Here is a 72,089-nt window from a genome sequence, read left to right as displayed (position 1 = left end):
TCTTTTCAATCAAAAGGTAAATGTCAGATAAATTGTTAGAGCTTATAAAATTACCCACTAACCCAATTATTATTTATAGGTTTTCACAGTGGATACATTCACGTTACACACATTTATGGAGTGCTTACCCTGAGTCAGACATTGCACTAGCAGTATGATTAAAGTTCTAAACAAGACTGACAAGCTCCTGCCATGTTGGAGCTTGCATCTTAGACACAGTGACAGATAATACAATAAACAAGTGATTCAATCATGTTTAATGGGAGTGGAGGCTTCTTTAGATTCAGCAATACATGCTGGACCTCGAGGAAACTGCCAAACTAAGAGGCTGAAGAGGAATATTCTACTTATGGTAAAGGACAAATCCCCTAAGGCATCAATATTATGTATTAGCAATGGTGCTCAGATTTCAGCATAATCAAAATCACATGGAGGTCTCATTAAAATCCAGTTGCTTGGTCCCACACCAAGAGTTTCTGAATCAATAGATCTGGAGTGGTACTTGAGAATTTGCATTTCTATTATTTCTCAAGTGGTATTTATGCTACTGGTTCAGGAACCACACTTTGAGAACCACTGGGTTAAAGATATTAATAGGTACCAATGAGGCTAATGTATGAAGGACAATTCTATTATACAAAAAGGATGAGAGCAATTCTATAAACAGAAAGAGTACACAGGCTCACACTGACCACAGTAAGTTTGAATTTATTCTAAGTGCAATGAGAAGACATTGAAGGATTTTTAGCAGGGGAGTATTATGATCTGATTTACATTTTAAAGTATAACTCTGGTTGCTATTAATAAAATGTACTGTAGTGGTGAAAGAGGAAATAGAGAGACTTGTATAAGGTTATTGTAGTAGTCTGATAAGAGAGAATAATGTTTTATACAAGGAACATGTCAGCAGAAATGGATTTGCTGAAAGAACAAATGTGGGGATTGAGCAAAGGGAGAAATCAAGAATGACTTTTAAGATTTTAGATTGAGTACCTGAATGTCTCTATTAATAGGGGGTGAGTAACAACAGAGAAGATAAAGAAAAGTTGCTCTTACATTGTTAATGTTGCTGGGCCTTGAACCACATTTTGAATAGCACTGATGTAGAGGTTGTGTGAAAGAATATAAAGATGATTGATATCCTTGACACGAAAAACTTTAGTTCAAAGATGTGGATAGAAGCCTGGTTATAATGGTCTAAAAAAAAAGAAGAGAGAGAGAAATGTAAGTAGTTGGAGATGACATGTGATGGCAAACTTTTCAGATAATCTTTACAACAAAAAAAATGTGGTCTATTAACTAGAGCAGACTTCAGGTTCACTGCAGATTTTCAAGTTATGAAATACCAGAATTAATTTACGTATTTGTAGAAATCATCAGCAGAGCAAGAAAAACAAAAAACTGGTAAGATAAAATAAAGAAATGACACTCCTGGAGAATATTGGAAAAAAAAAGGGATCCAAACATAATAAGAGGACTGTTCTTAGAAGAGACAATGGTAATTATTTTCCTTGTAACTAGATGCCAGATGGAGAATATGGTAGAGTATGATACTAGGTTTGCTGTTAGAATTGAGATAAAGTTATTCTATATTTTCTCAGAGGACCTGATGCAAGGCAATCAGCTGAGAGGAGGTGAAAAGAGAGGGAGTCTTAAATCACTATCTTGGATATTAGGCATGAGAAATTACTTTAGAATCTTCTCCACATTGCATGGCAGTATTGACCATTTGATGTCCGGGATAATGAATTTAAATTCAGCACATGTAGCCAGCATTCAGTGTACCCAACAATTTCAAATATCCCAAGATACAGATCCAAAGAGGAGTGTAACTGGCTTCAACCAGAGTAAGGGTTTTGCTTGTAGTAGAAGGGGAGAAATAAAAGGAATAGTTGAAATGTTTGGAAGGGAATAATTACATTATTATACCAGGGAATATAAGCAGGCAAGGTGAAAAGTGATGGCTAAAATAAATAACTAATTGTAAAAGAGAACTCAATGAATGAGTCATCTACAGGCAATTGAACAATTATGGGTATAGGCATAGAGTCAGTAATCTGTAAGGATAGGCCTTTGATACAAATAATTTGCTGCCCAAATAATTATGCTGTTTAACATACATTGCTTCTTTTCTCAAAGTTACACTAAAATGTGCCAACCTGCAATTCTCATGTAGCATGGAAACTATGGTGGGAGAAGAGTGGATATCAGAAACAAATTAGTCCTAAAGAGAGAAGAAAAAAGAAAAGAAAGAAACAACAGAGAAAATCAAGGAAACTCATTTCTTCCCTTGATTCTCCATATAATTTACCATACCATATAATTTAAAAGCAATAAATATATGTGAGTATTTCTTTTGTAAGGAGAGAAATTGTTTCTTATGGGAGACCCTCTTTTATATAAAATTCTTTGGTTCCGTATTTCTTGTTCAGCTACTGGAATTATCTTTTCTGTTACTTTGCTTGAAAGATAAGAATAAATCACAATCACTGAAGAAAAAGAATGGGTAATCTGAAAAGATTATCTTATCTATAAAATTAACACCAAATGAAACACTCCATTACCCCTAAAAAATAAACACACAGCACCTTGGTAAACGCTATTATATAAATAAAGTTTCCTTTTACTCTTTGATGTTTTTCTTTTTCTTTACTATTTTCTATTCTTTTTCTTTCTCTTTTCTAATTGTATCCCATTGTCATTCCATTTTTCTCACCTAACTGGTACCTTATATAGAGTTATTACCTAAAGATGTATGATGATTCCATATCTTAATTGTTTAGTATCAAACTAAATGTATAGGACTTGTTTTATGCACATTATTTCCATGTCCACTTTCAGTCACTGACTTTCCTACCTTGGCTCACAAGACGATTCAAAAAAGTTTTGATTTCCAAAAAGAATTCAAATAGTGTTTGTAATTCTCATGATAGAAATCTTTCACCTCCTTCAGAAGCTGAGTTCCTAGGTATATTTCTGCAGCTACTGTGAATAGAACTGTGTTCTTGATTTGGCTCTCAGCATGGACACTATCAGTGTACAGAAATACTATTGATTTATGTACACTGATTTTATATCATGAAACTTTACTGAAGTCATATATCAGATATAGGCACCTTCTGGCAGAGTCTATGGAGTTTTCTAGGTATAAAATAATATTTTCTGTGAAGAGAGATAGTTTGACTCCCTTTCTTCCTACTTGTATGTCTTTTATTTCTTTCTCTTCCCAATTGCTCAGACTGGGACGTCTGGTACTATGTTGAATAGAATTTGTAAGAGTAGGCATCCTTATATTGTTCCAGTTCTCAGAGGAAATGCTTCTGCCTTTTGCCCATTCAGTATGATGTTGGCTAAAAAGACACTTGTACTAGTATATTCACTGCAGCACTATTTACAATAGCAAAGACATGGAATCAACAAAGATGCCCATCAGTGGTGGATTAGACAAAGAAAATGTGGTACATATACACCATGGAATTGTATATAACCATAAAAAGAACAAATTATGTTCTTTGCAGCAAAATGTACAGCTTAAGGCCATTATTCTAAACGAATGGAAGAACACCAAACCAAATACCACAGGTTCTCACTTATAAGTGGGAGCTAAACACTGAATACACGTGAACACTCCCTCTTGAGAAGTGAGGGTGGAATGGGGGCATGGGTTGAGAGGATATCTATTGGTACTATGCTTACTACCTGGGTGATGGGATAATTGGTAGACCAAGCCTCAGTGACATGCAGTTTACCCATGTAACAAACCTGCACATGTACCTCTGGAACCTACAATACAAGTAGAAGAAGAAAATAAAAGAGGAAAGAAAAAAGACCTCAAAGTAGTCCTTGAAGTTCCTACATCAATAAATTAGAAAAAGAAGAATAAAATAAAACTAAGCAAATAGAAAAAAGGATATCATAAAGATAAAACCAAAAATCAATGAAATTGAAAACAGAAAATAAATAGAGAAAACTAACGAAACCAAATGCTGGTTATTTGAAAATACGTGTTTTTAAAAAATTATAAAACTCTAACAAAACTGACAAAAATAAAGAGGACTTAAGTAATCAATACCAAAATATCACAATGGAGCCTACAGCCTTTGAAAGCTTAATAAAGTGTTATAATGAAGAATTTGACAAGCATACATTCAACAACTTAGATAAAATACATCAATTGCTGAAACACTGGGTTACAAAAACCAAGAAAAGATGAGATAAATAAACTGAATGATCTGTAATCATTAAAGAAATATGATTTGTATTTTAAAAGACACTAAAATGAGTATAAAAAGGTCTAGATGGCTTCTCTGTAGAATTTTAGCTAACATTTTAAAAGAATTAATAGAAGATAGTAGAGAATAGAAAATTTTCCAACTTATTTTATGAGGAAAGTATTATCTTGGTAACAAAAGAGTCAGGAACTAACTCACAAAAGAAAGTTATAGGTCAATACATCTAATAAACTTGATGCAAAATTCCTCAAAATATTAGCAAAATCTAATCTACCAATACATAAAAATAATAATAGATTTACAAATGAAATGTATTGCTGTATACAAACTAAGCTTAATATTTTTAAAGTGTTCAATGTAGCCTACTGTATCAACAGGCTAAAGAAAAAATTATATGATCATAGCAATTGAGTCAAAAAACTATTTGACAAACAGCAATGTGAATTTATGACAAAAATTTATACACTGGAAATAGAGAAAATCTGAGGTTGATAAAGATCATTTATATAATACTTAAAGAAAAATCATATATCTATTATCATACTTAATGATAAAATTCTGTGAGTTTTCCCTCTAAAAAAAAAAAACAGAACAAGACAAAGATGTCCACTCACTATTCTTTTTTCGACATGTTACTGAAAATTCTAGCCACTGCAGGAAGGCAATAAAAAGGAAAAACAATCATACATATTTGAGAAAAAGAAATAAAATTACTTCTATATGCAGATGGCATGACTGTCTATGAATAAATTTCCAAAGAATATGCAAAAACTTCTAAAGAAGTGATTTCAGTGAGGTTATGTGATACAGTATCAACATATAAAAATCAATTACAATATTTTATTCTATCGACAAATAAGTGAAAACTGAAAATAAAAATACAACTCTATTAACCATCACTCTAAGTAAATAAAATCTTTATTTTAAAACAAAGAAAGTATGTATAGAATATGATGATAAAGATTACAAATGCTGATGAAAGACACTGAAGAAGAAGATTATTGGAAAGATATATAATGCTCATAGAATAGAAGACTCAACATAGTAAAAGATGTATTCTCCTCAAATTCCTTTCAAAATCTCAGCAGAGTTTTGGTAGACATACACAAACTTCCTCCAGATTTTATATGGAAAGGGAAAGGTCCTTGAATAACCAAAACAATTTGAAAAACAGTAAGTGGAAGTAATTACTCATCTCAATGTTAAGGTATACTACATAGTGATAGTATTTAGGACAGTGTGGTATCAATAGATGAACAGACACAGAAATTTATATAACAGAACAGAGAACCCAGAAATAACCAACATAATTGTGCCCAAATAATTTTTCACAGAAGAGCAAAAGTGACTCAACTGAAAAGGACCATCCTCTTCAACAAACTGAAGTTTCTAGGCAAAATATCCAATTAGATATTTTACATAAGTAATTGGATATTTATATAAAAATAAGATTAACCTCAACAAAAATGTCACAACTTATACAGAAACTAATTCAAAGAGGATTGTGGACTTACATTTAAACAAAAAGTTACAAAACCTCTAGAAAAAAAAGAATGAGAAAATATTTTGGTAACTGGGACTAGGAAAAGAGTTCTGAGAATTGACACCAACATATATACTATAAAACAAAAAAAATTTGATGAATTGGATTTCATCAAAATTAAAAAGACTGTTTCCATGAAACAACCTGTTGATATAATTGCAAATAACAGATTGAAAGGAAATATTTGCAAATCTATATCTAGCAGAGTACTTGTTATTTAGAATTTTTTAAAACTCTCAAAACTCAACAATATAGAAAATTCAGTTATAAATATGCAAATAATGAGTAAACATTTTACCAGAGGATACACAGATACCAAATAAGTACATTAAAAGATAATTAAAAGTATCCGTTAGTAAAATATAAATTAAAACCTCAATGAGATATAATTATATATTAATAAGAACGGCTAAAATAAACAATAGTGACAACATGAAATCCTGGCAAAGATGCAGTGCACTGTAAAGCAGTACAGCTTCTCTCAAAAATAGTCTGGCAGTTTCTTTAAAAAGTACACATGAAACCACCATATGACTTAGTCCCTTTGAGTACTGATCTTTAGGAAATGAAATTTATGTTTACATAAAAACCTTTTATGAATGTTTATAGTGGTTTTATTCCTTTATAAAATAACTTTATATGCATTATGATACTTGAATTCTATCACTAATTATGAGAAGCAAGGGATAGATTTCTATTATCATTTTGATATGTAAGCCAAGGATCAGACTGAGTCACTTAAAGTCTCACAGACATAAGTTGAATTATGGAGAACAGCAGAACTTTCAATGCTCTTTCCATGATATCTTACCCTTCCTCATAGAGTCTACTATAATAAAAATGAGAAGAGAAATAGCAGCAAATTACATCACTTCTTTATAGCTTCAGTCACAACAGTTAATGCACTGCAAAAACATAGCAAATTTTGCAAGTTCAAAGGCATTAATTATTATCATTATATGTGGATAGAAAAGACTGAATCATCATATGCATGTTCAATAAAATATAGTAGCTCTGCTGCTGTGAGGAAATCTGGCATGCCAAAAAAAGAAAAAAAAAAGAAAAAAAAGAAAAAGAAAAGAAAGCAGGAGAGCCTAATTAAAAATCACAACAAAATGTCATCCAGGTGACCTCAACTCAGCCTATTTAATGTATTACTAAAAAATGTAATTTCCTAGTCTTGGTGATGATTGCTTGTGTTTATGTAACTCTCTTTCAAAGGAGGTCATAGCTCTTTAAACTTAAGTTACTCCTAAGAGTTAGCACATATTTACATATGCTCTAGTATAACAGGTGTCTTATTTAAAATAATATTGATTATTATAATCCTCACTCTTCTCACATCTTTGACAAATCTGACAAACACAATATGAGTCCCAGAAAAGGTATCAATACAGTTTTCTTGTCTGATATTTCTCTTTTTATAAATTGTGGTAAAACCACTCTAGAAGGAGAAAAGATGAGTCCCACAAAATTGGCTGACTTATGAAAATGTTTGAAAAACTTATCAGAAATGCACTTATCAATGTTTACAATGCACCTATAATTCGGCCTGGGAAACTTAACAGCTAATTAATATAACTGAACAAAAGAAGCCAGTAAATAAATTCACATTTCCTATTTTCTTCAGAAATCGTACAATCATAATAGATCTTGATAAATATACACTGTTCCACAGGGATGTTTTTAAAGAACAGATTCACTGTGGCCACACAGTATCCTATGAGCTCTTAAGAAGAACTGTGGTGAAAATTTAATGGCAACATATATTATTGTGATTACTATACTTATTCTGAAGTTCTTAAGTAGAAGACTGAAGAAAGCATGTCTGATGGAACATTTACCACTCCAGCAATTTCACTGGAACACCAAGGTCTCTTTTTAAAGGGTCTCAAAAACGGAACTTATGAAAAGACGAGTTCAAGGAAATGCCATTCATTTGAAATACATTTTCTCTCAAGTTGCCATTTCATAAGTAAATTAGTTTTACTCACTTGCTCCTTCCCCCTCCATTTTACACTGAAGTACTGTAAACCTGTATGCTAATGGTCGCCAGTTACATAAATGATAAAATGAGAGACCATTATGTGACAAACGAGTAGCAGCAGTCATAGCAGGTAAATAATGTCAGCCATTATTCTCTATTTGCTGTTCCCAAAGTGTAACCTCCTAAGAGGACTTTTGGAAATACGTTATCACTTGGGAGGTTAATCACATACTAAAGGTAATCCTTGGCAGAAAACATGATTTTGGTACTACAGCTTTTTACGTTTCAGAAAATCTCGAAAGTATTATAAACTCAAGTTGAAATTACACAGAGCTATGAATTACCATTATCTTCGGATCTGTTCAGTTCCAAAAGCTGGTCCATTTTCAATGTGTCAGAAGCAGCAATCCTTGCATTTTTGAAACATTTTCTTATCTATCAATTTGTCATTAATGGCTAATTCTTAGCTACTGTGGTTTACCCAGGAAACACTGCTTCATGTTTTTCTGACCAAGCCTTCACTGACGTTTTAAAAATTTTTATTTTAAGTTCTGGGATACATGTGCAGGATGCGCAGGTTTGTTACATAGGTAAACATGTACCATAGTGGTCTGCTACACCTAACAACCCATCAACTAGATATTAAGCCCCTTGCATTAGCTATTTATTTTAATGCTTTCCCTACCCTCAGTCCCTCTGACAGACCCCAGTGTATGTTGTTCCCCAACCTCCATCGATGTGTTCTCATTGTTCACCTCCCACTGTAAGTGAGAACATGCAGTGTATGGTTTTATGTTCCTGCGTTAGTTTGCTGAGGATAATGCTTTCCAGCTCCATCGATGTTCCTGCAAAGGACATGATCTTGTTCTTTTTTTTGGTTGCATAGTATTCCATGTTGTATATTTACCACATATTCTTTATCCAGTCCATCAGTCATGGGCATTGGGGTTGATTCCATGTCTGCTATTGTGAATGAATATATGTGGGTATGCATCTTTATAACAAAATGGTGTATACTCCTTTGAGTATATACCCAGTAATGGGATCACTGGCTCAAATATTATTTCTGCCTTCAGGGCGTTGAAGAATCCCCATACTGTCTTCCACAATGGTTGAACTAATTACATTCCCTCCAACAGAGTAAAAACATTCCTATTTCTACATAGCCTCATCAGGATCTGTTGTTTCTTGAAGATTTAATAATTGCCATTCTGACTGGTGTGTGATGGTGTCTCATTGTAGTTTTGATTTTAATTTCTCCAATGATCAATAATGTTAAACTTTTTTTTATTGTTTGTTGGCCACATAAATGTCTTCTTTTGAGAAGAGTCTCTTCAGATATTTTGCCCAGTTTTTAATGAGGTTGCATTTTTTTTTTTTTTTGGAAATTTTTTTAAGCTCCTTGTAGATTCTGGATATTAGACCTTTGTTAGACAGATAGATTGCAAATTTTTTCTCCCATTCTGTAGGTTGTCTGTTTACTCTAATGACAGTTTCTTTTGCTGTTCAGAAGCTCTTTAGTCTAATTAGATGCCATTTGTCAATTTTTGCTTTTGTTGCAACTGCTTTTGACATTTTCATTATGAAATATTTGCTGTGTCTATGTCCTGAATGGTATTGCCTAAATTTTCTTCCAGGGCTTTTATAGCATTGGGTTTTACTTTAAATGTTTAATCTTTCTTCATTTTTGTATAAGAAAGGTAACAAATTTCAATTTTTTGCATATGGCTAGCCAGTTTTCCCAGCACCATTTATTAACTAGGGAATCCTTTCCCCATTGCTTGTTTTCATCAGGTTTGTCAAAGACCAGATGTACAGTCTTATTTCCGAGATATTTATCCTATTCCATTGGTCTATAAGTCTGTTTTTGTACCAGTACCATGCTGTTTTGGTTACTGTTGCCTTGTAGTATTGTTTGAAGTCAGGTAGCATGATGCTTCCAGCTTTGTTCTTTTTGCTTAGGATCATCTTCGCAATAGGGGCTCTTTTATGGTTCCATATAAAATTTAAAGTAGTTTTTTCTAATTCTTTGAAGAATGTCAATGGTGGTTTGATGTGAATAGCATTGAATCTACAAATTACTTTGGGCAGTATGGCCATTTTCACAGCATTGATTCTTCCTATCCATGAACATGGAATGCTTTTTCATTTGTCCGTATTCCCTCTGATTTCCTTGAGCAGTGGTTAGTAGTTTTTGAAGAGGTCCTTCACTTCCCGTTAGCTGTATTCCTAGGTATTTTATTCTGTTTGTAGCAATTGTGAATGGAGTTCATTCATGATTTGGCTCTCTGCTTGTCTACTGTTCGTGTATAGAAATGCTTGTGTTTGGCTGGCTGCAGTGGCTCATGCCTGTAATCCCAGCATTTTGGGAGTCTGAGGCAAGCAGATCACGAGGTCAAGAGTTTGAGACTATCCTGGCCATGGTGAAACTCTGTCTCTACTAAAAATACAAAAATTAGCCAGGAGTGGTGGCACACACCTGTGGTCCCAGCTACTCAGGAGGCTGAGGTGGAAGAATTGCTTGAACCCAGGAGGTGGAGGTTGCAGGTTGCAGTGAGCTGAGATTGTGCCACTGCACTCCAGCCTGGCAGACTCTGTCTCAAAAGAAAGAAAGAAATGCTTTTGATTTTTACACAGTGATTTTGTATCTTCAGACTTTGCTGAAGTTTCTTATTAGTTTAAAGAGCTTTTAGGCTGAGAAGATGGGGTTTTCTAGATATAGTATCATGTTATCTACAAAAAGAGACAGTTTGACTTCTCTTTTCTTATTTGAACATCCTGTGTTTCTTTCTCCTGTCTCTGATTGCCCTGACCAGAAATTCTAATGCTAGGTTGAATAGGAGTGGTAAGAAAAGGCATCCTTGTCTTGCACCAGTTTTCAAGGGGAATGCTTCCAGCTTTTGCCCATTCTGTACGATATTGGCTGTGGGTTTGTCATAAACGGCTCTTATTATTTTGAGATATGTTCCATCAATATCTTGTTTATTGGGAGCTTTTAACATGAAGGGATGTTGAATTTTATTTAAGGTCTTTTCTGCATCTATTGAGATAATCATATGGCTTTTGCTTGTTGTTCTGTTTATGTGAATTATGTTTATCGATTTGCATATGCTGAAACAGCCTTGCATCCCAGGGATGAAGTCAACTTTACCTTGATAGATAAGCTTCTTGATCTGTTGCAGGATTCAGTTTGCCAGCATTTTATTCAGGATATTGAGGAACACTGCATCAATGTTTATCATGGATACTGGCCTGAAGATTTCTTTTCTTGCTATATCTCTGCTAGAGTTTGGTATGATGATGATGATGCTGGCTTCATAAAACAAGTCAGGGAGAAGTTTTTCCTATTCAATTCTTTGGAATAGTTTAGAAAAAGTGGTACCAGCTCCTCTTTGTACCTCAGATAGAATTCAGCTCTAAATCTGTCTGAAAAAGGGCTTTTTTGGGGGTTGGTAGGCTATTTATTTTGGCCTAAATTTCAGAACTTTTTATTGGTCTATTCAGGGGTTTAGCTTCTTCCTGGTGAATCTTGGGAGGGTGAATGTGTTCAGGAATTTATCCATTTTTTCTATATTTTCTAGCTTATTTGCATAGGTGTGTTCATAGTATTTTCTGATGGTTGTTTGTATCTATGTGGGGTTAGTGGTGATAGCTCCTCCAACATTTTTATTGTGTCTATTTCATTCTTCTCTCTTTCCTTTATTATTCTAACTAGTGGTCTATCTATTTTATTAATTTTTTCAAAAAAAAAACAGCTCCTGGATTTATTATTTTATATGTTTTTCAGGTTTCTATTTCCTTCAGTTCTGCTCTGATCTTGATTATTGTTCTCTGCTAACTCTTGGGTTTGTTCACTCTTGGTTCTCTAGTTCTTTTCATTGCTATGTTAGGGTTTTGATTTCAGATCTTTCTTTTTGATGTGAGCATTTAGTGCTATAAATTTCCCTCTTCACACTGCTTTAGCTATGTCCCAGAGCTTCTGGTACATTGTCTCTTTGTTCTCATTGGTTTCTGAGAACTTCTTGATTCCTGCCTTAATTTCATTATTTACCCAGGAGTCATTTAGGAACAGGTTGTTCAGTTTTCATGTGGTTGTGTGGTTTGAGTGAGTTTCTTAATGTTGAGTTCTAATTTGATTGGACTGTGGTCTGAGCAACTGTTTGTTATAATTTCAGTTCTTTTGCATTTGCTGAGAATTGTTTTACTTCCAAATATGTTATCAATTTTAGAGTAAGTGTCATGTGGTATTGAGAAGAATGTACACTCTGTTGTGTTTGGGTGGAGAGTTCTGTAGCTATTTTTCATGTTCACTTGATCCAGAGCTGATTTCAAGTTCTGAATATGCTTGTTAATTTTCTATCTCTATGATCTTTCTAAAATTGACAGTGGGCTGTTAAAATCTCTCCCTAATATTGTGTAGAAGTCTAAGTCTCTTTGTAGGTCAATAAATCTGGGTGCTCCTGTATTGGGTGAAAATACATTTAGAATAGTTAGCTCTTCTTGTTGAATTGATCCCTCTACCATTATGTAATGCCGCCGTTGTCTTTTTTTACCTTTTTGGGTTTAAAGTCTGTTTTGTCAGAAACTACGATTGTAACCCCTCCTTTTTTCTGCCTTTTATTTGCTTGGTAAATTTTCCCCCATCCCCTTATTTTGAGTCTATGTGCTTTTGCACATGAGATGGATCTCTTGAATACAGTACACTGATGGGTCTTGACTGTTTATCCAGCTTGACATTCTGTGTCTTTTAATTGGGGCATTTAACCCATTTAACCCATTCACATTTAAGGTTAATACTGTTTTGTGTGAATTTGATCCTGTTAACATGATGCCAGTTTGTTATTTTGCAGACTTGATGTAGCTGCTTCATAGTGTAATTTGGTCTGTGTAATTCACTGTGTTTTTGCAGTGGTTGATAACAGTCATCCCTTCCCATATTTAGTATTTTATTCAAGAGCTCTTGCAAGGCAGGCCTGGTAGTGACAAATTTTCTCAGCATTTGTCTGAAAAGGATTTTACTTCTCCTTCACTTATGAAGCTTAGTTTGGCTGGATATGAAATTCTTGGTTGAATATTATCTTTTTAAATAATGTTTAATATTGGTTCCCAATCTCTTCTGGCATGCAGGGTATCTGCTGAGAGGCTGACTATTATTCTAAGGGGCTTCCTTTTGTGGGTGATCTGGTCTTTCTCTCTGGCTACCATTAAGAATTTTTTTTTTTAATTTTGACCTTGGAGAATCTGACAATTATGTGTCTTGGAGTTGATCTTCTCATGGAGTAACTTACTGGAGTTCTCTGTATTTCCTGAATTTGAATGTTGACCTGTATTCTTATGTTGGGGAACTTCTGGATGATATCCTGAAGTCTGTTTTCCAACTTGGTTCCATTCCCCCATCTCTTTTAGGTAACCCAGTCAGTCATAGGGGTGGTCTTTTGACATAATCCCATAGTTCTCGAAGGCTTTGTTCCTTTTTATTCTTTTTTCTATCATCTTGTCTGCTTTTCTTGTTTCAGCAAAATAGTCTTCAAGCTCTTAAATTCCTTCCTCTGCTTGGTTAATTCAGTTATTGATACATGTGCTTGCCCTGTGAAGTTCTCACCCTGTGTTTTTCAGCTGCATCAGGTCATGTATGTTTCTCTCTAAATGGGTTATTCTGGTTAACAGCACCTATAATGTTTTATTATAATTCTTAGTTTCTTTGCTTTGGGTTATAATATGCTTCTTTAGCTCAGTAAAATTTGTTATTACTCACCTTCTGAAGCCTACGTTTGTCAATTCATCCATCTTGGCCTCCATCCAGTTCTGTGCCCCTGCTGGAGAGGTGTTGCAATCATTTGCTGGAAAAGAGGTTCTCTCGCTTTTTGAATTTTCAGTGTTCTTATGTTGATTCTTTCTCGTGTTTGTGAGTTTATCTAGCTTTGATCTTTGAGACTGCTTGCCTTTGGATGGGGTTTTTGTGGGGACATTTTTGCTGATGATTTTATTAGTTCATTTTCATGCTGCTGATAAAAACATATTCAAGACTGGGAAGAAAAGAAGTGTAATTGGACTTACAGTTCCACATGGCTGGGGAGGCCTCAGAATCATGGCAGGAAGCAAAAGGCACTTCTTATCTTAGTGACAAGATAAAAATGAGGAAGAAAAAAAAGCAGAAACCCCTAATAAACCCATCAGATCTCATAAGACTTACTCACTATCATGAGGATAGCACAGAAAACACTAGCCCCCATGATTCAATTATCTCCTCCTGGGTCCCTCCCACAACAATGGGAATTCTGAGAGATACAATTCAAGTTGAGGTTTGGGTGGGGACACAGCCAAACTGTATCAGTGCTGTTGCTGTTGTTGCTTTCTGTTTGTTTGTTTTGCTTTTAACAGCCAGGTCCCTCTTCCTCAGAGCTGTAGCAGGTTTTTGGGGTCTACTCAAGACCCTAGTTGCCTCAGTTTTTCCTGTACCTGGAGGTGTCCCCTGAGGAGGTTGCAGAACATCAAAGATGGCTGTCTGCTCCGTCTTCTGGGATATCTGTCCCTGAGAGGCACTGATCTGATGCCAGCAGGAAAGATCCTGTATAAAGTATGTGGCAACCCCTGTTGTGGGGTTTTACCCTGTCAGAATACATGGAATTAGGTACTTGCTTAATGAAGCACTCTGGCTGCCCCTTAGCAGAGGAGGTGTGCCTGGACTGGAGGAAATCCCACTCATGTGGGTTGCCCAGATTCCTCAGAGCCAGCAGAAGTAAAGACTAAGTTTGCTGCTCTGCAGAGACCATGGCTGCCCCTTCTGTCAGAGGCTCAGTCCCAGTCTGCTCAGAGTTCTCTTCCTAATCCCCTTACTAGAGTTGCTGAAATTCCTGCAGGGAGGCCCTTCATAGTGAGGAGGATGGTTCGGGGTATGGCCTAAAGAGGCCGTCTGATCATGATCTGCTACAGCCACTGTGATGTGCTGTTGGGAATTATTCTTGAGTCCAAACCATCCAGTCACCCCCGGCACAGCAGGGAAAAAACAGCAGACTGGAGCTGCAGTGATGGCAGCTGTCCCTCCACCCTGGAGCTCGGTTGTCTTAGGCAGCAGGCAGCTGCAGCGATTGCAGCCGCTCCCCTCTCTGGAAACTTGGTAGTCTTAGGCAGTCTCTATCTGAGAATCAGCACTGCTCTGTGCTTGGAACCCAAGGCCCTGTTGGAGTGGTCTCACAAAAAAGGATCTCCTGATCTACAGGTTGCACAGATATGTGGATAGAGCATGGTTTCACAAGCAGGGTAGTATGATCACTCACTGCCTCCCTTGGCTGGGGTGGAAGCTCCCCTTACCAGATAACGTAGCAAATATAATGACCTGATTATGTGTCTGTGTGCCCCATTACATTGTAAGCTCCAGTAGGGCAGAGCTGGTCTCATTCACCTTTGCATTTTCAATATCAAGCACAGTTCCTTGTACTAATAGGTTTTCAATGTACAAGTATTGAAATAAACTTAAATGGATATTCTTTATGTTTTAAATTCACCTATCCTGTTAATAATTATCAGACCAATATTTCTACTTAGAAATCCCAAGTAATACAGTAAAGACTCAGATTCTAGCAATGAATTATTATATAAAATCATAATGGAATCTTAGAAGGAATTAAACTCAGAAGTCATCTAGCCCAACCAACACTCAGAACTCAAATTGCTTTTCTAGTGATAGAGACAATGATAGGTAACTTCACACATTGCTGGGAAGGCCCACTACTTAATTTTGTTTTCTATTGTTTAGTCAAAAATCTCCACCCATATAAATTTGACTCAGAAGTATGATCTAGTTTTCTACTTTCTTTCATACAGAGCTCTTTTTCTCCCTCAAAATCTTCACATTTTACTGGCATATTGACATTTAATCAACTAAAACTCTTTATTTGCTACAGTCAATGTAAGTAAAGTATATTCTAAACATAAACAAGTATGTATCTGTGTGTGCGTGTTTCAGTGAAATCACATATAGGTCTGTTAACATATCTGTTTTCTGTCATGCAACATTAGCTGTGCCTCCCTAATAGAATTTTAAAAATTGCTGAGCACTTCTAATTTTTTAGATTTTACAATGTCTACATCCTAATTACTGACAAAGGGGACATACAAAACAGAACAAAATCAGAGCTCCTTCAGGTAAATAATATTCTATCATGTTTGGGTACAAGTTATAAACTCAACTACATTGTCCTAGTTTTTGTCCTTTATCTTTGGGAATAGAGCAATAGATGTGTTCACTATGCCAAATTGAGATACATTTACATCTGTGATTTTTCTTTACTTTCTCATTTCAAAAAGCAAATAATTGAGATATGTCAATTAAGAAGTGAATGTAAGATTACTGAAAATCTCTTTCTTTGCAGGGTGTCATAAGTGGATAGTTGTAAAATTTGTAAATCTGTTTTGTTTCGTTTATAAGGATCTTCAGATTAATTTGCTTTGGAATATTTTTCTGTATTTGAATATTTTCATGTTCATTTAGGTGGGAAATTACTCCCAGCTGGGTGTCTCTCAGTATGCATTGGACTGTCTGCCATTCTCCACACAGTAAATGTGATGTGTATCTTTATCTTACACCCCTCATCCATATGCTTTGCAAGGTTTTTACAATCCCTGGATAGTATTTCCAAGATAGCAAACTAAATCTCTATAAGTAATTGTAAAAATTTTCCAAAACTGTTGCATAAATTCTGGAACCGACTTTTTCTCTCTGTCTCATGGTAGGAAGGGAAAATTGATGCATTTCAATTACCAAGGGTAGCCAACACAAAATGCCATTAAATTTATCTATCTCCAATTATAAATGGGAATTTCCCTTTTTTTCATTTTGCATTCTATAGACCCACATAGCAATGCTCCCTCTGTACAAGTCAATACACACACTTTAAAAAACACCTACACACATACCACACATACACATTTATTTACCCATACCCATATATACCTGTTATCATTTATACTATTCACAGTTACTCAGTGGGCATACACATGTGTCAGTTGAACAAGAGAGTGTTTCTTCTCAGAAAATAGTTAGAAAAAGTCTTTTAGGTACTACGTCAATCAGCTATTTTGCTTTACAGTTGTATGTACTGTTTCCTTAATGATCTGCTACTTCTTAATCCCTCACAATATAAAGATTTAGGACAAACTTCCTGGGAAAACACAGATGGGTAGCCAATGTTCTGAAGATATATAATACCTTTGGCATCATTGGATACATTAAATCAGCTACCCATCATCTGATTTTAGGTTAATATAAAATGTCTTTGATGGAAATACCAGAGATTGCTAGAAATATATTATCTCTTCTGCATATGGGTAAGACTTAGAAGAAGAGAGAATGAAAAGATTAAAGAAAATCATAAAGATACATGACGTATAGTCCTCAAAGAACATGAAAGGCAAGCACAAACAACCTATAGTACCATAAAGATAAGTCTTGGTGGGGCTAAGAGACCAAAATTCCAATATCCTCACATTTACAAAAGAGAAACTGATGATCATAGGGATTCAATACCACAGAAACTATCAGTGGCAATTTCTTGAGTTTAAACAAGCTTTATTATATGATGATTGCTCATTTTATTTTTGAGAGTATAAATAAGAACATGCTGAAAAGCACATGAACAAATAAGCACTGATGTCTAAAAAGTGGTTGATATAACCTTAACACCTCCAAACTTACAGATACTTTTCCTTTTATATAAACTCTAAGTGGTAGTATTACCTGGAAAAGGATTTATTCTAGTCCATCAGCATTAAAGCAGGCTTGATGTAGCATAAATAAATGTGGATAAATAGCAAACATATTATTGCTACTACCAGCTATGCTTCACAGTATAAGCAAAAGCTTTCTTTTACTTTTAAATGCTATATTGAATGTATTTACTGTTTAATTTTATATTTAGACATTTTCCAACTCAAGTTTATGGCTTAAAATGTTTTGTAGTTTAAAATTCCACTTCATTATGAAGAACAGCAAATGACCAACTAAAATAATGTATGAATAGAAGAAAATAAGAAAAATGCAAAAGTCTCACCTGCTGAAAAAATGTTATATTAATGTGAGTTTTGATGCTAGACAGGTGCACAAATGTAACAAAGTTGCATATATAGAAATATGTGCCAAAGTCTCATCTCATGTGGTTTGGCTGTGTCCTGACCCATATCTCATCTTGAATTGTAGCTCCCATAATCCCCACATGTCTTGGGAAGGACCTGGTAAGAGGTAATTAAATTATGAGGTGGGTTTTTCCTGTGTTGTTCTCATGACAGTGAATAAGTCTCATGAGAGCCGAAGGTTTTATAAGTGACAGCTCCTCTGTACATGCTTTCTTGTCAGCCACCATGTAAGACATGCCTTTATGCCTCCTTCCTTTCCACAATGATTGTGATTCCTCCCCAGCCTTTTGGAACTATGAGTCCATTAAACCTCTTTTTCTTTATAAATTACCCAGTAGCAGGTGTTTTTTTATAGCAGTATGAAAATGGACTAATACAGTAAATTGGTACCAGTAGAGTGGGGTATTACTATTAAGATAACCAAAAATGTGGAAGTGGCTCTGGAACTGGGTAATATGCAGAAATTGGAACAGTTTCAAGGGTTCAGAAGAAGACAGGAATATATGGGACAGCTTATGGTTTCCTAGAGACTTACTGAATTGTTTTGGCTAAAAAGTCCAGGCTGAGGTCATCTCAGATGGAAATGAGGAACTTATTGGGAACCGAAGCAAAGGTGATTCTTGCTATGCTTTAGAAAAGAGAATGGCAGCACTGTGCTCCTGCCCTAGAGATCTGCGGAACTTTGAATTTGAGAGCGATGATTTAGGACATTTGGTGGAAGAAATTTCTAAGCAGCAAAGCATTCAAGATTTGACCTGAGTGCTCTTAAAGCATTCAGTTTTATTCATGCACAAAGATATGGTTTGAAATTGCAACTTATGTTTAAAGGGAAGCAGAGCATAAACGTTAGAAAAATTTGCAGTCTGACAATGTGATATAAAAGAGGAACCAATTTTCTGAGGAGAAAGTCAAGCCTGCTGCAGAATTTTGCATAACTAACAAGGAGCCAAATGTTAATCACCAAGAAAATAGGAAAAAATGTGTCCAGGCCATGTCAAGGTTTTCACAGCAGCCCCTCCCATCACAGCCCAAAGGCATAGGAGGAAAAAATGATTTCAAGGGTTGGGCCAGGCCCCAGGGCTTGCTACTTTGTGCAGTCTTGGGACTTGGTGCCCTGCATACCAGTCATGGCTAAAAGGGGCCAACATATAGCTCAGGTCTTTGCTTTGGGCAGTGCAAGCCCCAGGCCTTGGTGGCTTACATGTGGTGTTGGGCCTGTAGGTGCACAGATGCCAAGAACTGAGGTTTGGGAACCTCCCCCTAGATTTCGGAGGATGTATGGAAACTCCTGAATGTCCAGGAAAGGTGTGCTGCAGGGGCAGAGCCCTCATGGGGAACCTCTGCTAGGGCACAGCAGAAGGGAAATGTGTGGTGGGAGCCTCTACACAGAGTCACCACAAGGGGCACTGCCTAGTGAAGCTTTGAGAAGAGGGCCACTGTCCTCCAGTCCCCAGTTCCAGAATGGTAGATTAATCAACAGCTTGCACCATGCACCTGGAAAATCTGCAAACACTTTACGTCAGCCCAAAAAAGCAGCCAGGAGGGGGCTGTGCCTTCAAAGCCACAGGGGCAGAGCTGCCCAAGACCATGGGAACGCATCATTTGCATCAGCATGACCTGAATGTGAGACATGGAGTCAAAGGAGATCATTTTGGAGCTTTAAGATTTGACTGCCCAGCTGGAATTTGGACTTCCATTGGGCCTGCAGCTCCTTTCTTTTGGCCAGTTTCTTCCATTTGGAATGGGTTTATTTACCCAATGCCTGTAACTCTATTGAATCTAGCAAGTAACTAACTTGCTTTCGATTTTACATACTCATAAGCTGAAGGGACTTGCCTTGTCTCAGATGAGAATTTGGACTATAGATTTTTGAGTTAATGCTAAAATGAGTTGACTTTGAAGGATTGCTAGAAAGGCATGATTGGTTTTGAAATCTGAAGACATGAGATTTTGGAAGGGGCCAAGGCAGAATTACATGTTTTGGCTGTGTCCCCACCCAAATCTTATCTCAAATTATAGTTCCAATTATCTTCACGTCATGGAGGAACATGGTGAGACATAATTGACTCATGTGGTGGGTTTTTCTCATGCTGTTCTCGTTATAGTAAATAAGTCTCATGAGATCTGATGATTTTATAAAGGGCAGTTACCCTGCACATGCTCTCTTGCCTGCCGCCATGTAAGGTGTGCCTTTGCTCCTCTTTTTCCTTCCACCATGATTGTGACACCTCCCCAGCCACATGGATCTGTGAGTCCATTAAATCTCTTTCTCTGTATAAATTACCCAGTCTCAGATATTTTTTGTAGCAGTATAAAAATGCATTAATACATCACTACATGAGTTTTTCTGGCTATTGTATATGAGAAGAATATAGCCTAAACAGAAAATCTGTTATTTAGGAAATAAGAGGCAAAGACAGATCATGAATGCTTACTATATTCCTTCATTAGCAATTACAAATTCTGCATATAAGCTGAAGATAGTTCGAACATGATGATTATAAAACATCCTGAGAATATCAAGGTGATACATAAAAAGCTGAATAACAATATTTACAAAGGTTATAATAATAACATAATGATTGCTGGTGACTTCAGCATTTTTAGCTTCCTATTGTAATCTATTTAAAAGCTTCTGTTTGATAATTTGATGTGCTTCTGTGATGAAAAATCAAGGTATGTATGAGAGACCATAAATACATAATGAGAGACCATTAAAAGAAAATTCTCCAAGAGAAAGAAACACTGACAATCATCGAAGAACCAGAAATTACCATCTTAAAAAAAGAATACTTGATGACATTAGAATTACTTAGCCTTGAATGGAAACAATAAGATGACTTAATAACTTCCTTTGGGCACAGAAAATATTTTTATAAAGATAACTTTCATGTTTTCTACAAATAAATATTAATCTTCTGCTTGAATAAATTTTTGATTGTCCGAGATGTGTGAAAATGGACAGTAGCAAAGACATTATAAGAACAGAATGAATGTAAAAACTGCTTACTCAAAAGCAACTGAGAACAGAGCTATTTGTGATCTTGGTTATTGCAGATACATGAATATGGGAATCATTTAACATCTTAGAGATTCCTTACCAGCAAATTCAGGGTATTGATGAGATGCTGCTTAAGATAACTTGATTTTAAAAATATACTCCTCTGATCCAGTTGATACGGCTTGGCTGTGTCCCCATCCAAATCTCATCTTGAATTCCCTAATGTTATGAGACGTACCTCGTGGGAAGTAGCTGAATCATGGAAACAGGTCTTTAATGTGCTGCTCTCATGATAGCAAATAAGTCTTATGAGAGCTGATGGTTTTAAAAAGGGGAATTTCCCTGCACAAGCTCTCTTCTCTTGTCTGCCACTATGTAAGACATGTCTTTGACCTGCCATGAATATGAGGCCTCCCCAGGCACGTGGAACTGTAAGTCCATTCAACCTTTTTCTTTTGTAAATTGCCCAGTCTTGGGTATGTCTTTATCAGCAGTGTGGAAACAGAGTATACAGTAAATTAGCATCAGCAGAGTAGGGCACTGATGAAAAGATACCTGAAAATGTGGAAGTGACTTTGGAACTGGGTAACAGGTAGAGGTTGAAACAGTTTGGCAGGCTCAGAAGATGGGAAAACGTGGGAAAGTTTGGAGATTCTAGAGACTTGTTGAATGGCTTTGACCAAAATGCTGATAATGATATGGACAATGAAATCAAGACTGAAGGGGTCTCAGATGGAGATGAGAAACTTGTTGGGACCTGGAAGAAAAGCTGACTCTTGTCACCTTTTTTTTAAGTTCTAGGGTATATGTGGAGAATGTGCAGGTTTGTTACATAGGTATACACATGCCATGGTGGTTTGCTGCACCCATCAACTTGTCACCTACATTAGGTATCCTCTTAATGCTACCCTCCCCTAGCTCCCCACTCCCTGACAAGCCCCAATATGTGATGTTCCCCTCCCTGTGTCCATGTGTTCTCATTGTTCAACTCCCATTTATGAGTGAAAACCTTCAGTGTTTGGTTTTCTGTTCTTGTGTTAGTTTCCTGAGAATGGTTTCCAGTTGAAGCTCTCAGACTCTTGTTATGTTTTAGCAAAGAGTTGCAAGATTTTTCCCCTACCCTAGTAAATTGTGGAACTTGAGAGAGATAATTTAGGGTTTCTTGTGGAAGGAACTTCTAAGCATCAAAGCATTCAAGAGGTGACTTGGGTGATGTCAACGGCATAAAAAGAAAATTCCATTTTCTGAGGAGAAACTCACGCTGGCTGTAGAAATTTGTACAAGTAATGAGGAGCTGAATGTTAATCATGAAGACAATGGGAAAAATGACCAGAGCATGACAGCGACCTTTGTGGCAGCCCCTCCAATCACAAACCTTGAGGTTTAGGAGGAAAATGTGGTTTTTTTGAGCCAGGCCCAGGGTCTCTATGCTGTGTGCAGTCTAAAGACTTGGTACCCTGCATCCCAGCTGCACTAGCCCTGGATGAAAGGGGCTAACGTAGAGCTCAGGCTGTGGCTTCTGAGTGTGCAAGCACCAAGCCTCTTGGCAGTTTTTAAGTGGTGTTGAGCCTGCAAGTACACAGAAGTCAAGAACTGAGATTTGGGAACATCCCCCTAGATTTCAGAGGATATATGGAAACACCTGGATGACCAGGCAGAAGTTTGTTGCAGGTGAGACTCTCATGGAACACCTCTCCTAGGGCAGTGCAGAAGGGAAATGTGGGGTTGGAACCCACACACAGAGTCCCTACTGTGAAACCACCAAGCAGAGCTATAAGAAGAGGACCACTGTCATCGAGAACCCAAAATGGTAGATCCACCAACAGCTGGCACCATGTGCCTGGAAAAGCCACAGATATTTAACACCAACCCATGAAAGCAGCCAGGAAGGGAGGTACCCTGCAAAGCTATACAGGGGTATAGCTGCACAAGACTATGAGAATATATCTCTTGCATCAGCATGAGCTGGATGTGAGACATGGAGTCAAAGAAAATCATTTTGGGGCTTTAAGACTTGATTGCTATTCTGGATTTCAGACTTGCATGGGGCCTGTAGCTCCTTAGTTTTGGCCAATTTCTCTCATTTGAAATGGCTGTATTTACCCAAAGCCTATATCCCCATTGTATCCAGGAGGTAAGAAACTTACTTTTGATTTTACAGGTTCATAGGTGGAAAGGACTTGCCTTGCCTCAGATGAGAATTTCGATTGCAGACTTTTAAGTTAGTGCTGAAATGAGTTAAGAGTCTGGAGGACTGTTGGGAAGGCTTGATTGGTTTTGAAATGTGAGGAAGGGGCCAGGGACTGAACGATATGGTTCAGCTATTTTCACACAAATTTTGTCTTGAATTCCCACATGTTGTGGGAGGGACCCAGTGAGAGGTAACTGAATCATGGGGCAGGTATTTCCTGTGCTGTTCTCATTATAGTGAATAAGTCTCTCCAGATCTGATGGCTTAAAAGGGGGAATTTATTTCCCTACCTAAACTCTCTTCTCTTGTCTGTCACCATGTGAGACATGCTTTTGACCTACTGCCATGATTGTGAAGCCTCCCCAGCCATGTGGAACTGTAAGTCCATTAAACCTCTTTCCTTTGTAAATTCCCCAGTTTCGGGAATGTCTTTATCAGCAGTGTGAAAACAGACCAATACACCATTGGACCCTAGTACTGCATGCAATTAAGATCCTGTAAGCTCTACAGTCATTGTGAAAAGAGGTAAATACGAGATGACCTAAACTTTGTATATTCATTGTTCTGCAAATATTTACTAAATATTGAGTATGTAAGAGTGTGAATGCAAAGGAAAACTTGAATAAATTGATCAAATAGAACTCGTACACTCCATAATCTAGGAATAACTAATGATCTCAGATTCCTTATACATCTCTCTCTATATATTCTAGATCAGCAATGTACAGTTTGCTATGTAGAATTATACATGGGCAAGTTACATCAGTCTTAATGAAACACTTTAAAAATATTTGGTAAGTTAATTTTTATGTGTAGACAAATAAAATGTATTGCTATGCACACACGCCCAGGAACATTTTAAAAATTGTGATTTCTTTGAAATCATCACTGAGAATGATAGGATAAACTGAGGAAAGTACTATATTCTGGAAGCTGCTACATAAGAAGTAAAGTCTGCATTTGAATCCATTTTATTCTGTCCCTGTTAACAGGGTTAGGAACATTTATATATTTCTGCCACTCTATATTTCTTTACCTATTTAAAAATAAATGACCTGTAATAACTTTGTCTTCAAATTTATCTTTACCTTCCCTTAATTTATATGAAGGATTTATGTTGTGATAAACATCTACTGCCAAGATGTCATATAAAATTTGAATCCATCTGGATTATTTCACTACTCTGGGTACAAATCACAACTCCATAAAATTATGATCAGTCAGGCCTAATGGGGCTACCCACCACTCTTTACAACCCTCAGGAAAAGTATCTGTCCTGCCATAGAATTGAGTTATGATATAAGAAGGAATTTGCTATTATATTTTCAATTAACTAAAAAACACCTTATTCAATGTGTATAGTTTTTAGAAAAGATTCAGAAGACACTATAATATCAAAGTAATCTCTCTACATTCTGTCCACCAGATCAGTCTCTGTTACATTACACCAGGAACAAAATTGTAGGTCTCATCTTTTAAGGAATATTCTGGCACTAACTTAAATGGCTGCAACATCAAGCCTAATATGAACAGCAGCAACAATCACAATGAAGGGGAGAAAATGTGATCTCCAAGCAACTGGTGGCACAGAAATAACCATTATGAATGCAGCAGAAGGTTTTAAGAATTCAACATCAATTCAATGTACTATAATAGGTTGGGTCATTCAGTGTAAGAAAATAATTTATCTATTTGGTGGATGATACTTATAATAACATCACATTTTCAATCTATTTGTTATTGTTTGAGTAAAGTGGTAAGAGGCAAAAGACACAAGAAAGTAGAAATCAGAAAACAAAACAAAAAAGTGGAAATTTAAAAAGTTGAAAACCTCAAAAACAAAACTAAAGAGAAGAGCAAATGGTAGAAGTCTTGAGAGGATAGTGCTGGAAGCACCTGTGAGAAAATGTTTGAGTGGTATCTTTATGACTGTACTGATATCTGTGATAAATGGAGATTATAAATAAAAGCAAACGTTGTGAGCTAGAGCAGATAAGAAAATAATCAATAATGACACAGAAGAGAGGAAAAATTTACATTCTGTAGGAGAATAAAAGTTAACATTAACTCCTCGATAATGTGATATGACTTGGGTGTTACTCAAAACACATGACTATAGAAAGAGATCAACTCCATCAGAAGTTGTATCCTGATGTTCACATGAGGATTATTTATGAACTACAGTCATTTCTAATCTGGTCCAAATTTAGAATCACCTGAAAAATGTTTAAAAAATGTTAATGCTTGCTTCTCAATGCCAAAGGTTCAAATACAACTGGACAATTGTGTTCTCGATGTAATTCCAACATACAGCCAGATTGGAAACCAGTAGGGTAAACCATCTCATCCTATGTACTAAAGATTTGGATACATCTCTATAGTCACAAACACAGCATGCCATGATAAATTAAGAAGACACAAAACGTAGGAGTATGTGATACATTTTTTAAAAGGCATCCATTTAAAACATTTAAATGTATGCAGGGTGTTTCCCTATTCCAATTTTCTTTCAACAACAGATTTTGGATAACTAGCTTAATTGTAATTTAAATACTATTTGCATGCATTATTTATATTCATCTAGCTATTCTGTCTTTGGAATTATCATTTCACTTGAGGACTGAAAGAGTTTGAAAAATTGAGTCTATATTTAAAAGTAAATATTAAGTGCAAAGCAAAGTTTAAACACGATGGTAAAGTTTATCTTCCATTTCTTAAACTTTGTTAGATATTTATACCTTATATGAATCAATGGTAATTAATTATCTTATATGAATTAATGATAATTATCTTCATACTATCTTTTAAATAACCTTTTTAATTTTAGAATAATATTTACAAAAGTTCTGGAAATGAGTTATTATATATCCCAAGCCCAATTTCCCTTATTATTATTTGTCACAATTAAATTCACTCTGTTTCAATTTTTACTTGTCATGACTTTTCTGTTTCAGGATACCATCCAGGATGCCAAATTACATTTAGTTTTATTATCTCTGTTGGCCTCTCTGCAGTGATTGTTCATAGACTTTCTGCTTTTGATTATCTCAACAGGTTTGAGGATTATTGATCAATTATTTTGTAGAATGCCCTCAGTGGGGTTTGACTCCTATCATTCTCATGATTAGATTTGTGTTATGGATTTGTGGGAGGAAGAGCAGATAGATAAAGCACCATTCTCATCACATCATATCAAGGGTACCTAGTACAAACATGACATCACTGTTGAAGTTAACCTATCTTGAGGTACTGTTTGTCACTTATCACCACTGTAAAGTTACTCTTCTCTCCTTTTCTATTTCTGTACTATACTATTTCAAAGAAATTTGCTATGGACAAGCAAACCCAAATAAAGAAAAACTGGAAAAACATAACGGTAGGAGAATGCCAAAGGGACATAAAACCCCATTGCAAAAACTCTTAATGACCAATGCTGGAAGCAACTGAATCAGAAAATTAATGAAGCAGTATCGGATTATAACCTAGAATACAAAGCAAATATCAGTGTGTCCATAATGACATAAATAAGTAATTGAATAAATAAGTAAATGGGGATGACAGAAAGATCTGTTGAACAGAAAAATTACAAAGAATTTATGTAGCTGCACTGCTCTCAGGAGTTGGGGCATAAGTTCTTTTTCATTTAATTGTGAACTGCACATCATTCTGCTATTTTTTAAACCTTTATATTAAGGCACAATTTTCTAGTTTAGCAATCTTTGAATACAGTTCTATCACTAAAATCTAACTTTAAATGCATTAGTAGTTCAAATGCCTATAGATATTTGCTTTTTAAAAGCATATGAGTATATTTGGAGGCACTGGTTAAATGCTCATAAAACACATCTTAGTTTCTGTAACATTTTCACCCATACAAAAACAGACTTAGAAATCTTAGTGAGTAAGATATGTAACAAATATGTAACAAATATTATAAAAAATGACAATTTATCAATATATTTCTACTTTATATGTAAAATATTGAACAGACATCAGAAGTAATAAAACTTTGAGGAGGTTTTTTTATTACAGAAGTCTATTTATAATAGAAACATTTAAATAAATTTAATAAATTGAATTTCTCATCAAATTATTTAACTAGCTAACAATAATTCATATAACTAAACTCTTTCAATGATAAATGAGCAGCCATATTCCATGGAAAATTGCATTATTTTAGAACTAGGATTTAGAGTCAATTCTGTCTTCTCTTGATCTAATACCAATAAAATTTTCCTTTTTATTATATTTTATTTTACTATTTGACTTACCTAATAAAATGTTTACCTCATTTTTTATCTAGAAAATGCAAGAAACAATATTTTTATTCTATTTTTTAAAAGTTTTTAATTACACATAACATTGTATTGAATGAATTTCACTGAAGGAGGGAAGCAAAAAACAATCTTACTATTTCTTACTAATATTTCATTAAATGTATTCCATGTGCAAAATATTGCTACTGTGAAATAAAACCTTAGAAACATTTCAGAGCTGTTTTAGTCATTTTCAGATAAACACTATTTTTTGCACATAGAAAAAATTCAAGCCATTATAATATCAAAGTTCCAAAATTTTATATAGTTTATTTTTCTCCTTCTTCAAATTAGGCTCAGAAACTTAAACTGGAGTATGTGGTCAGTTTCTACTCCCATTTTCATTCATTGACTCCTTAACTTTGTAGATCCTGTTTCAGGTGCCCATAATTTTGAGAGAAAACATCCAGAAAGGTAAATAAAAGTAACAGTTTACCTTAGTAATATGGACTTACTCTGGTCATATTATCCATCATGGGGAGTTTACTGCACACAGATTCTTTCTCTCATGGATCCTTATATGGCTTCTTAGGAGATCTTTATTCCTCGAGGTCTGTAAAGAACAAGTAAAAACCCCTGGAATTTAAAGATGTCTCTCTTAGCCTTAGTTTCTGATGTCAGTATCTCTGCTAAGATATCCTAAATTTTCAGGAGAGCCTTTTAGATATTGTCCCTCTCAAAGTAATGCAAAACTAACTTCCTTCCATGAGGCCTAGAACTGGATTAGAGAGCTTAACACATCCTTTGACCATGAAACTCTGGCCATTCAAAAAGTCGTCATTTTTCATTGTGCTGTTGGAACTGACCAGCCATAACCTCTGATATTTAGACTCTTCCAGCATGAATCAGGCTATTCTGCATATCCCTCCAGAGTAGGGACTTGAAGCTAAGCTCTTGGAGTATTTGTGTTCAGTCTCTCCTCATGTGATCAGATGAATAGTCAATAATCCCTCCCTTCTGGTTTTAGGGTGAGAGACGCAGAATGCACAGCACATCAACTCTCTCTTAAGAAGGAGATAAATGGTGGGCTAATACTGGCAGAACACATTTTGGCTTGCCTTTGTGTAAATGCTGCAGAAGTGGTCTGGGACTTTGCTTTGAGAAATGAAATTAAGTATTACCAAATGTTCTCCACCACAATAATATATCGTTCTTATACAAATAGAAAAATACATAAATATATATTTTTATATGACATTACGGAGCAGTTCTATAAGATTTGTACATATATTTTATACAATGGCATTATACATATACAATAGCATATTAAATAAAATGTTCCAGCAGTAACTAATTGTGTATTTTTTTCAACAAATTCAACTTTCACAAATTAATAAGTCTAGAGATAAAAGCAATAGAATTCACCAAAGATATGTCTCTAATGTAGGTCAGCAAAACAGTATTGGCAGTAATGTATTTATTTTGGCCATCTTTAAGGTTTAGATGAATCACTACACTGTACTTGATCAGTTTTATTTTGCTAATTTATAATATATTTAGGTATACATATGTTCCTGAGTGTGAGAGCATCTGGATGTAAACATATAAATATAGACATGGGCACAAAAGCTCTTCTTCAGTCTATTACTGAGAACCTGGTTTTTACTAAATTCCTGGGTCTTTGTAGTATATAATCAGGGTAACTGGAGTGAACAGAAGGACTAAGAGGTTCCAGACCATCTTGATCTTCAGTGGGGGATACAGTCATTGGTGAAAGAGATCTTACAAGTCAGAGAGAAAGAGGGAAATACAAGAAAGTGCCAGCACTGAGTTGGCTCCTGCAGAAAATTTCAGAACCCTTGAGTTGGCATTAAAAACTCTGAAACATCTATTGTGGATGTGAGGTGTTACAAGAAAGAAATGAGGCAAGAGCAGGAGGAATTATAAGCTCTGCTTATGTTGTCAAGGGAATTACACTGCACATTTTTAAGAGTCTTAAATAGAGACAAATTACTTTTACATTATAGAAATATACTATTTTTAAAATGTCATATTTTTGACATGATCCTTGTGCCAGACTAGCCACATAAAAGCTAATTTTAAGACTGATTATATTTTATACCAACTCCTTCCTTTTTTTTCTTTCTAAAACTTTTCTATTATGAAGAACGTTATAAACTTAGACCTATATAAAATACACAAATAAGTAGATGTGTAAATAAATCACTCTCTGTTTTTTCCTATAAAACATTAGATATTAATTTCTATTAAAGCATAATTTTTACAAATATATAACCAGTTTTTGAAAATTAAAAATAAATCTTCTTTCCTTTGTCAGTGGATAACAGTTTTAAAAGAAAACTTGGTGAAATCAACTGACACTTAAAGTTAGCTTTTCGAGGCTATAAAGAGCTTCCACATATCAGATTTTAGATTGCTTTAACTATTGCCCAATGTAATCAATTGAAGAGGGAACTGATTCAACCTCCTTTTCCAAGAAAAAGAGAGAGAAAAAAAGCTAAGAATCCTACTCCCTAGATTTTGAAAGGTAAATGGTGAAATAGAGTTATAAAAGTTTCCAATTTTCTTTCTTTGCCTAAATGTGTTGAATCAGACCCCTCTTCAATTGATTGTACAGCAGCTCTGAAAAGGTGTACCAATTGCAAGGGATTTTTTCTTTAAAGATGCTCTGCAAGGCAGTCTGCTCCTTATCTTCAAACCACAATCAAGAGTTAAGGAAACTATTATCTCAGCCCAATTCTTGTTAACATTATCTTTTCATTCCTCATTTTCAATAGTACTTTTTTGGCTTATTTTTTTGACCAATAACACTACAACTATTACCTGTTTACAATGTATAAGAAAGACAATAAATATATAATTCTTTGTATACACCTAAATATAAATAAAGCATTTCAGGATGTCAGCCAAGGTATTAAATATTTTAATAATTTTTATTTAAATATATATATTTAAATTGCACGTTGTTGCATATATCAATTATTAAGTTGCATATACCATGCTATTTTCTCATTTTTCTTAATGTACACTGCTTTTAATCACTTGCATTTCTATGCAATTTACATTTCATTAGAAAAATATTAATGATAGTTTTATAATCAAAATTTATAGGAACTTTATGTCTATTAAGAAAATAGACCGACTTTCAAGATGGCCGCCTAAGAACAGCTCAGGACTTCAGCTCCCAGTGAAAGTGCAGAGGGTGAGTGGACGCCGCATTTCCAGACGAACTCTTATTGCCCACAGACCAGGAGATACCCAGGCAGAGGGGTCGCCAGCGTCGCAGTCCCAGCCGGTGTGGCTGCTTTGGCCCCCGAGGGGCTGATTCCGCCCGCGCGGCTGCTGTGACCACTCCCTGTTGCTGCGGTTCTCCGTACAAAAGCCACTGGTCTGGGAGCCCTCTTAGCTGGCGAGCAGAGCCTTGAGACGGCAGAATAGCCCATTCATCTGAAATAGCGAGTCAGGCCAGGAGATTCCTAGGCAAAAAATCCGCCAGGAGCCGGCGCCGCGGTTCGAGCCGACTCCGTGAGTCGCAGCACGGGAGATCCCGGCGCCTTTTCAACAAGCGACCGGAATGCGGGGTCGTTCAACTTAAAAGAAAAGACTCTGAGTCAGGGAGCCAGGTGATCAGGCTCGGCTGGTCCCACCCCTCCACCCCCAACAACAACGGAAACAAAAACAGTAATTGGAAACCCTCTGGGTTGAGCCCTTCAAACCAAGCACAGCTGAACCAGGACAGTCCGGCTCCGTGGGGGAGGGGCTTTCGCCATTACTGAGACTCTCCACCAATAGGGAGGCAGGCTGCCGTTGCCGAGGCAACCCGCCGTTGCCAAGGCAACCTGCCACAACAGAGAGAGTCCGCCATAACAGAGGCGGGGCCACCGTTGCCCAGACAGTTCTAACTACGCCCATATAAAAAGGACTACAGGGAAGAGCTCAGGGCAGCTGGGCGGAGCCCACAGCAGCTCAGCAAAGCCCCTGCGGGCAGGCAGAGGCTAGGCGTGCTGCTAGCTGGGCGGGTCCGACCTGAAAAAAAAAAAAACAAAAAAGGCAGTAGTGCAACGGAAACTCATAAAGCTCCAACTCCCTGGGACAGAGACAGACAACAGGTGGATAAACCCACAAAAATGGGTAGAAACCAGCGTAAAAAGGATGAAAACTCCCGAAACCAGAACACCTCTCCTCCTAAAAGTGATCACAACTCCTCACCAGCAAGGGAACCAGACCGGATGGAGAAGGAGGGTGATGAAATGACAGAATCAGACTTCAGAAGATGGGTAGTAAGAAACTACAATGAGCTAAAAGAACATGTTCTAACCCATCGCAAAGTAAACAGGAACCTTGAAAAAAGATTGGACGAACTGCTGACGAGAATGGACAGCATAGAGAAGAGAATAAGTGAATTGATGGAGCTGAAAAACGCAACACGAGAACTTCGTGAAGCATGCACAAGCTTCAACAGCCGAATTGACCAAGCAGAAGAAAGGATATCAGAGGTCGAAGACCAACTCAATGAAATAAAAAGAGAAGGCAAGAACAGAGAAAAAAACCGCAAAAAGGAATGAACAAAATCTTCAAGAAATGTGGGACTATGTGAAAAGACCTAATCTACGTCTGATAGGTGTACCTGAATGTGATGAAGAGAATGAATCCAAGCTGGAAAATACTCTTCAGGATATTATCCAGGAAAACTTCCCCAACCTAGCAAGGCAGACCAATATTCAAATCCAGGAAATACAGAGAACACCACAGAGATATTCCTCAAGAAGAGCAACCCCAAGGCACATAATCGTCAGATTCACCAGGGTTGAAATGAAAGAGAAAATGCTAAGGGCAGCCAGAGAGAAAGGGCGGGTTACCCACAAAGGGAAGCCCATTAGACTCACAGCAGATCTCTCAGCAGAAACCCTACAAGCCAGAAGAGACTGGGGGCCAATATTCAACATCCTTAAAGAAAAGAACTTTCAACCCAGAATCTCCTATCCAGCCAAACTCAGCTTCATAAGTGAAGGAAAAATAAAATCCTTTGTGAACAAGCAAGCACTCAGAGATTTCATCACCACCAAACCTGCTCTACAAGAACTCCTGAAAGAGGCTCTACACATATAAAGGAACAACCAGTACCAGCCACTCCAAAAACACACCAAATGGTAAAAAAGCAGCAACACAATCAAGAATCTGCATCAACTAACCAACAAAACAGCCAGGTAGCATCAAAATGACAGCATCAAATTCACACATAACAATACTATCCCTAAATGTCAATGGACTAAATGCCCCAATCAAAAGACACAGACTGGCAAATTGGATAAAAAGCCAAAACCCATCAGTGTGCTGTATCCAGGAAACCCATCTTACATGCAAGGATACACAAAGGCTCAAAATAAAGGGATGGAGGAAGATCTACCAAGCAAATGGAGAGCAAAAAAAGGCAGGAGTTGCAATTCTCATCTCTGATAAAATAGACTTTAAAGCAACAAAGATCAAAAGAGACAAAGAAGGACATTACATAATGGTAAAAGGATCACTGCAACAAGAAGAGCTAACGATCCTAAATATATATGCACCCAATACAGGAGCACCCAGATACATAAGGCAAGTTCTTAATGACTTACAAAGAGACTTAGACTCCCACACAATAATAGTGGGAGACTTTAACACCCCATTGTCAATATTAGACAGATCAACCAGACAGAAAATCAACAAGGATATCCAGGACCTGAACACAGACCTGGAACGAGCAAACCTAATAGACATTTACAGAACTCTCCACCCCAAATCCACAGAATATACATTCTTCTCAGCACCACATCACACCTACTCTAAAATTGACCACATAATTGGCAATAAATCACTCCTCAGCAAATGCAAAAGAACAGAAATCATAACAAACAGTCTCTCAGACCACAGTGCAATCGAGTTAGAACTCAGAATGCAGAAACTAACTCAGAACCGCACAGCTTCATGGAAACTGAACAACTTGCTCTTGAATGTTGACTGGATAAACAATGAAATGAAGGCAGAAATAAAGATGTTCTTCGAAACCAATGAGAACGAAGACACAACATACCAGAATCTCTGGGACACATTTAAAGCAGTCTCTAGAGGAAAATATATAGCAATGAGTGCCCACATGAGAAGAAAGGAGAGATCTAAAATTGACACCCTATCAGCAAAATTGAAAGAGCTAGAGGAGCAAGATCAAAAGAACTCAAAACCTAGCAGAAGACAGGAAATAACTAAGATCAGAGCAGAACTGAAGGAAATAGAGACACAAAAAACTCTTCAAAAAATCAATAAATCCAGGAGCTGGTTTTTTGAAAAGATCAACAAAATAGACAGACCACTAGCCAGATTAATAAAAAAGAAAAGAGAGAATAACCAAATTGATGCAATAAAAAACGATAAAGGGGATATCACCACAGATTCCACAGAAATCCAAACCATCATCAGAGATTATTACAAACAACTCTATGCACATAAACTAGTAAACCTGGAAGAAATGGATAAATTCCTGGACACCTGCAACCTCCCAAGCCTAAACCTGGAAGAAGCCGAAACCCTGAATAGACCAATAACATGGTCTGAAGTCGAGGCAGCAATAAAGAGCCTACCACCCAAAAAAAGCCCAGGTCCAGATGGGTTCACAGCTGAATTCTACCAGACATACAAGGAGGAGCTGATACCATTCCTTCTGAAACTATTCCAGACAATCCAAAAAGAGGGAATCCTTCCCAAATCATTTTACGAGACAAACATCATCCTGATACCAAAACCCGGCAGAGACTCAACAAGAAAAGAAAATTTCAGGCCAATATCCATGATGAACATAGATGCAAAAATCTTCAATAAAATACTGGCAAACCGATTGCAACAGCATATCAAAAAGCTCATCCACCATGATCAAGTAGGATTCATCCCGGGGATGTAAGGCTGGTTCAACATACGCAAGTCCATAAACGTAATTCACCACATAAACAGAACCAAAGACAAAAACCACATGATTATCTCGATTGATGCAGAGAAGGCTTTTGACAAAATTCAACAGCCCTTTATGCTAAAAACCCTCAATAAACTAGGTATTGACGGAACGTATCTCAAAACAATAAAAGCTATTTACGACAAACCAACAGCCAATATCATACTGAATGGGCAAAAACTGGAAGCATTCCCTTTGAAATCTGGCACTAGACAAGGATGCCCTCTCTCACCACTCCTATTCAATATAGTACTGGAAGTTCTAGCCAGAGCAATCAGGCAAGAAAAAGAAATAAAGGGTATCCAAATTGGAAAGGAGGAAATCAAATTGTCTCTATTTGCAGATGACATGATTGTATATCTGGAAGACCCCATCATCTCAGCCCAAAATCTCCTGAAACTGATAAACAACTTCAGCAAAGTCTCAGGATACAAAATCAACGTGCAAAAATCACAAGCATTCCTATACACCAGTAATAGACTTCAAGAGAGCCAAATCAAGAACGAACTGCCATTCACAATTGCTACAAAGAGAATAAAGTACCTAGGAATACAACTAGCAAGGAACGTAAAGGACCTCTTCAAGGAGAACTACAAGCCATTGCTCAACGAAATAAGAGAGGATACAAACAGATGGAGAAACATTCCATGTTCATGGTTAGGAAGAATCAACATCGTGAAAATGGCCATACTGCCCAAAGTAATTTACAGATTCAATGCTATTCCCATCAAGCTACCAATGACCTTCTTCACAGAACTGGAAAAAAACACCTTAAACTTCATATGGAACCAAAAGAGAGCCCGCATAGCCAAGTCAATTCTAAGCAAAAAGAACAAAGCGGGAGGCATCACACTACCGGACTTCAAACTATACTACAAGGCTACAGTAATCAAAACAGCATGGTACTGGTACCAAAACAGAGATATAGACCAATGGAACAGAACAGAGGCCTCACAGGAAATACAACATACCCACAACCATCTGATCTTCGACAAACCTGACAAAAACAAGCAATGGGGAAAGGACTCCCTGTTTAATAAATGGTGTTGGGAAAACTGGCTAGCCATGTGCAGAAAGCAGAAACAGGACCCCTTCCTGACACCTTACACCAAAATTAACTCCAGATGGATTAAAGACTTAAACATCAGACCTAATACCATAAAAACCTTAGAAGAAAATCTAGGCAAAACCATTCAGGACATAGGTGTAGGCAAGGACTTCATGACCAAAACGCCAAAAGCAATGGCAACAAAAGCCAAAATAGACAAATGGGACCTAATCAAACTCCACAGCTTCTGCACGGCAAAAGAAACAGTCAGTAGAGTGAATCGGCAACCAACAGAATGGGAAAAAATTTTTGCAGTCTACCCATCTGACAAGGGGCTGATATCCAGAATTTACAAAGAACTAAAGCAGATCTACAAGAAAAAAACAAACAAGCCCATTCAAAAATGGGCAAAGGATATGAACAGATACTTTACAAAAGAAGACATACAGGAGGCCAACAAACATATGAAAAAATGCTCATCATCACTGGTCATCAGAGAAATGCAAATCAAAACCACATTGAGATACCATCTCACACCAGTTAGAATGGCGATCATTAAAAAATCGGGAAACAACAGATGCTGGAGAGGATGTGGAGAAATAGGAACACTTTTACACTGTTGGTGGGAATGTAAATTAATTCAACCATTGTGGAAGACAGTGTGGCGATTCCTCAAGGACCTAAAAATAGAAATCCCATTTGACCCAGCAATCCCATTACTGGGTATATATCCAAAGGATTATAAATCATTCTACTACAAGGACACGTGCACACGAATGTTCATTGCAGCACTGTTTACAATAGCAAAGACCTGGAACCAACCCAAATGCCCAACGATGATAGACTGGATAGGGAAAATGTGGTACATATACACCATGGAATATTATGCAGCCATCAAAAACGATGAGTTCACGTCCTTTATAGGGACATGGATGAACCAGGAAACCATCATTCTCAGCAAACTGACACAAGAGCAGAAAATCAAACACCGTATATTCTCGCTCATAGGCGGGTGTTGAACAATGAGAACACATGGACACAGGGAGGGGAGCACTACACACTGGGGTCTGTTGGGGGGAAATGGGGGAGGGGCGGGGGGTGGGGAGGTGGGAAGAGATAGCATGGGGAGAAATGACAGATACAGGTGAGGGGACAGAAGGCAGCAAAGCACACTGCCATGTGTGTACCTATGCAACAATCTTGCATGTTCATCACATGTACCCCAAAACCTAAAATGCAATTAAAAAAAAAGAGAAAAAAAAAAAAAAAAAAGAAAATAAATGAGTATATTTTCTCAACCTTCTTCATGTAAAATGTTGTAAAATAATCTCTTCCATTTTCTTGTATGTGTTCTCATTCAACACTTACATAGCATGTATTTTCTAAACAACCACTACTTTAATAACTAATGTTTCTGGAAATCTCCCAGATACACAGGGACTTATGAAATTACTAACAGAAGTTGTACAGTTTTGACTTTTCTTATTTAGATCTGTTCTGTATCATCATTTATATCTTTTCATCTTTGCTGTACTTTACCCATTAGTTTGAGCAATAAAGTTTCATGTATCCTTTTCAGTGTACCTGACTGCTGAAGTTTAGGTATTTTCAAGCAAACAGTTTTTTTCTGTCATTCCATTTAAAAGATACAACTAAGCATTCATACATATTTTTAAAAAATTACTTATTACTAAGAATGATGTAAATGAGAATAAGAAAATTAACCATTATGACCATTGTAGGACTCCTTACATAGTTTACATAAAAGTTGATGTAACTCTCATGTGGATAGTGAAATAGCAGACATATTCCTATGTAATTACTAAAAGCAACAGTTTTAGAAAGGGGTCAGAAATTGTTAATACTAAATAAAGCTCTAAAATTTTGCAAAAATTTGTATTAATCCAAAGACATAATGATGGTACCAAACAAATTCACATTCTTAGTTTTTATTTTGTTAATCTGTTTTTGAGTAATAAAGTCTGGCTTCCAAGAATCCAAACTTTCACATAACAACTTTGTATCAACTATCTCACTGTAAATATAGGCTTAATAACTTCAATAACACTAGATATTTTCATTTAAAAATATTTACCAGTTTTACAGTTGAAATGGTACCTCATTGCTATTTTAAGTTATTTGAATAATAAATTACTTCTTTTCTCATTAAAAAATGCATTTTCTATAGTAATATCTAGAATGTATATCCAAACACACAGACTTACGATGTGTATAACTTCAACAAAAAAATGCTCTATTTATACCTCTATTTTAGTAAAAAGCTGAATATTATTAGTCAATGTTATCTCTCCATATATGCTTGTGTTTCATTAATTCTAACATATATTATCTCTACCTGATCACAATGGCTAAGAAATGAACTTTCTAACAATGTATTACATTTGCAACAATTTCTAAGATGGTAGATTTTGTGTCATCACCATAAAGAAAATCATATGAGGTAATGCATTTTTAATTAGTTATATATAGCATTCCACACTGTATACATATTTCAAAACAAATGTTGTAGCTAATAAATATATAAAATTTTTATTTGCAAAGTGAAAAAACAGAAAATAAATAAAAAATGTAAACGTGTTGTGAATCATTTAGAAAGTAAGCTCAATTTAATTAAGCACATGAAGAAAATGAACAAAGTCCTGAAAAGCCTTAAATGTACAATTTCAGAATGAAAATTAGACCTTCTAAGAAGAAACAAAAGAAATTGCAATTGGAGTGAGTTAGTATGGAAAAGATAATCATAAAGAGAGAAATTAGAGCAGCAATACTGCTTTCAATTAAAAGGAGGGGTGATTAAGGTATATATTTTATTACAAAGTACTTCATTATAGAAACAAAAAGTACACACAAAAAGTAGACAATTAAAAATACAAGCAATCCAACTTTCACATAACAACTTTATATCAACTATCTCACTGTAAATATAGGCTTAATAACTTCAATAACACTAGATATTTTCATTTTAAAATATTTACCAATTTTACAGTTGAAATGGTACCTCATTGCTATTTTAAGTTATTTGAATAATAAATTACTTCTTTTCTCATTAAAAAATGCATTTTCTATAGTAATATCTAGAATGTATATCCAAATCTCCAAATATCAGAGTAGAGCTGATCTTGGCAGATCGTAACAATTTTTCAGGCCTTACGGGAATCCATCATTGTCTACTGGTATAAAGAATACTACTACTAACAAAATAATAGAATTCAAGTAGAACTAGATACATATTAAAATGTGTCTTATTTGGATTCCAGAATTTGGTGATGTAGGGTTCCTCAAAACCCACTGCTTTCTTTCTGTGTCCTGACCAAGAAACACAGAATGCTTCGATGGCTCTGTGACTTAGCTGCATGTTTTAACCATCAGGCTGAACCCAAGCTGGAGCCTTACACACATCCAGGCCCTGATAAAGGTGTCTAAGCTGTTGCTCAGAACACTGAAGGAGATTGGCCCCATTGGTTCTGAGCTAAATTCCTTAAATCTGCATATAAATTCTTGTCCTGACCACCTCGCTATGGACTCACCTAGGTAGAACATCCTTTTTTTGTCCATCGTGAAGATGCTACATCTCTATAAGTTCTCTTAATAAATGCTTTGGAATTATGACACTGGTGTTTAGCGCTTCCTTCTTTGTAATCCCAACTGGCCCCGTCTCAGGAGAGTTTGGGACACTCTTATGTGGGAATTCCTTTGCCACAGCCTTTGGAGCAACTCCAGCTGCAGGTTCAGGGAGAGGAAGCAGGGTAGCATAAGGTGGTGCTATAAATAGTTTGGATGCAAAGAAGCCATTAGCTAAGCACTTTTCTTTTTTTTTTTTTTTTTTTTAACAAAATGTATTCATCTTTCTTGGAACTAAAAAATATATCTATGTACGAAACAGGAAGAGATCAGGCTCCTGCTACCCACTCCCAACCCTCTGCAGATTTCCTCCCGTATGCTCCAAGATGGGCTGGACCTCTGAGAGGTTCCCAGAGGGTCGAAAAGGTGGTCCTGCTCTGATCTGGGGCCAATTTGGTCAGGAAGAGGGCGGGGCTCAGGATGCTCATAGGCTGGGGATGGAATTTTGTGTCCCAGACTCGGGATAGGAAAGAGAGGAAGCTAGATTTCCAAATTCTAGAACAGGACTCAAGTTCTTTGGGGGTAGGGGGCTTGGATTTGCAAGATACGGAATTCTGAAGTACAGAAACATACTCCTAGAGATTGAGTAGGGTCCTAGGCTCCCAGGCTGGAGGCGGAACCTGTGCTCGTTGGGTTAAGGATGATACCTCAGCTACTACAAGCTCGGAGCAGCCAGCCCTGAGTAACGTTGGTCTGGCTCTAGGTGACAGCTCTGTTGTGAGAAGGAGCTTGGGTTTCCAGGGGTTGTGCCTTTAAAGATAATTAGGACCCAGGGTGAGATTGCCATTGGTTGGCTGGGATTCTGGGAAGAGACCTATATTCTAACGACTGGGGCAGGGCCCTGGATTCTGAGCTGGAGAAAATCGTGGGTTTGATGTAGACTGTACTTGGGACCTGGAGCCTTGGGTTCGGGTAGGAGTGAGGCCTGTCCCCCTTGGGCTAGGGCACAGCATGGGCTCAGAGTAGGGGGACTAAGGGCGGGGCCTGGGTCCCCACAGGTGGTCCGAAGTCCCCAGTAGTTCAGAGGTCTTTGCGCTGCCGTTTGAGGAAAGAGTGTATTCACCAGGGATAGACACCTTCTGCTTCTTCACCTGCATTTGCTACTGCGCCGTGAGTTGCAGCTTGATGGCGCTCGAGTTGACCTTGGTGGCCACCAGCAGCTCCTTCATGCCCTTCATCTTTCTTGCTCTGGAAAGTGAGCACTGGACCCTCCAGCGGTGGTGATACTGTGGATGCTGGCGCCTGAGCCGTGCTGCCACCTTCAGGGCCTCGGGCTGTGCCAGGGACTGTCCCGGGGGTTTTCGGGGATGGGGGGTGGGGTGGGGGGATGGGGAGGTCTTGACACCGCACCCTGGCTGGCACCCGGGCCCTTGTCCACTGCTGGCTTCCTGGGGGGGGGGGGCTCCTCTGGCTTTGACTCCCACCGTGGGCCCTGCCACCGGCTTTCTTGGGCTTCCTCAACCCACAGCTGATCTGCCTCAGCCGCCTCGGCCTCCCGGCTCACTATGCACACCTTCTGCCGCACCTGTCCCTCGAAACGGCCTAGGGACTGCACAGGGAAGGTGGCCCAGCCCACATGCAGCACAGCGTGGGACTGCCCTCCTCCCATTTGCAGATCCTGTCATAGAATCGCAGCAGGTGGGCAAAGCACTCAGGGTCCTGGAGGGCAGAATCTTGGCTCTGGGTGCCCTGGCTCTGCTCCCCCGGCCACTCCACGCCTGCCTGTAGCAAGCTGGCTGCCTCCTTCAACAGGTTGGGGATAACACCACTTACTACTTCAAAGAACTCCTTGTGGATCTCCTCGTCTTCCTGGCAGTAGTTGCAGTCCCGCAGTACAGTGGCCCTGTCAGCCCAGGCCTGCAGGGCTTCACACACATTTTGGTTGTGACAGTGGTAGCCAGCCAAGTACATGCAGGGGTAGACGTGTTCATCCTGATAGTAGGTGTTGGCTGAGGCAATGCCCTTGTGGTAGAGGGTGAGTGGGTCTGGCCGGCCAGGAGTAGGCTTCAGATCCTCTAGATCTTCCAGGTTCCCTGAGGCCATGGGGTACCTTTCCAGGTGTCCCAGGTCATAGAGCAGCCAGAGCAGCTTCTGCTGTACCTGCAGCAGCTCCAATGAGTCAGTATGCAGGTCAATGGAAGAGCTGATGGCACACACCCTGAACGCCACCTCCATCTTGTGGTCACAGTGCATGTATGATCCATTCAGGTACAGCCAGCTCTGCTCAGCCACACCAGCGTTGACTGTCTGGCCCCTGCGGTTCTTACTGCCCTTGCCATACCAGGTGACCTCAGCTGTCTGCTCCCCATTGGGCCCAAACACTACTCAGGCATGATCGTCAGACAGGGAGAGGAGGACATCCCGGAGACCCAAGGCCTGGTAGACCCCAACCACGACAAAGGCCACACGGGAGCTCTAAAATTTGGTGCCTGTGATGAAGTTGAAGAGGGACTGGATGTGGGCCCAATCCTTGAAGTAGGAACGGCTGAGGCTGTTCCATATGACATTAGAGACCTTCACCAGCTCACGGCTGGAGACACCCCCCTCTGGAGGGTAGAGGAACAAGTCGATGGCACCTTGGATCTGGGTGGTGAAACGGGCATAGAGGGCAGTGATTATGGACAGGTCGGCCACGGGAAAGTAAGTGAGACCACCAGGAGGGTAAGGGGTGAGGCTAGGCTGGAAGGTAAGCTCGGGCACGTTGGTGGGGATCATGCGGTTGACAGCCAGAAAATGCTCCACGAAGCCCAGCACCAAGGAGAGGAGCACCAGGCCGGGCTCCTCTCCGCCCCACTCGGCAGCAAACAGGGGCACCACGTAGTCAATGGAGCTCAGCGGGAACAGCGTCTTCTGGGCAGTTTTCAGCCCCACGGCGGCGGGGGTGTGTGGCGGCCAGCTTCCTGTCTTTTGTCGGTGTGACCCCTCAGCCAAGGCTGCAGGGACTTTTTGCCCCCCACAATTCCGGGACTCTCGGTACCAATGAAATGCGCCCCAAGGACCCCGCTGATATCCCCAATGGCCACCCCACTCCCTCTCTACGACTGTGCCCCCGGAGCCCTAGGGTCCGTCCAGAAAGCGCACCCAGGCCAAGCCCCCAAACCCCAGGGAGAGTCCTGGCCTCGGTCTCCAGTGCCCACCTCGGCTCACATCCCACACAAGGCCCCTCAAGCTCCTGTGGACAACTACGTGGTGCCTGTACTGCACCCCTGACCAATACAATGGACATTTTTGGCACTTAAAATTAATTAAAAGAAAGAAAGTACCTCCTGTCCAGGCCCAGCCACGCACACCTGCTCTGGCCACGATGAGCTTCGGCTGCGCGGATGCGCTGCTGGGCACCCCTTTCGCGCTGCTGCATAGCGGCGGCAGCCTCCGCTACGCGCTGGGCCAGGGCGGCGCAGGCAGGACGCGCTCGGCCGCCGGCTCCTCCAGCGGCTTCGGCTCGTGGAACTCTGTGAGCTCCGTGTCCGCCACGCCCAGCCTCTTCCACGGCGCAGGCGCCCCCTAGAGCACCGAAACGCTGGATACGCAACTGGCCGGAGGGCTACGTGGTGGCAGCGGCCGCGGCAGTGAGAAGGAGCAGTTGTAGGCGCTGAACGACCGCTTTGCGGGCTACGTTGACAAGGTGCGGCAGCCGGAGGTGCACAACCGCAGCCTGGAGGGCGAGGCGGCGGCTGCGGCAGCAGCAGGCAGGCCGCGCCGCCATGGGCGAGCTGTACGACCGCGCACTCAGCGAGATGCGCGGCGCCGTGCTGTGCCTGGGCTCGGCGCACGGTCAGCTGCGCCTGGAGCAGGAACACCTGCTGGAGGACATCGCACACGTGCGCCAGCACCTCAACGACGAGGCCCGGCGGCGTCAGGAGGCCAAGGCGGCGGCTCGCGCGCTTGGTTCAGGAAGCCCAGGTGGGGCGCGTGGAACTGCAGAAGAAGGCGCAGGCGCTGTGGGAGGAGTGCAGCTACCTGCAGCGCCACCACCAGGAGGAGGTGGGCGAGCTGCCCCTCCAGACCCAGAGCTGCGCCTCCGCGCAGGCGCAGGTACAGGCAGAGACACTGGACGCCCTCAAGTGCGACGTGACATCGGCGCTGCGCAAAATGAATAGAGGCCAAGTCTCCAGAGAAGGCCAAGTCCCCAGCAAAGGAAGAGGCAAAGCCGCCGGCTGAGGTCAAGTCCTCGGTGAAGGAAGAAGCAAAATCTCCAGCCGAGGTCAAGTCCCTGGAAAAGACTAAGTCCCCCGAGAAGGCGAAGTCCCCAGAGAAGGAACAAGCAAACTCCCCAGCTGAAGTCAAGTCTCCCGAGAAGGCCAAGTCCCCTAAGAAGGCCAAGACTCTTGATGTGAGGTCTCCAGACGCCAAGACTCCAGCAAAGGAGGAAGCAAAGTCTCCCGCAGACAAATCCTCCGAAAAAGCCAAAAGCCCTGTCAAGAAGGAGGTCAAGTCCCCAGAGAAGGCGAAGTCTCCCCTGAAGGAGGATGCCAAAGAAGGGAGAGGTGAAGTCTCCAGTGAAGGAGGAGAAGCCCCAGGAGGTGAAAGTCAAAGAGCCCCCAAAGAAGGCGGAAGAGAACACTCCCACCATGCCAAAAACAGAGAAGGACAGCAAATCCAAAGTCGAAGCCAAAAAGGAAGAGGCTGAAGATAAGAAAAAAACAGCCGCCCCAGAGAAGGAGGCTCCTGCCAAGGTGGAGATGAAGAAAGATGCTAAACCCAAAGAGAAGACAGAGGTGGCCAAGAAGGAACCAGATGATGCCAACGCCAAGGAACCCAGCAAACCAGCAGAGAAGGAGGTGGCAGCAGCAGCACCGGAGAAAAAAGAGACCAAAGAAGAGAAGGCCACTGAGGCCAAGAAGCCTGAAGAGAAACCCAAGACAGAGGCCAAAGCCAAGGAGGATGACAAGACGCTCTCAAAGGAGCCCAGCAAACCTAAGGCGGAAAAGGCTGAAAAATCCTCCAGCACAGACCAGAAAGACAGCAGGCCTCCAGAGAAGGAGACAAACCACCAAGGGGAAGTTAGGAAGTAAGGCAGGGAGAAAGAAACGTCCGGAGCAGCCAAAGAGACTCAGAAGGGTCCCGGAGCTCAAGGATCAGGGTAACGTAATTTTCACTTTTTCTCTCTTTATGTAAAAAGAAACTGCTTAGGTGACGGGGCCTCCTTCTTCAAACAGGAATTTCTGTTAGCTATATGTTAGCAAGAGAGGGCACTCCCAGCCCCTTGCCCCCACAGCCTCCCCAGGTGATGGGCACTTATGTTATGATAGCTTATGTAGCTGAATGTGGTATATGCTGAATGCCACAAGTGAACACTTGATTATAAAAGATGCCCCACCTTTCCAAATAATTGCATTTATTACCACTATGTGCAACTGACAGATGACTGCAATAATGAATGAGCAGTTAGAACACATTATGCTTGAGATGTCTTAACCTATTCCCAAATGCCTTCTGTTTTCCAAAGGAGTGGTCAAGCCTTTGCCCAGAGCTTTTTATTCTGGAAGAGCAACGCAGGTGGGGCCTGGCACTGGCCACTGAATTATGCCAGGGCCCACTTTCCACTGGAGTCCACTTTCAGTTCATTCTGTGCAATAAAACCATGTGCTTACAAAATGAAAAAAAAATACCTTATTTTGTTTTTGTCTTCTCATATTCTTGATGTGAGAATTTCTTTTTAATGTTTGAATACAGCCATAAGTGAAAGGTCATATAGAAGAAGACAAAAACAAAATAAGGTATATTATTTGTGTATTAAATTCAAGTGATATCAGAATAGCTGATTTAGTAAAATACATTTGATTTAAAAGAAAGTGGCAGGTCAAATTTGTAATCCCCTTGAAAGATTAATTGAGTAGTAGTACTTGACTTGGATAGTTGCAATCAGTGCTGGTAATAATGTTTTGTAGGCTGCTTTCTTATGACTTTCCACCAGAAACAGGTGAGAGGGAATGAATTTTCATTACATACTATTAAGATTCACTTGCAAGAGAGAAAGTTTGCTACATTTTGCATACAGCAATAAAAATAGCAGTGATTCCTGGTGCTGACAATGTTTTACTGATTTAATATTTATGCTCTTCCTACTTAATTTAATTTTATACTCTAAGAGTCATTGTAAATTAATTCATATTCTCACCTCATGAACTCTGGCATATTAGAATGAGCCCTTAGTAGTTTTATTTGCATACAGAGAAATGATTAAGATGACTTTGGTCCTACAGATGGATACCAGGATGCCAAACTAAAGAATCTTAAACAAAATAATGACTTAAAAAGCATCTTTATATCCATTTATGGACTACTTCATATTGAGTATGCTATTAGTTTACAAATTTGTTGGAGAGAATTGTGTTGTCTGTGACACATTCAAAATTAGAGTTGGGGAAACAAAAGTTATTTTGTATGATAATTTGAAGTGCTTGTCATATTTCTCTATCTTGCCCTTGAGAGAACTTATCTCAAGTTCCTCATAAGAAAAGTCTTTAAGAAAACTGATTTGATAAAGAACATTGCTTGGATATACAATTGACATTTTAGAGTCGGGGAGAAGGGTGAGCCAATTATCTCACCTCACTTGCTAAAGGGATGAGAGGTGAGCATTAGTGAGAAATGATGCTGCTATGTTTGGTTAGAATTCAGAGAGCAGCGACAGAGCAGAAAATCAAAACTGGCTACCAAGCAGATGTCTCCCATGTAAGATTTCGGCTGATGAAGGGGCTGAGAGGTCTTAGAAAACATTCTCTTCAGGATGGAGACTCAATTATAAAACGATATTTATCAGCTTAACTGTCATTCTTGCTCTTTGGTTACCTTCCTTAAACAACTGAGAGGTAGGTAACCACGAGTTATGTATAAACACATTTATTAAGCACTGATGATGAGACACTGGAGATCTATAAAATTAAATATGTACAATAAATATATTTTTAAAAATATAATTACCAAATTTGGGAATAATCAGAGATAAACGCTACAAACACAATACAAATATACAATGTGCTTGCATGGATAGAATTATTAGAGGTATCAGATAAATATAGAAAAACTTATTCTAAATGAAGTAATCATAACAGATTATTATTAATAACAATATTAACAATTTATTATGTTAATAATATAACAGATTATGTTATGTTATTTTTCACTACTATCCCCTAATGATTCAAATATCACTACTCATAGGGCTGATGATATTTGAGTCATTAGAGAATAGTAGTGATTAATAATAATTGCACATATATGTGTATATTAGTGCCATATGCAAGTTTTTGTTCCAATGCTTAAGATGTATAACTAATAAAATCTTTGTAACTACCCTATGAAATGGATTCAATCATTAAACCCATTTATTATAAGTGAAGACATGGAGGCCCATACAAAGCTTTAAAAAGTTCAGATATGTTTAAGAAAGAGAGATCTAGATTTTTGGTGAAATTTAGCCTCTTATTAACATTATGGGTTACTTAATATGGTTGCTGTAAATATTAAATAAAATTTTAGATATAAAGGCCTTAAAGCAAGTCCTGATATATTGTAAAATGTTAAAAATACTAGATATTTTTATTATTCATAAAATTAATTGTGTGTTCCTGGTTTTTTTGTTTGTTTGGACTTGAACAATGGATAGCCATTTGTCAGACAGTGAGGACAGTAATTGGTACACAAAATTGCATGGCGTGGGAAAGGGAAAGTTGTAGAATGGTGAGAGAGGCAGGTTGGTAAAAATATTCAAAGCATCTGAAAAGCTGTGGAAACATTTGTATTTATTCCAATATGAAAGGGAGAGGAAATTAAGAGACTTAAACAGAATTGGCGTAATTATTTCTTTGTTTTAAACCATAATTACAATGACATGTTAGAGAGTGAATGAAGTGGTGATAGAGATTAAAAAAAATAAATTACTTAAGAGATTATTAAAATAATTTATGTGCAGATGGAGTGCCTGGACTACAGAAATTTCATGAATATAGAAGAGTAACAGCAAAACAAAACAAAACAAAACAAAAAAACCTCAAAGATGGAATCCAGAGTTTCTAGTTTAAATGGTGATGATACCTTTAAATTTGAGGGGAAAAAAATAGTGCAAGCCAGTTTTCACGAGAGACAATTTGGATTTTAGATACATTTAAATATCACCATGAGATTAATAAATGAAGGTTCCAAGCAAGGTTAGAATTGGTGGTAATAGATTTGGAAGACATGCGCAAGGATAACAGAGTTTAAAACACTGTAGTAAATAACAATGAAATGAAAGCAGAAAAAAATGTACGTGAACAAAAAGAGGCTTAAGAAAAGGAGAAGGGGAAGTAGAGAAAGATGAACCATTTATGGTTACAGCAAAGGTATTTACATACACATAATAAAAATGTAAGTAGTGCTCACTTCTTACACAGCGCATATACTAAAAAAAATTTTAAGTAAAACAGTTCCTTATGATTTGAAAAATCTTTCCAAAAATAAGGATTGAGTAGTTACTACAAATGACCACTAAATTTTCTCTGAGGTTCTTTACAGCTAAAACATAAACGAATAAGATGGACCATATTGATTTCATGATTTGAAATCATGGTGGTTACTTTGAAGACCGGTACTATCACATGAGTGCTTCTGCAAACATAATTTAATACTATGCCAGACAATGTATATAATAGAATTTTTTTCAAAAAAAACAAGTGACCATTAATACATTAGTATTAATCAAGATATATATTTATATATTATATAAACATGTGATAAAAACAAAATTATTATGCATACCACAGAAACAGCAATGGACATGTTCCAAGTCCAATAATATCTTCAAATAGAGAGGCTGATTATGAAAGAATAAAAAAAATAAGAAAAAATATCTCAGGACAAATATAAAATAGATAAATGTGCAAAGTTTTTAGGCATTGAAATTTTGGGGAGAATTAGAAAAATGATATTTTGAAATAATAAATTTTCTACAAGAATAAAATGAAAAATAATTTATAGGCATTTTTATACCCTGAGATCATTTTTTATAATTTAGATCATTTTGATTTTTGAATTATTATTATAAACTTTGAAAATCCTGCAAAACAAAACCAAGAGTGTATGCAGCTTTTAGAGAGCTCAATTCTGATAGCTTTAAACAAATCTTTGGCTGGGCATGGTAGCTCACACCTATAATCCCAGAACTTTAGTAGGTGGAGGCAGGCAGTTTACAGTCAGGAGATTGATAGGATCCTGGCCAACCTGGTGAAACCCCATCTCTACTAAAAATAAAAAATTTAGCTGGGCGTGGTTTCCAGTGTTTGTAATCCCAGCTACTCCAGAGGGCGAGTCATGAGAATTGCATGAACCAAAGAGGCAGAGGTTGCAGTGAGCTATAAAAAAAAAAAAAAAGAAAGAAAAATTAAAAAGTAGTGCCACACATAATCAGTAAATTGGTTTAAGTTTTAACTATCCTTCTTGCAAATTATTAACTTTATTTTTAAAATAAAATTAGACTAGTATACTGCTAAGCATTTTTTACTTCCTCAGGAGCCTAAAAATATGAGGCAAGGCTGGTTTAACATACACAAGTCTATAAACATAATCCACCACATAAACAGAACCAAAGACAAAAACCACAGGATTATCTCAATAGATCCAGAAAAGGGCTTCCACAAAATTCAACAGCCCTTTATGTTAAAAACTCTCAATAAATTAGGTATCAATTGAATGTATCTCAAAATAATAAAAGCTATCTGTGATAAACCTACAGCCAATATCATACTGAATGGGCAAAAACTGAAGCATTCCCTTTGAAATCCAGCACTAGACAAGGATTCCATCTCTCAGCACTCCTATTCAATATTGTATCCAAAGTTCTAGCCAGAGCAATCAGGCAAGAAAAAGAAATAAAAAGGTACACACTTGTCAGAGTATTTTTTTAAATAATAAAAAAAAATTTATTTGAGACTATTTTCAGAAACTGGTATAGATACTGCAATTCTCTGATTTGAGCTAGTACTATTCAAGTAGTTAATAGTTTTATAAAAGCTTCATTTGTTTCCTTTTATGTTTTATTTTACCTTTAATATCTATATAATGACAAATGATCATTATAACTAGTGAGGCTATCAATATGTTATCATCCTAATCTTGAGGAAATTCTCAAAGTCTGAAATTCTTGATATTCCATGATGTAATAATGTTTCCTTCTCATGTGTGAATAATATATCTTGATATTTTACCAAAGGATGGTGGGCCAGTTTTCTGTCAACATTCTGTGAAAGATGGGCTCTAAGTACTGTGAGAAATGAGGAAAATTATTTAACAAATTGCTTGGTGAAAATTATTTTATGAATAGATATACTTTTGTCTTGTACTAGCAATTAAGTTTTTCATAGATAGGTGTTAAGTTTATTAGACTTTTATCTCAAACAGTTGTAATTTAAATTTCCAAGGCCTACCATTTTTACACAAGGAAAATAAGAAACAGAAAATTCCATGTAAGAGGGGGCAGTAAAATCTCCAATTTCTCCCCTTCCTCCCACCTTTCCTCTCTCTCTCCCTCTCTCTCTCTTTCTTTTCCTTTCTTACATTTTCACCCCTCCCTTTCTTCCTTGCTTTCTTTTTCCTTTCTCCAGTTCTTTCTTTCTCTTTCTTTCTTTGTTTCTTTCTCTTTCTTTTTACTCTCTTATTTCATTTTTTCTTTCTCTCGGTATTATTTGCCTCTCTTCCTTCCTTCCTTCTCTCTTACTCTTTTCTCTCTCTCTCTCTTTCTCTCTCTCTCTTTCTTCCTGAAATGGAAAGCTGGTAGAGTTTGTAGAAGCCCAGCTCTAAATCCTAATCTGAATAGATAAATTTATCAAATCTGAAGCCAAAGACAATTTGGATGACTGAAAACAGCCACTTTGAGGGAGCAGTTGAATATTGTCTTGCAACTGCGTTGGACAGGAAATGGAGAGCATATTAATCCCTGTGTCTGGGTCTCTTTCCTGGTATTAGAATCATAGAAGACCTGACTCAGAGAGGAAAGATATCCAAGTGGTTCAGTAAGTGCCAAACTACATGTGTAAAATAAAAGTTAGCAATGTCATTTCAGCACGTCTCCTCTCCATTCCCAGAGGTATTCACTGAGGTAGTAAATGTTAATAGTCTAGTATTTTCCTTCTACATATTTCCTAAAATAATAAAATATGTGTGTGCATGTATATATGTGATAAATATTATGTATTGATAATACTCTCTTGTATGTTTATAATACTTTGTTTACTTTAACAAAAAGAATAACACCGTAACGATTATACTGCAATTTGCAATTTTTAAAAAACCTTTCTAAAAACTATTTTAGAGCTATTGCAAAGAAAGCACAGAGAGTTCCAAAATATCTCTCACCTAGTTTCTGCTATTAACATCTTACATTAAGATTTGTCATAACTAATGAACCATAATTGATACAATAGTATTAATTAAAGTCCATACTTTATTCAAATGTCTTCAGTTTTTCTCCAATATCTCTTTTCTGTTGCATGACCCCATCGAGCATAAATACAACACACTTAGTACTCACATCTCCTCAACCTCCTATTGCCTGTGAAAGTTTCAGATTTTCTTTCTTTTCAATGACATTGCCAGTTTTGAGCATTACTGGTCAAGCATTTTGTAGAATGTCCCTTGATTTAGATTATATTATTAATATCAATAATTAATAAGTATGAGATGATTATAGATTTCTGGTATGCTAGGGAAGTGTTACAGTACAGGGTGTGTAAGACCAAACAACCTGCATCTGAATTCTGGGTCTGCTAATATATAATTATTCAAGCATTAGTAAGTTATTTAATCCCCTCTTACCTCAATTTCTGTAATGGGGATGACAATATTTTATACTTGGTAAGTTTTCCTTGGAGATTAAATGACTTAGTGTTATATAAGAGTTAGCTAAATAAATAAATGATACTTGATAAAAGAGAAAAATGAAGAACTTGACATTACTTGAGAGTTGTTCCATATGTGAGTTTTTGCCTGTAGATACTGCAGTCAAATAAAATATTAAAAACCAAAATATATGGAAAATCAGAAAATGCAATAAAATAGTAAAAAATACTTCAAAACTGAATACATGTATTATATGTATGTGTTTTGTGCTTTGCAGAATTATTTCAAGAAAAGGAGTTTTGTAAATCATAGGCTTATAGTTGAATAAACATATTATGTAAATATAAATATATAACAGAAAATAAAAATAATCATAGGTACAATCTGTCAAAGATACAGATAAAATAGATGTAGGTCTCTCATATGGTACTGGTTGGAAGATGAAGTAGTTTACTTGCTCTGGGAAATAGTTGAGTTTCTTAAGAAACTAAACACATACTTACCATACATCCAGAAGCACACTCAGAGGCATTTATCCCAGGAACATGACAACTTATATTCACATGAAAAATCTGTACACAAATATTCATAACAGCTTTATTTGTAATACTCCAAAATGAAAATAACCAAAATGTTCTTCACCAGGTGAATGACAAAATCAACTTTAGTATATTCATAACATGAAATACAACTCAACAGGAATGAATAAACTGTGAATACATATAATGATTTTAATATATGTCAAAGACCTTATACTTATACTGGTCAGGTGCAGTGGCTCACAAATATAATTCCAGCACATTTGGAGGCCAAGATGGGAACTCACTTAAGCCCAGGAGTTCAAAACCAGCCTCAGCAACATAATGAGACCCTTTCTTTACAAAAAATAATTTTTAAAAATTAGCTGAGTGTGGAGGCAGGAGGCTGTAGTCCCAGCTATCCAGGAGGCTGAAGTGGGAGGATCCCTTGAGCCCAAGAGTTCTAAGTGGCAATGAGCTAAGATCACGCTACTACATTCCAGGCTGAGCGACAAAGAGATCTCATTTCTAAAAAAAAATATTTTAAAGAGGCATTGCTGTTGAATAGTGAAAAGTGGGAGCAATCTTAAAGGGTTATACACTATATACTTCCATTTTTATAGCCTTCTACAATTGACATTATAAAGATGGAGAAAGATTAGTGGTTGCCAAGCTTTAGGCATGAGTGGGGAGAGAGAGGGGGATGAGAGTGTAAAGGAGCAGCATGCAGATCTGTGTGATGACTGAACTGTTATACATCTTTGTTGTGGCAGTAGTTATACATATTTACACGTGACAAAATGGCATGGAACATTACACACACATACACACACACACACAAATTAGTAGATGAAAAACAAGTAAAATCTGAAGTTTTTGAATTTTACCAGTGTTCATTTCCTTATTTGATATGTTACTGTAGTTGTTTAAAATGTTACTTTTAGGTACATTAGGCATCTTTATTATTTTTGCATCTTCTTTTGAATGTAAAATTACTTTTTACTTCAAAAGAAAAACTTTAAAAAAAGTAAAAATTAGACAAGGTAATACACGCACATGTACTTATATAAGCATTTCAAGCCGATTATGAATGTTTTCCTGTTTTTTATAGCTGGCATATAACTTTTATAACCTGAAAATATATGTATCTGTGTGTATTTTTATGTGATATATATACATTTAAATATTATATATACACAAATAACATATACTGATACATACATGCATGTATGTGTGTATGTATGTATGGCATTGTCACTTTCTTTATTGTAAACTCCTTCCAGAGTTCAGGTAACCTTTTAAATTATCTTTGAGTCCCTGCCCTTTTATTAGCATGGTTCCTGATCCATAGAAAATTCTATGTTACCATTGAAAGATACTTATATTTGATGAATTCTTGAGCCTGAAAGAGTAAATTTATAACCAAATGATAAAAGCTTCTAGTAAACAGATAAATATTATAAAGAGTTTCCAACAATATGATCTTTAGTGAAAAATAGACAACCTAAAGGGTTTGTATAAAGTCCTGAATGCAGGTGTCCAGGGAATTTATGGCAGGCAAACTGAATGAGAGTTTGGACCCAAAGAGCTAAGATGTCTTCCAACCCAGTGATTCTTATGAAACAAAGAGCTTTGAACTCAGACCAAATGCACTATTTCCAAAGCTCTATTTCCCATGAATCATGAACTAGTCAGAACTATTTTAAGCCAGTTTGAATTGAATTTAGCTAATATGCATTCACTGCCTATGATGTGCTTAGCAATGCCCTAAGCACCATAGAGGAATACAATAAACAAAGATAAAAGATTGTCCTCAAGTTGACTGGAGAAATAAAGATACAAATATATAGTATTTTAAGAATAGAATCCCAATGAGCAGTATAAAAACATAAAACTGCCCATCCCCAGAGTGATACCTCAAAACCATTATTGTTCCTAAACTGAGTCATTGCAAGGTCAGCATTTCCAATATTCATCTAATAAGCACTCACTCACTCCACAATTTTTTTTCTTTTTTTTTTTTTTGAGACAGAGTTTCACTCTTTCACCCAGGTTGGAGTGCAGTGGCGTAACCTCGGCTGACCACGACCTCCGCTTTCTGGTTTCAGCAATTCTCCTGCCTCAGTCTCCAGTCCACAGAAATTTTACAATGCTCTAAATGTTAGAAATGTTAGTTAAATTTTAAATAATTTAACTAACTGGATATTGCGTGTTTTATATTCTATTTATATATTACTTTTTCCTTAAGTAATCTAAAACTAAAATAAGATCAATGTGTTTTAGTTTTATTTTATATTTTCCAAACAAGCACATATTAATTTTTCTTTTTTCTGATATATAGTTGCAAAACTCTCTTTTATTTTCTCATAAAACCAAAATATAATTAATAAATATAACTGAAAACATAAATTTAAATAATGTCACATGAAATTCTTATTCATATCAATGAACATGACAAAATAATAATGGTTGAGCAATGTTCTTGATTTTTTATATAGCGTAACTGGCATTTATTAAAAAGTTGCCCAAGCTATGTTTAATTTGACAGGTTTCTATATTCCATATTTATTTTTCTGAATTCTGATCAAAAATAATAAGTGGTATACCATCTATTAAGTTATCAAGTAAAAATTTGAAGTTCACATATGTACATTTAAGCATTTGTTTTGAACTTGTAATTAAGTAGGTAAATTAGACTACACAAAATTTTGGAATGCATTTTCATACAAATAAATTGACATACTTCAGTTGCATTTCCAAAGCATGATTCATTATGTGGCTTTCTGTGGAATTTACTCTAATCTCCCAACTACAGTATTTATAAGCAGTGTGTCAGCCTCTCACCAGCAATGAGTGTCGCTAAGGCAGCGTTTTTGTTGTCATGGCAGTGATGGATCATCAATGTTCTGTGGAAGACCTGTAATTTGCAAACTGAATGACAGGCAGCATTGAAAATGCACTGCAGTGGCCTTTTCTAGGGAAGTTGGAAGCTTGTGGTATGAGAGTTTTCTCTCTTTAAGTCATGTTTTATTTTAGTCTTCACACCAGGTTTGACATTTAGATTCAGAGTTAAAATGAGAGCTTTAGGTTTTGAACTTAAAATAAATTCTTTGTGTAATAGAGCAATAAATATTTTACTTTTTCAAAGGGTGCTAAAACTCATCTAATCAGGTTAATGTTTTGTGCTCATCTTTCCCCAGCGCAAGCCTAGGTCTCTTCCAATTGAAATCTATATCATTATCTTTCTCTGTTTGATATATATAAAGGATTGAACAAAAGAAGAAAAAATTTTAAAAAAGAAAAAAAAACACAGCATCTCTTAAGAAGCAGCATCTATTTTTGTCATTACTTTTCTTTTTCATAGGCAAAGTCAGTTCTTCTCTAGCCTGGAATTCAGCTTTCCTCTATTCTGTGACTATTCAGTTGTCAAGATACAGCGTTCAAGGTACCTCATGAATCTTCTACTGACTAAATAGCCTAACTAAATCTCTCTTCTCTAAACTTCTACAATGTTTCTAATATTAAACTGTAGGTTGATAAAGTGCAGGATCCTTAACTGTTTTGCCCAGTGGGGAAATTCCATAGCAAACAATAGTTAGCATTCATTAAATACGTGTTGTGTCATTAATTAAATAAAATCCAAATTACCATTATTGTTATAATACTAAACTACTGGTTGAACTTATACATATTTAGCTTTTTAATTTTCTCATGTATGTGCCTTCCTCAAATAGATGGTGAGTTCCCACGAGTGAGGAGAACTTTTCTATACATATATGCATTATGTTTATCAAATTAAATATCCTGTATTTAATATCTTTCATAGAGTCTCCAAAGTGCTACACATACATAGCAGAATACTTACTACATAGCTGATGCATGGTAAATATTTAATAATAAAAATAGTTGCATACACTGTTATAAAACACTAACAAAAGAAATCATATAATAAAAGAAAACATTAATTCTAAACTGCTACATTAATTTGCATTGGCAAAACATGATATACCCCCAAGCTGCTTCTCTGATTTGACAGATTTGTCCCTGATTTGAGTGGAACATTTCTGTAAAGTAGGACGTGTGAGTCCTATTTTAAATTGCTTTGTCATAGACCCTGGAGCAGTCATAATTTTTAGTTACTCTAGTTTCTCCAGCTCTAAATGCAAGTAGCAATTCCTGTCATTTGTACAACTTATAGCCAGGCAATGATCTTAATATATTGAATCTTGTTGTCTAAGACCTTAGGTGTTGCCAAAAATCATTCAGCATTTACAGAACAGCTTTGTGTCATTTTCTGTTAGGGTCCTTGACGAAGAAGTTAGCATAAACTAACCTACCACTCATTTACTCATTCAACTAATAAATATTGAGTACCATTGCTTGACCTGCTGTGGAAACAAATGACTCTAATATAATTCTAGTAGGTAATATATTGTAGGTACATAAAATGCGCAATAAATGCGCAGAGGAAGGAGCTACACAATTCTTCTGGGGGAGATTAGTTGGGGATACTGCATCCATGGTATATTCCAGTTTCAGAAAAGCATTATAATTGTATTCATGATGGATTGGTTGTAATCTTGTGGAAGGTAAGTTGGTTGATAACAGAGAAAGGGAAATTGAGACCCAGTTTAACATCCTCATACAAAGAATTAGCCAGTGGCAATCTCCAGCAGGTTACCACAGGGATCTATGCTTGTCTCTGGTTTATTATTTTTTATTTTTTAGATAGAAAAAAAGCCTGCTTATTAAACTTGTAAGTGACACGAAGCTAGGGAATATTACAAATATTGTTGGGACAGAATTAGCACTAAATATTCCCCTAAAAGCCTAAAACAATAGATTAAAATCAATAAAATTTAACAGAGATAAATATGATGGACTCCAGTGCCACAAAAAAATGGGGGGATGGGGGAAGCAAATCCTCAACTCAAATAAATACAGAGTTGAAAATATCTGAATGAAGTATTTGCAGCTAAATCACTATGGGTGAATTAGATGAAGAAAAGCTGAATTTGGCTCTAAGCTTTGATATATTCCTGAAAATATTATAGATACATTGTTATCTGTACAGATGGATATATAATGTCCTTGACAAAGAGTAGAGTATTTATTCTGTATCCTACATTTGCATATTGTATATATATCATATTTACATTTGGTAAGCTACAGTTTAAAAACATCTCTGACAAATTATAGAAAGGCACTAAAGAAAGATGAAAAGGATGAGGGAGTAATTTAGAAATCATGGTGCCTCAGGTGAAGTTGATGGTTGATGATACGTTTCAAAACTATGTCAAACAAGATACAATGAAAGGACCTGGGTATTTCTAACAGGAAAAAAGGATTAAAGTAAAACATGACAACAACTTCAAATATTTGAAAGGCTATTATGTTGCAGAGGTGATTTGTTAAGTATCATTACAAAAGGCAGGATGGACAGAAGCTAGAAAGAGAATTGGTTAAGAGGTTGACTCAATACAAAATGTCTGAAAAGATAGATTTTTAACTGTTTTATTCTGCAGTTTTAACTGCAGTCCCCTGGCTTTTACAATAATTCTTAGCAGGTTTAAGGAATACAACAAATATTTTTGAATACATTAATGAATGAATAGATACCAAAGTATAAAGTCTAATCCATTGAAATACAGAATAAGGTTTCTCAAAAGGTACAGATGAGATTCCCGCTAAGTATATATAACTAGTGACAGTAAAAGGCAACTGAAATCATTCTACTCTAAAAAATGAAATGAAATTTCATAGAAAGGTTTGAAAATTGTTATTATAAACTTGTCTTAAAACTAGCATTTTCAAAGTGGAAATTCTATATGATAGTCAACAAATTGTAAATGTTAGAAAATATGAGCCAACTTAGAATGCATCAAGTTTTAACAGATTTCGGGTGTGTATGCAATTTTTTAACAAAGGTTTATGATAGCATAACATGATATTTTTGAATTCCTGTTTGACAATATGATTATAAAGAAAATCATTCTTGAGACAGTAGTACACTCCATCAATTCCTACATGCTCCTCTTTTATTTCTTTTATATTCAAGTTCTCTTTGGAAGTGTTCAGCATGTCATAAATATTTTATGTTTTTGCTTCTAAATTGATTGACTTAAATAGCCAGATGCTCTTTTGTAAAGACTTTGCATGGAATTCAAACATTCTTCATCACATCATTTATTTATTTTTTTGTATAAAATCCTACCTCTTTTGAAGTATTTGAATTTAATTTTGCAGTCAATTTCCACTGCATTCTACTGTATGATCTATACATACAACATTTGACAAGAAACTTAGTTTGATACAGAGGTTACATTAAGCTGAAAATGGTTGATTGGTTGGATAAAATTTTATACATGTAAGTGATGTAAAAAGTGATTGGTTATATATAAATGTAAATATGTGCAATACATAATATCTGCATATATATGTAAATATGTTATATTATATATACATATACACATGCAAATAATGTATTTTATGGTATTATGATCAATTTTACTTCCCTACACAACTTTAGATTGAAGGAACACAACTAATATTTGCAAAGGAAGAATCTGATTCCCTCTCTTAAGATTAAAGCTTGCTAATCAGTACTCAGGAGGAAATATTTGTATTCAGTGAGATATTTAACTTAATGACATATAATATTCTTTCAGTCCAGGTCTGAGTTCAAGTCCTGGATATCCTTGTTAAAAAAAAAAAATATATATATATATATATATATATATATATATATATATATATTCTTTCAAACTTCAACCTTAAAAGATACACGTACTTGGCCGTTTTTAAGGCAGTCTTACCACTTGATCCTAGTATAGTTTGTTGTATGACACTAAATCTATTAATTTACATTTATTCAATTACTTCCATTATGTTAAATTTAATCTACTATGTTTAAATATTTTTATATTCTGATTCTGATATAGAACATATTAGCTAAACCTTTCAAATTTGTATCATTAAAATTTTGAGCAAGGAAGACTAAAGACAAAATTTATTAACCCCCCCACCCATTTGGAAATGTTCCTGCTAGCTTACATCAATCTATATTTAAAACTGGCGAGTTGTAAAATGACTTCTTGGTACATCTCTGCATTCTTCTTGAAAACTGTGATTTTGAGTATACATCTTAATCCAATGAAGAGCGATTAAAGAGAGATTTTGGTATACCTCTTAATCCAATTCTGATGTACTGTTTCTAAAATACAGTGAAACTTAAGATTTTTTTAAAGGTTGGATTGGCTTCTCTTTCGGGTAAATATATGCTATTTGCTAATGGTCAGTGTTTTTATTTCCAAGATTTACAAATCATCTATTAAAACTTCTATGCCAGCAACTTTAGTTTCTTACAAGAAGAAACATTTGCTAGTCTTTCACTTTCCAGTGATTGTCTTTTTTTTTTTTTCTGGTTTCACAAATATTGCAAACATTGGTTTTGTAGCACTTTTGCAAATTCTCCCTACTCCTTCTACATACTTCACCTGAGTTCAGGGATTTGAATTTATATAGAGAAACTAAATTGCTCTTGCTACATCTTCATTTATATTATGTGTCTATTCTCTTTGAACAATCTTCTTGATGCCCTCCACATCGTTTTTTGACAAATAAGATGAAAGTAAAATATAAATTAAAAGCTTTGATTAGCTCATGAATTCCAGTTATCTATCTCAAGTAAGGTGTAGATCTAGATCATGTGTTTATGTAAGGTATATAATATATTAGAATATGTGTTAGGATATGTGCTAATATATTCAGAAAAAAATACTATTTTTTTTCTTTTTCTTTTTTTTTTTTTTTTGGAGATTGAGTTTCTCTCTTGTTGCCCAGGCTGGAGTACAATGGAGCGATCTCAGCTCACTGCCATCTCTTCCTCCTGGGTTCAAGCAAGTCTCCTGCCTCAGCGTCTGTAGTAGCTGGGACTACAGGTGTGTGCCACCACACTCAACTGATTTTTTGTTTTAGTAGAGACGAGGTTTCCATATTGGCCAGAATGGTCAGGATCTCCTGACCTGGTGATCTGCCAGCCTGGGCCTCCCAAAGCCCTAGGATTACAGGCATAAGCCACCACACCCAGCTGAAAAAAAAAATACTTTTTAAATTTTTCTTTACTATTTTACAGAAGCCTAAACTGGCTCTGGAAAAGTGACTGCTTTTTTCCATCCTTTTTTAAATATCAAGTTTTGGCTTCTTAAAGTCAAAACCCAAACCTATGCACACTGTATCATCTGGCATATAGACTACCCTTGGTTATGTCAATTGAAGAAAAAAATGAAAAAAATGAATTAATTAATATTACAGGGTAATTTGTTAAAAATAAAAGCTAATAAGTATAGTCAGGTAGTAATCTTTATCCCAGTTTAAAATTAGAACTGGGAAAGCAACTGCCATTTTCCTCTGTTATAAGCTCTTTGGCTGCTTAATGAGATGAATACTAATAGGTAATTATTGCAAAGAACTGGAAATTAGAAGGAGTTGGAAGAAAAGTATTGAACTCTTTCCAGAGTTTTTATTCATCTCCCATTTGGATGTTTTTTGTTTGTTTTCTTATTTTAATTTTTATATTGGGGAGATGATTTCACTGTAGTGAAGGCCTGAGGACCAGAGGAGAGAAGGTAACTTTACTCTTTCCAGCTGGGAAATTTCTAATGACGTCTTACATTCTCTGTTTCCTTTCTATAGGATACGATTTAGAATGTTAATGCTTTTTGCTATTATTTACATATAGGGCTAATAATACTAATAGAATTAGCTATTATTTGTGGAACACCTATGTTTCCAGACATAATTACTATCTTTTAGAGCTACTATATATACAAAAAAGGTTATTATCTCCATTTTACCAATTAAAAAAATATATATTAGCGAAATTACGTAACATGAAAACGTCTTCCAATGATAAAATTGCCAGAGTCAGTATTTTTTTTTATCAGTTCAGGTTTCAAAACCTGTTTTTTCCACTGCAGCACATAGTCATTCTAAGCCTCCAGTGCTAAGATTCAAATTAAAATTGAACTATCCCTGGGTAAATTTTGGAAACAAAGAGAGTTCTCCCCTTACGCCATGACTTTCCACATATTTTCTAGAACTTATTATTTAAGAACTGAATTTAATTGATCACATATATCAAGAAACTTGCTGCTACTGAGTGACTTCTCTTTCTGGGTCCACAAGTAGCCAATGGGGTATCGTAGTCAAAGATCAATCACTCCAGAGGGCATTTGAAAGAACTCCTGTCGTTGGATGAGAACATGATTGGGGAGGGAATAATTCAAGGGTTAAAATTCAGCTGCTCCTTACCTGAATGGATTTCTTCTCTGGGTCCCCTCCTGTGGCATCATGAGAGAGCTGTCTCTCTTTCTCTCTCTCTCCATGCCTCCGGGACCCCTTACCCCATTCTTCGGGGTTAGCGAGGCTAAGAGCCTCTTCAGAACTGGGAGGGAGCTGAGTACCTTTACCGGTTACACTACTGTATATGAATTCACTGTATGTTAGGATTAATATGTTTATTTTTGTGGAGTATCAAGACATTCCCATTTAAAAAAGACATACCTTTAAACATTTTATTTATTACTTTTGGCAGTCAGACCTGTAGCCAACTGCCTGGGCTGCCTTTTTGTTTCATTTATAATATGACAGAAAGGACAATGGGGCGCCTGGGCAGGCACCCACATTTCAGGATTCTGTTCTGTGCACAGCTTTTCTATTGCCATTTAGGAGAAAGAAAGGGACCCATGAAAATAGTTGTGACAGCAGATGTGATTTTTATGTGGTGCCAGCATTTTCTTCCTCCATAGAGTTAAGTAATATCTGAAGTTGGTACTAAAAATACAAAGAGTAGCATGCCAATATAGAATGCATCATTCCTAAAATTCCTTCACTTCTATTGCAAAGGGAGCTTTTTAGAATTAGAATGAGAAAACAAAACACATTAAATTAAAAAGCAATATTTGCATCTATAGCAAAGTGAGTGAAAATTTCATTCCAAAATAGAGAATGCTGTAAACAGAGCGTAGCAGTTCCCTCATTATATATGGTTTTACTTTTCCTGATTTCATGTACCCATAATCAACCAGTCTGAAAATATTACAAATAATCTGTTCTGAGAGAGAACACATTCATATTTTTATTACAGTATATTGTTATAATTGTTCTATTTTATTATGTTATTGTTGTTAATCTCTTAGTGTTAGTTGTTAATCTCTAATTTATAAATTAAACTCAACCATGGATAGGTATGTAGAGGAAAAAGATAGTAAATATAGGTTTTGGTACTATCTGTGATTTGACATTAACTTAGGAGTCTTGAGACATATCTTTGTAGACATGGAAAACTACTGTGATCATCTATGACCTCATTCTCAGTGTATCTTTTTTTCATTGGCAACAAGGAAAATTTCTACCAGGTTTGTTTGGGTTTCTTCAATTCAGCAATCATTTATTGGATATACTACGTCAAAGTCACTGTGTTGAAAGTGGTGAAGATTAACACTTAGATGGGAATACAACCTCATTTCAAAAAAGGATACAGTTTATTTTGTAAAATAGAACTTAGATATTCATATTATACTGCAGTAAGTACTAATACATTGTAATACCAGTTCACCTCTTACAGAGCACCTTGGCTAGAGAATTGATAGGACTGTATTTAAAAAATGTATTCTTTGAAGTATGGATGGAATTTAAACAGCATAAGAATATAGAGCTGGGGAAAGTTACAAATACGTTTAGATATAGGGGTTAGGGCAAGAAAACGAGTTGAATTCTTGGGAGGCTAAGAATAAACGTGAGAGAGGAATAAACAGAAGATGAAATTGGACGAATGAGTTTTTATTACTGCAGACAAGTTAGAATGTCAGGCTGAAATGTTTCTTATTTAATAATTAATAGATAGTAAACATTTTGGAACAGGTTACAAAATTATGCTGTATTTGATGAAATGCCAATAATAACTAAGCCAGCACTTGGGCAATCCAATTAAGAAGCTGAGCCCTTAGGTCATTTTACCTCTGTTCATGTATTCACTCTTATACCTGGCAGCTGTGTAATCTGGGAAAATAGCTATTTCTTTTTATATCCTTTTTTGTGTTTCATAAAATTAAGAGGATAATAATTATATACCTGTCTCATAGTACTGTTGTGAGAACCAAATGTATATTTAAGTAATGTAAGTGAGAAATGTTTAGGAAGAAGTTGGGGCATGGGAGATGTTAACTGAAAGGGTCTAAAGTAACAAAAAGGAAGATATAGACAATAAAATCAGGTCAGAGAGGTTATGGCTAAGGTAGCCTTAAAAGACCACCCGGTTCAGTCGGTGTGAAGCATTCAAGGCTTAATTCAGTGAATTGATGCCTCTTAGAATGCATAGAAGACCAGTGAGTGGCATATATGTTGAGTGCATGACAGTGAGTTTATTTCCATTATCAGGGACAAATTTAAAATTTCCAAATGACACTGTAGTTTCTGGTTTCAAAGTTTTCATACAACAAAAGGCTTTATATAAGCTCTTTTAGAAAAATAATTTCCAAATTGAATTTCATCTATCTCTTTTTATATAGTACTGTCACTATTTTATTTTGGAAGTAATAAGTAAGATGTGTTAGATAGTATGACAGGGAATAAAAAGGAAGGAAAGAATAGATACCCTTTAAACTGGAAAATGTGAATTAAAAGCAATAATAGAAAAACAAAAGGAAAGGACAGAAATAGTAATTTTAAATTGGCAGTAGTATTCAGTACTATTGATTGTGAACATTTCTGCAGTGCTTTGAATGTTTTGATATCAAATTATGTACTTTACTGAATATGATCCTTACCAGAATATTATGTGACAGGCCACATACACTTTGAGGACAGAAGATATCCAATACACTACGTTCCTGATCCCTGCCAATAGTTTGAAAATAGTAAGAGATGGACACAGAAATCAAATAGATTTCATTCATTCATCCAACAAGTATTTATGTAGCTCCTACTCATACTTGGCATTCTTAAAGACACAGGTGATAAAACAGTGAATGAAACAAAAATCTCCATGTAATGAAACTTATAGTCAACTGATGGGAGAATAATGTCACATATTACAGACATGGACTGCACCATTCAAAACCTACTTTAAGATAGGACAAGCAGGGTGTAGTGGTGTAAGCCTGTATACACTTTTGGAGGCCCTGGCTGGCAGATCACTTGAGGCTAGGAGTTCGAGACCAGCCTGACCAACATGGCAAAACCCCATTTCTACTAAAAATACAAAAATTAGCCAGGCATGGTAGCAAAGACCTATAATCCCAGATACTCAGGAGGCTGAGGTAGGAGAATCACTTGAACCCAGGAGGCAGAGATTGCTGTAAGTTGAGATCATGCCGCTGCACTCCAGCCTAGGTGAATAAGTGAGACTGTCTCAAAAAAAAAAAAAAAAAAAAGCAACATGCTGCACACTTATTGCCCAGCTGTGAGAATTATGGTTATATGGCAGCCTCTGGCTTTAATTCATTCAGGCCAAGGTATGCTTCAGCTTTGAAATCAAGTTCACACTCTGAAGAGCAGACCACAGTCGTTGCCTAAGAAAAGACCAAGCCATTGCTACCTATTGCATGACTTCTTTAACAGACTCATTTTGGGTTTTCAGAGACTGTCTCTTCAATATGTTAATTTCCTTTCTTTTGAGAATATACCTAGGAACTGAATTGCTGGATCATATAGTAGTTCTATATTTAGTTTTTTGAGGAACCTCCAAACTGTTTTCCAGAGTGGTTATACTAATTTACATTCCCACCAATGGTATGCAAGGATTCCCTTTCCTTCACCACCTCTTCAGCATTTGTCGTTGCATGTCTCTTGGATAAAAGCAGTTTTTACTGTGGTGAGATAATATCTCATAGTTTTTATTTGTATTTTAATGATTAATGCTGAGTACTTTTTCATATACCTATTTTTCATTTATATGTCTTCTTTTGAGAAATATCTATTCAGATATTTTGCTCATTTATAAATTGGATTATTAGATATTTTTGTAGAGTTGTTTAAGATCCTTATGTATTTTATTAATCCCTTGTCAGATGGATAGTTTGTAAATATTTTTAACCACTTTGTGAGTTGTCTCCTTTCTCTGTTGATTGTTTCATTTGCTGTTCAGAAGCTTCTTAACTTGATGTGATCCTGAGGGAATGTGTTCTTTCCGAGTCCACAAGGGGGCGTTGTTTTTAGGGCAAGAACTTCTCAGGGCCATGCCCCCCTCCCATCTGTCTCCATCCGCGAGATTTAATGGTCTCTGTTTTAATTTTCGCGGTGCCAGAAAGGGTCAAAAGTCCATCACTCTAGAGGAAGTTCTAAGGAACTTCTTTTCACTGGCCAAAGGACTTGGAGAGGGAGGGAATTCCTTCCGGGTTAAAAGTCCCTGTCCCCTTCATCCGGGTGGATTTTCCCTCTGGCGTCCCCTTCCACACTATCTCATGGAAGCCTGTCTTTCCCTCCTAAACTCCATCTCTCTCTCAATTCCCTTCCACTCAGAGTGGAAGCTGCTTTCTTCTCCTGAATTCCATCTTTCTGGATTCTCTCACTCAGTGTGAAAGGAGTTTTCCTTCTCTAATTTTCCCCCTTCTGGGAACCCTTCTCACTAGGTGCGAGAGTGGCTTTTCTTTTTCTCATTTAGTATGAAAGTTAACTGTTTCTTTCTCTCTTCTCCTTTTTCTCTTTCTCTGCCTAAATAAATCACTTTTCTGCAAAAGCTTTTTGAGTCCAGTATTTACTTTATGAGTGCACCTGCTGTGGTCCCCTCTCTAATTCTTGAGAGAGTGGGAGAACAATAACGTTGGAGAAACATCCTTTCAAGGGAGCTGAGGGCTCCCCTGAACCCCAGCAATCCCATTTGCCCACTTTTGCTTTGATTGTCTGTGTTTGTGCGGTATTATGCAATAACTCTTTGCCCACTGTAATGTCCTGGAGAGCTTCTCCAGTGCTTTCTTCAACTCTGATTTAATTTGGGTCTTCTATCTGTCTATGTTTCTAAAGGTTTGATGGTTTTGTTTACCTTTTCAAAAAAGCAACATATCCTTTTGTTGATTGTTTATATTTTTACTTCAGTTTCCTTTATTCCTATTCATTATTTTATTTCTCTTCTTCTACTAATTCTGGGCTTGTTTTGCTCTTGATTTACTAGTTCATTAAGATTCATTGTTATATTGTTTACTTGATTTTTTTTTCTACTTTTTTGATGTAAGTGTTTACTGCCATTAACTTTCTTCTTCGAACTGCTTTTGCTATATTTCATATGTTTTTGTATGTTATTTTCCATTATCATTTGTTTCAAGAAATTTTTTAATTTCCTTATTTTCAGTGCATATTGTTTAATTTTCATGTGTTTGCATTTTCCAGTATTCCTCTTGTTATTGATTTCTAGTTTTATTCCACTGTGGTAAGAGAAAATACTTGAAATAATTATAATTTTTTTGAATATTGTAAGGTTTGTTTTGTGGCCTTACATATGGACTATCCTTGAGAATGATCCACGTACTGAGGAGAAGAATGTGTATTCTACAGCTGTTGGATGACATGTTCTGTAATTATCTACTAGGTCTATTTGGCCTATTGTACAGATTAAACTCATTGTTTCTTTTTTGATTTTCCATCTGGAAGATCTGTCTAATGTTGAAAGAGGGATGTTGAAGTCTCCAGCTATTATTGTGTTGGAGTCTTTCTTTCTCTCTCTTTAGCTCTAATAGTATTTGATATATATCTGTATGCTCCAGTGTTGAGTGCATATGTATTGCATATTGTTATATCCTCTTGCTGAATTGACTCCTTTATCATTATATCATGTCCTTGTCTCTTTTTGTAGTTTTTGTCTTGAAATATATTTTTTCTGATATAAGTTTAGATATCCTGTTCTTTTCTAGTTTCCATTTTCATGAAACATCTTTTTCCATCCCTTTATTTCCAGGCTATGTATGTCTTTATAGGTGAAATATATTTCTTGTAAGCCACAGATTACTGAGTCATTAAAAAATATTCAGCCATTCTATGCCTTCTGTTTGGGGGATTTTATTCACTTATAGTCCATGTTATTATTAAGGACTTAACTACTGCTGTTTTATTATTTGTTTTCTGGTTGTTTTGTGGTCTTTCTTCTTTCCTTCCTTCCTCTTCCTGTTACTGAAGGTGATTTTTCTCTGTTCCTATATTTTAACTTATTGCTTTTAATTTTTTATATATCTGTTGCATGTTTTTTGATTTGAAGTTACCATGAGGCTTGTATATAATGTCTTATAACCTATTGTTTTCAACCAAAGACAACATTGATTGCATGAACAAATAGAAAACTAATAAAAACTCTCTACACTTTAACTTTATACCCCTGCTTTATAACTTTTTGTGGTTTCTATTTATCTTACTATACTATGTGTTGAAAAGTTGTTGTTATTTTTAATATATTGTATATTTTTAGTCTTTTTATTCAAGGTATGTGTAGTTTGTATGCCATTATTCCAGTGTTATAATATTCTGTTTTTCCATGTATTTACTATCATCAGTAAGTTTTATAACTTCAGATAATTTCTTATTGCTCATTAATGTCCTTTTTCTTCAAATTGAAAAATTCCCTTTAGCATTTCTTGTAGGACAGGTCTGGTGTTAACAGAATTCCCTCAGCTTTTGTTTGTCTTGGAAAATCTTAATTTCTTTTTCATGTTCGAAGGAAGTTTTGTCTGATTATACTATTTCAGGATAAAACCTTTTTTTTCCTTCAGCACTTTAGATGTGTCATGTCACTCTCTCCTGGCCTGTAAGGTATCTACTGAGAAGTCTGCAGGCTGGAGGGCAATGGCACAATCTTGGCTCACTGCAACCTCTGCCTCCTGGGTTAAAGCGAGTCTACTGCCTCAGCCTCCCAAGTAGCTGGGATTACAGATGCCTGCCACCACTCTTAACTAATTGTTTGTGTTTTTAGTAGAAACGGGGTTTCACCATGTTGGCCAGGCTGGTCTTAAACTCTTGACCTCAGGTAATCTGCTTGCCTCAGCCTCCCAAAGTGCTAATATTACAGGTGTGAGCCACCGCACACAACCTCTTTTCTTTATTCCTTACTTTTTGGAGTTTTATTATTACATGTCTTGAGATACTCTTATTTGGGATAAATTTACTGGGTCTTCTATAACCTTCTTGTACTTGAATATTGATATCTTTCTCTACATTTGGAAAGTTCTGTTATTTTTCTTTTTGAATAAACTTTCTACCCCTGTTGCTATACTTTCTCTTTAAGCCAATTACTCAGATTTGTTCTTTTGAAGGTATTTTTTAGATCTTTCAGGCATGTTTCATTCTTCTTTGTTCTCTTTTCTTCTGTGTCCTCTTACTGTGCGTTTTCAAATAGCCTGTCTTTCAGCTCTCTAATTCTTTCTTTTGCTTGTCAGTTCTGTTATTAAGATACTCTGATGCATTCTTCAGTATGTCAGTTGCATTTTCAACTCCAGAATTTCTGCTTCATTTTTTTCAATTATTTTGATCCCTTTGTTAAATTTCTCTTACAGGGTTCTGAATTTCTTCTCTATGTTATATTGAATTTTATTGAGCTTCCTCAACACAGCTATTTTGAATTCTTTCTGTGAAAGGTCACATATCTCTGTCTCTGTAGGACTGATCACTAGTGCCTTATTCAGTTCATTTTCTCTCTCCTTTCCTTTAGCAGGTTCTTTCCTCACAGCCACCACAGCTTGGAATGTGCTCTTTCACATATGAAGCCAGCATGGCTCTGAGTCTCACCTAAGGCCTGTGGTAAGTACTGCCTGGCCCCTACTCCTTGTTATTCAGGGCCAAAGGGCTCTTTAGTCACCATGTAATTAATCCTACTAGGACTAGATTTTTCATTTCAAGTCCTCCAGTTCCCTTCTGGCTCAGAGTATGTCTTGAAATATCATACAGGGTCTAGGGCTTGGAATGTGGGTCTCAGGTCTCTGTCTGGTGCCCTATTTTATTGTGGCTCAGCTCATACAAGTTGTAAGACAAAGTCCTCTTTACTATCCCACTCCTCTCCTCAAACACAGGGAAGGAATCTCTCCTGGAGCTCCAAGTAATGCTGCCTGGGGTTTTCGGAGGGGTGATGCAAACGTATTCTTGGCTGCCCCAGGTGGTGTAAGTCACATGCACTCCAATCTACTGGCTTGAAGCCCAGAACAGTATGGAGGCTTCTTGCCCAGGAATCGCAGTCCTTGTGGACTTTCAAGTCCTTTCAAATTTAATTAGAACTCCAGAGCACTTTAATCCATGGTGGTGTTGCTTGCAAGAACTCAGCTTTCAGCCACTAGGATAAGCTACTGGCTTCTGGCTAAGATTGGTCTTAATGCTTCCTCCATGACTGCTGGCTTAGTTCTGCCCTGTGCTGTTTTCCACTGTGACAGGACAGCACTGAGTTCCAATGTGAAGTCACACAATGACCATGCTCTCCCTCCCCTAAACCCACTAATTATCTGTCTGTGCCATGCAGTCACTGCTAGGGTATAGAATAAGGGTATTGTAGGTGAATCAACACTATCTTCCCTTCCTTATTCAGTGCCTCTTTTTTTAACATGATGTTAAAACCAGGTACTGTGAACACTTATCTGATTTCTGGTGATTTTTTGTGTGGATAGTTGTTCAATTTGGTGTTCCTGCATGGAGAATGATCAGTGGAAGGTTTGATTTGGTCATCTTGCTGTACCTCCCTACTCCTTGTTACACTCTTAATTTGGTGATAACATCTTTTTCCTGGAGTGTTATCACAACTGTTGATAAACAGATCAAGATCTCAATATTATAAAAGGAAAATCCTATTGGTGAATGTAGCTTCAGAACTGAGGCCGAAGAGGCCTGTTCACTCTTAATCTGTTAAACATAAAATCTTATCTACATAGTCACAGGCAATATGGAGAATTGCAGCAGGTCTCTTACTGTAGCATAGAGAATATACACTCTATAGTGTATAGACAAATAAAATAAATATAATCTCAAGCTCACCTCCCAGAAAAGTCACTCTTCCTTTCACAGGTATCAGTGAGTGAGGCATAGGGAGAGAAAAAGTATTCTACTCCAGCTGAAAGCTTTCCACTTGGAAACATTATGTCATGGGAAAGAAAACTGCCCATTTATATTAATACCAATACTTGTATTGATCCAGAGATCAATAAAAGTATTCATTATAACAACTATTACAGTTTCCATTTCAAAGCTAGCAAAACTAAACTAAAATTCAGAAATGTTAAGTAATTTAATGAAGATTATACAAGAAGTACATTGTGGATCCTGGGCTCAGACTTTTTAAATCTGAGTAAATACATCTGAATATCTTCTATATATTTGAATGTCTTCCATGAGTACAGGATAGAGTATAGGTATAGGGCCTAAGATATAGTGAAGTCAGTCAGCACTATTAAGATATTTCAATCGGCCGGACGCAGTGGCTCATGCCTATAATCCCAGCATTTTGGAAGGCCAAGATGGATGGATCACAAGGTCAAGAGACCGAGAGCATACTGGTCAACATGATGAAACCTCATCTCTACTAAAAATACAAAAAAATTAGCTGGGCATGGTGGCACATGCCTGTAGTCCCAGCTACTCTGGAGGCTGAGGCAGGAGAATTCCTTGAACCCAGGAGGCAGAGGTTGCAGTGAGCTGAGATTGCCCCATTGCACTCCAGCCTGGGTAACAAGAGCGAAGCTCCATCTCAAAAAAAAAAAAAAAAGATATTTCAGTCAAATTGGGGGGTCCCAAAATTTAGGATAATTTCAGCACAATTCTATCTATATGATATTTGAATGAGAATTCCAGGAGCAGACTGAGACAATGCTCTTTTGTGTCAAAAGTAGGTTGGTTATGGTCACAGGCAGCTTCCAAGATGAGGTGATAGCTAAGTTGAATCTTGAAGGATAGTAAAAACTAGCCAGCTTAATGGGGTAGAGGAGGAATGATAGAAGGTAATTCTGAGTAGAAGGAGTTACAGTGCAGAGTTAGGAGAGAACATGAAAAAGTTGAAGGGATGGCAAAAGATTCCAAATGACTGCAGTAAGTAGCATAAGTTAGGGAATATTAAGATACAAGACTGTGAATATATCAGCTGTTATTTAGTCAGTCAAAAACCTGCTACCTGCCAGACACCGTATTGTGTGCAGAGAGTAAAACAGCAATGAATAAGACAGATGCTCTTTTGGTGCTCAAATGACACCATCTAATAAACACTCTGATTGGAGAAGGGTGTGCTGCTTCAGAAGTACAGGAAGCAGCACCTACTTTAACCTGGGATGGGCATGGGTATTTAAATAGCTTCCTAGCAAAGGAACATCCAACATCAGGAATGAAGTATAAGCAGGGTTTTACCAGAAGAAAGGTAGAGGAAGAAAACAAATGAATAAATCTAGAAGAAATGGATAAATTCCTGGACACTTACACCCTCCCAAGACTAAACCAGGAAGAATTTGAATCCCTGAATAGAACAATAACAAGGTTTGAAATTGAGGCAGCAATTAATAGTGTACCAACCAAAAAAAGTCCAGGACCAGACGGGTTAACAACCAAATTCTATCAGAGGTACAAAGAGGAGCTGGTGCTATTTCTTCTGAAATTATTCCTAACAATACAAAATGAGAGAATTCTCCCTAACTCATTCTATGAAACCAACATCATTCTGATACCAAAACCTGGCAGAGACACAACTATGAAAGAAAATTTCAGGCTAATATCCATGATTAACATTAATTCGAAAATCCTTAGTAAAACACTGGCAAACCAAATCCAACAGCACATCAAAAAGCTTATCCACCATGATCAAGTCAGCATCATCCCTGGGCTACAAGGACGATTCAATGTACACAAATCTATAAATGTAATCCATTGCATAAACAGAACCAAAGACAAAAACCACATCGTTATCTCAATAGAAGCAGATAAGGCCTTCGACAAAATTCAACAGCGCTTTACTGAATGGGCAAAAACTGGAAGTATTCCCTTTGAAAACTGGCATAAGACAAGAATGCCCTCTCTCACCACTCCTATTCAATATAGTATTAGAAGTTCTGGCCAGGGCAATGAGGCAAGAAAAAGAAATAAGGTTATTCAATTAGGAAAAGAGGAAGTCAAATTATCTCTATTTGCAGACAACATGATTGTATATTTAGAAGACTCCATCATCTCAGCCCAAAATCTCTTTAAGCTGATAAGCAACTTGAGCAAAGGATACAAAATCAATGTGCAAAAATCACAAGCATTCCTATATACCAGTAACAGTCAAACACAGTGAAATCATGAGTGAACTCCCATTCACAATTGCTAAAAAGAGAATAAAATACCTAGGAATACAACTAACAAGGGTTGTGAAGGACCTTTTCAAGGAGAACTACAAACCACTGCTCAGGGAAATAAGAGAGGACACAAACAGATGGAAAACAATTCCATGCTTATGGTTAGGAAGAATAAAGATCATGAAAATTGTCATGCTAACCAAAGTAATTGATAGATTCAATGCTATCCCCATCAAGCTAACATTGACTTTTACAGCATTGGAAAAACCACCTTAAATTTCATATGGAACCAGAAAATAGCCCGCATAGCCAAGACAATTCTAAGAAGAAAAAAAAAAAAGCTGGAGGCATCACACTACTTGACTTCAAACTATACTACAAGGCTACAGTAATCAAAAGAGCAAGGTACTGGTACCAAAACAGAGATATAAACCAATGGAACAGAAC

The 72,089-nt window shown here is 36.9% G+C and overlaps 2 pseudogenes; one reads left to right on the top strand and one right to left on the bottom strand.

The window, feature by feature from the left end:
• Positions 1-40,051: 40,051 nt before the first annotated feature.
• LOC101033052 (menin pseudogene) lies at positions 40,052-42,257 on the bottom strand (annotated as a pseudogene).
• Positions 42,258-42,335: 78 nt separating this feature from the next.
• On the top strand, positions 42,336-44,046 carry LOC101033373 (uncharacterized; annotated as a pseudogene).
• The last annotated feature ends 28,043 nt before the right edge of the window (positions 44,047-72,089 follow it).

This window comes from Saimiri boliviensis, chromosome 16 (assembly GCF_048565385.1).
Source record: "Saimiri boliviensis isolate mSaiBol1 chromosome 16, mSaiBol1.pri, whole genome shotgun sequence".
Lineage (NCBI taxonomy): Eukaryota > Metazoa > Chordata > Mammalia > Primates > Cebidae > Saimiri > Saimiri boliviensis.
This window is presented reverse-complemented; position numbering and strand designations above follow the sequence as displayed.